Genomic DNA, 60,948 nt, shown 5'->3' on the forward strand with positions numbered 1-60,948 from the left:
ACTTTGTACGCACGTAAGAAGTTATACTTCTATTATATGATTATAAACGAAATTAATATACTTTTTATTTATATTTTATTTAAATATTAAACTAATTTATAATTACTATTTCTCAAACATTTTTATTAAAACAGTGCCAAAAATTAAAATAATAAAAGAATAAAACACACACAAACACATTAAAAATGCCACAAATGATTTCTGAACATTAATTGTCGGAAAATTTTTTAACTAAATACGTATTTTCTGAAAATAAAATTATATAATAAATATACTTACAATCATAAAATGTATAAAAAAATAAAAAAAAATTAAAGTTTCTATTGGGATTCGAACCAACTTACCAGCGCGGCTGGTATTGGCGTTGTATTGGGGTTCACTCGCATTAAACGCTTCGCCACGGAGCCAGTGTGTCATTATGTGCGAAGATCGACTAACTAAACGGATTAAACTTTTGACATTTTTCAATTATGTAAATGATATTATTTTGATTTTGAATTGAAATGATTTAGAATTGAAAAAATACAACAAAACATAGAGTAAGAAAACAATATATTAGGTGAATATTGATAGAAATTTTGATGGTTATCAAATTATGTAAATAAAAGTATTACATACTATGTATTTTGGTAGGTTCAAATAGGTAGGTACCTATGATACATTTACAATTACTACGTACCTGTTGCTTTAAAAACTATTTAAAAATCACTACAATTATAAACTTTTTTGTTTCTGTCCTCACAACAATAAAACTAATATATTATACATTTGTTTACCTTCATATTGAACAATTATTTATTATTGACAGATCATTTCAACACCCAATCAGAGCCCGTATAACGACTAATAAATTTCGCAATCACTTGCATCGTGCAAAGTGGCTATGTTCAAATATCATAACAAAATTTGATCAACTATTTTTAAAACACCTACCAGTGTAAGATTCTTTAGCTTTGAGTAACCGAGATCGTAGATCGTCCCGGTTGATTGTTGTTATCCTACGCCTTCGAGCTAATAGGTTTTTTATCAGTAATTTTGCGGTACTCATACTAGTCACAGTTTGATGAGCTTTCACATTGACATGCAACAATCATCTCTTCTATGTTAAGAAGTCCAAAAATATAATATGAAAACTATTTAAAAAGGCAGTATAGCCATTAACTAACTTTTTGTTTGTTGTTTCTCTTCCTACAAATTTTAAAACGCAACAACCATACATAACCAAACCACAGTCCCACAGCTGTGCCACAGCTGCCATATTGGATAATTTTTGTCATATCATTTGAACATCCAATCAGAACAAAGTTGTAATGCGACTGCGCCGAGATCAAAGGTTTTAATCCTATTAAAATTCACCCTCATATCGCGCGTAAAGTAGTATAACTTCAAAAAATATGTCTTGTGAGTAGTAATATAACAAAATTATTTTTATGTAATAAACAACTCACACAAAACATAAATCAAAACAATATACAACCGATGTAACAGTTTTTAGGTTATATCGACAGTATTTTAAGCCAAGAAGTTTTTAGTAACACATTCCTAATTGCAGATTGTGACGCGCAGTTATTAATACTATAATTTTCATACTAATTTTCATTAATATGCATCAAGAATTCCCTACTTTGTTTACACTCGTAGTCAAACTAGGTGATCTATAAATGTTAAAGGTGCTATTGTTTGCGATTATTTGATTGGCCCACATTTTTTGACGGTTGAGGTTTTTACACGACGGTGCTCCAGTTCTTCCAAAATTGATTTTTTCATGTGGGTCTATATAAAAAACACCTTGTATACCAGAAGCATCCAACAACGCCTGATGATATGAAAAATAGAATAAGAGGAGCTTTTAATAATATTAACTTACAAAAATGTTTAAAAATGTGGCTCGATCATTTGAATATCGGTTACAAAATTGCATAGACGTTGAGCGTGGACATTTTCAACATTTACTTTAGACTTATATCCTTAACATCACATTAATTGTTACATTCATTAAATATTGTTATGGTTTATATATTTTGTTAGAAATTCATTGAATGTAAATATTTGTTATATTATTACACAATACTTATTTGTTAAGTTATTTATACTTATTAAAAATTTAATGTATTTCCGGCAAATGAAGAAAACTAAAAATATCTCAGAAACTAAGAAGTTTAGGTACAGGAGATGCTATATAAAAATGAAAGAGTATCATAAATACAACATTCCTAAAAAATAAAATATAGGGTGATCTATTTAAAAAAATTGAGAAAATCGTAATTTTGTTTTGTAGTTTAAAAGTGCTTATAACATTGAATGTTTTACTAAAAACTTCTTGGCTTAGAATACTGTTGATATAACAATCTAAAAACTGTTACATCAGTTGTATATTGTTTTGATTTATGTTTTATGTGAGTTATTTATTGAATAAAAATAATTTTGTTATATTATTATATACAAGACAATTTTTTTTTGTAGGGACTAAGTATACGATTCTTGTATATTAGGGAAATATGATAATTTCTTAATATCACACTTATTGGTACATTCACTGCATATTGTTATGGTTTATATTTTGTGTTAGTTATTTAATGAATAAAAATAATTTTGTTTAATTATCACTCAATACTAACTTATTTCTACTAGAAAAAATGAATGTATTCCCGAAATTTGAAGACATCTTAAAATATCTCGGAAATTAATGAGCTTAGGTATAGGGAATGCTATATAAGAATGAAAGAGTATCACAAATATAAAATTTTGAAAAAATAAAATATAGGGTGATCCATTTAAAAAAATTAAGAAAATCGTAATTTGGTGTTGTAGTTCACCCTGTATACAAATAATTGTCAATGATTTCAATTTAACTTAACTTAAAAACTACAGTATATTGTTAATCTTATTATGTAAAACAAATTATTGTTTACGAATTGCTTCTTTATATACATGGTGTTAATCTCATAGGGTTTTCGAAATAAAAATGGTCATAACTTGTTAAATACTCTGTATAGTAATGCAAAACCCTATATTATATGAACAAGAATTATGAGAGGAATATAAATATGAAAAAATATATAGGGTGGCCCATTTAAAAAATTATATGTTTGATATACCACGCAGTTATTGATCACCCTGTAGAAATTGACATATTTTCCAAGCCTAGAGAATATCTAAATATTTCTAAATTAAGAGAATTTTCTAAATAACTTTTTTCGATATTCTATACCATAATCGAATTATCGACCGATCCCGCACTAAAAACTCACCCTGTATATTGTCTTTCTCCCTTTAATGGTGGTCAAAAGATCTCTTTACATTCTGTGCAAAACCATTTCGTTGGTAATATTATCGCTCCATGGTATTTTCAGAATTCTCCTAAAAAGCCACATCTCAAAAGCTTCCAGCTTTCTCATTAAGTCAACATTGGCATGGCAGTCCAAGCTTCGACACCATAAAGAAGAATAGAGTTGATATAACATTTTACCATCCGATATTGGATTTACAGATTGAGTCTTTGATTACTCAGAAATTTCCTCATCTTCAAAAACACTGCTCTTGATTGCTCTATTCTTGATCGAATTATTTTCACTTTGCCATTCAGACATTCTGCCTCAAACACGCTTTCAAACAATTGAAATACGACGCCAAAGGAATCAATGTCGACGGCGAAATGATCTCCCACTTACGATTCATGCTTACTGAGTTAGATGCCGCCTGTAAGGAATCTGGTACCAAACGAAAATCCAAATTGTAGGGACAATCCAACTGATGAAATGTTAAAAAGAATCATTTTAGCATGGGCCGCATATGGAGTTCTATCAGACATGTTCAAGAGCAGCCTGCCAAATTATTTGAAAAAGAAGATATTCGACCAATGAGGGCTTCCAGTCATGACTTGAAACGGCGTCATGACGGCGTCGAAACATTTTCCTATCCCATGCCGCAGTAACCAAACTCAGAGTCGCCAAAAGAAAATGGAGCGGCCAGTACTTGGACTGACTTTCCGAGACACCATTAATAAAATAGCATGGCTGAAGTGGAACTGGTCGTGACATGTGGCCAGAATGAATGACGAGCGATGGACCCAAAAAATTACAGTGTGGAGACTACGAGCAAACAGAAGAAGCAAATGTAGACCACCTACACGATGGACAGACAACGTCAAAAGAATCGCTGGAAATTGGCTGCAAGAAGTTCAAGACCGACAGAAATAGAAGAACACTCACAAGTGTACAAGTGTACTAGTACACTTTAGAAGACCAAAAATAATCATTTTTTTCAAGAATTTTTTTCTCAGAACCTTTATTAGAAATGAACATAATAGCTATTTGTATAACAAGGGAGGAAAATGCTACTTTTCCTCCCGAGAATGAAGTAATCATTCAAGGGAGGAAAAGGCACTTTACTGCCATATTATACATATGGTTTTTCCACCTTCCTCAAATAACAAGTCATTTTTATATTTTTACTTAAGGGGGGGTATGGTTTGAAATCAACATATCAAGCACATTTTTGTGAATTTTTTTCGAAGCTATGGTAGAATTATTTTATTTTTAAATTAAATAAACATATTAAGTATAATTCAAAGAATATTTAAAAAAAAATTCAATCCAAAATATTGAAAATTAAGCCTTTGGTAACAAATTTTGTCAGGCAGCTCAAAAAAAATGGATTTTGCGGTGGACATCAGAACGCATCACTGGATCATACGAAACAAAAAATTAAAAAAGATTTAATTAGCTTATGAGTTTCACGAGGTAACAACGTCGAGTCTTTTTATTTTTAATGATTTTTGAATTTTTGGTATCACTCAGAAGTCAAAAATACGAAATTTTTGATAAAATTTTTGTGAAAACCAACAGCTTTAATATTGTTGAACAAAAAATAAGCACAAAACAAAAAATATCTCGACGTTGTTACCTCACGAAATGTCTAAAGAAAATCTATACAAAATTTCAGGTAGATCGGTCAATGTCCACCCCATTTGAAAAAGCAGTTTTGAGAAAAATGCGTTTAAAGTTTTGACAACTGCATTTTTATCTTCTTATTTGTCTGCCAAATCGTAAAGTGATGAACATTGGAATATGTTTTTTGAATTGCGGAGTAATCTACAAAAGAGAAGGCGAACAGTTGTTTAACGTTTCTCACTACGCTCAAGCGTGCTGGCGCGAAGCCGCGGCAAAGCGGATCGAAGGTGGGGATATTCAACACTCTGACCCCCCCTTAATTTATTTATGTGTCTAACCAACAAAATTTATTAGAACAAAAACTAACAAGTAGGTACAATATAACTGTCAACTGTCAAATATAAGTCAAATATTATTAATGTAAACATTGTTAAATCAGAATAACAATTTACTGTTTTTTACCATTCTGCAAAATACAGTGTTTTTAAATAAACGTTAAAATGTATAGATACTTGCCTAATAGAAAACAGATATTGTACAGGGCGTCAATAAGTTATATTTTATGAATGAAATACCATGACGTCACTTTTACTTTCCCTTCCTATGGAAGAAAAATATTTTCCTCCCTAGGAAGGAAAAGTACAACTTTGCTCCCAACTATCAGGTCCGGAAAAGTATACTTTCGGTAGAGGTAGGTGGAAAAACTTTTTACATATTAATATCTAACTCTCAGAGGGTACAAAAAATATATATGTTTTCATTTATGCACGTATACTAATATTGCAGAGGGTGCAAAAGTCGAGGCCTCGAAAAATGATGACGGACAGTTAATCTCAGGATTGGGATATCTGAAACAAATAAATCGTACTGCATTTGAAAAAGGAATGTTTCTTACGTGACAATTTACCACAATTTAACCAAAAAATAAAAAATAATATTTAACCATGGAAAATTTAAAAAAACGGGCGATTTTTTCAGAAAATTTTTTCAAATTTCCGTAAAATCTTTTGTTTGCGGAATTTTTCACTAACGGTGGTAAATTTTCAAGTAAGAAACCTTCCTTTTTCAAATGCCGTACGATTTTTTTGTTTCAGAGATCCCAATCCTGAGATTAACTGTCTGCCATCGAAACTACTTTTTTCGAGGCCTCGAGTTTGGCTCTCTCTACAATATTATTGTACGTGCATAAATGAAAAAATATATATTTTTTGTACTCTCCAAGAGTTAGATATTAATATATAAAAAGTTTTATGTTCATTTCTAATAAAGGTTCTGAGAAAAAAATCTTGAAAAAATGCTTTATTTTGGTCTTCTAAAGTGTACTAGTACCTTAAACTCAGGATTATGATAATGATGATGATGAATACTTTCTTCGTATTCACAAATTTCGTTCTAGCAACTTCACTACGACTTTTAAACTCATAGACTTGCTCCATTATGAGCTATTTATGTTCCCTAGTGCTTGTACCTGATTACCCTTTCTATTTAAATATTGAAGAACTTGTATTAACCGGAAAAATAAATCTAATATAAAAAAATATTTCGAACATCATTCTTATACAAGTTTTTTATTGTCCGTTTTTTTTTGTAAAAGAAACTTAACTTAATTACCTACAGCTATACATTAACAACTAACGTGTGTAACAAGTATAAAAAGTCGATTATACATGCGTAGACTTGCTCTACCCACTAGTACTTACCACCTTTATACACCATAAACTTAATATTTCAACCACGGTCGTTCAAATCTGCAAATTACCACACAACGGACAATTATCGTACAATTCCACGAGATAAAAATTTTAATTATAATAACATACAATTTCAAAGTTGTTTTTCGTTAAATTGATACCAAGTACAGTTTTACAAGAGGAAACAAGCCATTACTGGCTAACGATAATTTGCATTTAGAAAAGTACCAGCAAGAAGAAATAAAATATTTACACAACTAGGGCATTGCATATCAATTATACGTGACGTATTAAAAAATAAATCTCCTGAGCGAAACCTTTCATTATATTTATTATTTCCATCAACATTTTATAATTGATGCTTTGAAATCAATACTGAAGACGGACAGGCTATGATTTATAGCATTTTGTTCTAGATGGATGTATGATTATTTCATTAAATAGACATATGGCAAGATTACTTGTTGCTTACTTTCTTGTTTTTAAATATTACAAGACACGTTATTAAAGATAAAAAAAGCACTTTTTTTGTTATGTTTTGAAGGTTGAAAAACTTGGGAATTTCGGGTTCGGGAATGATACCGATTCTGAGTTATCAGAGCCAGAAAGCAGTAAATAATGATGGAAATATATTAGCCTCTCTCTCAAACTGCTTCTCAAAATAATTCTTAATAAAATTAAGCAGAAATGTGAAGAAACAATGAGAAACAAACAATTCGGTTTCAGAGCAGGATTGGGAACAAAAAGCTTTTTTCTCAATGCTAACTCAAAGATCACGGGAAGTAACGAAACTAATTTACGTCGGCTTTATAGATTTTAAAGAGGCGTTTGACAAGGTCCAACATGATAGGTTACCGGAAATGTAATCCAGTTTATACGTTTTGCTCTCCGTTTTATTGTCCAAGCAGCTACAAAGGCAGATACTCAACAATTTCTCACCTGTAGCTACAAAGGCAGCGTTCGGAAGCTACAGGTGTAAGTTTTTCAGCTGAAATGATAAGAAAAAAGAGTTCGAGCGCAAGGAATATACAGCAGGAGATAGTTACGGGTTCCCGAGTTATCCAGGCAGCAGCACAAGACAAGCAAGAACCAAGACTGTCAGATCTGTTCACAGATATAGAGGAGTAAGTGTCATATGATCGGTAAAAATCTCCTTTAATTTTCATCAAACCAACTTTAATAGCTGGCAGGTATGTTGATTTGATAATGTCTTTCCACATAGCAGAGTGACCTCAGACTTCTTTGAAGCAGAATATATCACTATTCTGGAGTGGCCTGCTTGCTAACCCAACCTTAACTCTATAGAGCATTTATGGGATATGCTTAAAGGAAAAATTAGAGCTCGCCGGGATAATCCACAAAACACCGCATGGCTAGTACAAGCGGCTCTTGAAGAATGGAACAACTTACCACAAAAAAATGTTGACAATTTGATTAGAAGAATGCCCACGCAAATTGAAGCTTGCATAAAGGACAGAGGTGGTAACACTGGCTACTAAAATAAAAACATAAATAAATAAAAACAATTTAAACACTATTCGTTTTCCATTGAAATTTTTTAAAACAAATAGTTTAAATTTGTTATTTCAAGACTTTAATGTTTTATTTAATTCGTATGTATTGATGATTAAATCGCATTAAAATAAATACTTCTGTAATGACTCCGTATGTTGTTTATTTTTAAAATCGCTTGAAACAAGAAGAAATATCGGATGATTGCGTGTAAGTTTGGTTGTGTGTAGTTCTGAATTATCATTACGAATAATTATTGTGGTTAATTCGCATTAAAGATAGTAAATAACATAAAATATTTAACAAATTAAATATTTTATTCTATTAATTCTAAAATTTTCGAGTTATAAAATGCATTATTTATATCCTGTATCACTATCCTCTATTTGTTTGAACTTTTAAAAACACTAAGAATGGATAAGGAAAACCGTTCGTCCAAAAATAGTAATACTTTATAGTTAGGAGTAAGTTCAAGACAACTCCAACTACTCTTACCTTCCATTACACCGCACTTGTTCCGTGAATAAAAGATCGGGACCAAATATAATCCAGTTTATACGTTTTTCTCTTGGTTTCATTACCCAAGTAGCTCGAAGAGACTCAACAATGTCTTATCTGCGGCTCCAAAGGCAGCTTTTGGAAGCTACAGGTATAGTTTTTAGTTGAAACGATAAGACAATGAGTTCGTGTTCAAGAATTATACTGCAGTAGATAGTAACGGGTTCTAGTGTTATCCAGGCAGCACAAAATTGATCGCCTAAATTAGTGAGTTCAACGCTAAAACTGGAACATTTAAAATTGACAAAAGTTTCAGATGTGATATTGTCTTCACTTGTTCCGTGAATAAAAAATCGGGGCCAAATGTAATCCAGTTTATACGTTTTTCTTTCGGTTTCATGGTTTCATTATCCAAGCAGCTAGAAGAGACTCAACAATTTCTCACCTGCAGCTCCAAAGGTAACTTTTGGAAGCTACAAGTGCAGTTTTTCAGTTGAAACGATAAGAAAAGGAGATCGTGCCCACGGACCATATAGCAGGAGATAGTTACGAGTTCCCGACTTATCAAGAGATCACAAGGTTGATTGGCTAAATTGGTGTCTTCAACACTAAAATTGGAACATTGGAAATTGGGAAAATTTTCAGACAAATGATTTCTGTAAAATCAGATGGCCGACGAATTTGTGTACTTAGAGGTCAAGGAAGACAGGCAAGAACGAAAACTGACAGATGTGTTCACAGCTGGCAACTTTAACTGCTCGCAGGTATATTAATTTGATTCCAGAACCTATAATTAGGCTCTTAAGTGGTGCATTGGGAGCAAATTTCATTTTAATGTACGATAATATACCTCGACATACCAGCAGAGTTACTGCAGATTTCCTTGAAGCAGAGGATATCGCTATTCTGGAGTGGCCTGCTTATTATTAACCCGAGCTTAACCCTATAGAGCATTTGTGGAATATTCTGAAAAGGAAAATTAGAGCTTGCCGGGATAATCCACAAGACATATCACGGTTAGTATTCTTGAAACTGCTCTAGAAGAATGGAACAATATATCACAAAAAATGTTGACAGTTTGATTAGGAGCGTGCCCTCGCATATTAAAGTGTACAGAAGGGATCGAGGTAGTAACACTCACTACTAAAAGAACATAAATAAATTAAAACAATTTAAACACTATTCCTTTTACATTAAGTAAACTTTTTATGGTATTCAATAAAACAAATAGGTACATAGTTTGAATTTGTTATTTCATGACTTCATTGTTTTCGTTAAGGGGGGGGTATGGTTTGAAATATTTAATTTTTTTATTATTTTAAATAAAAGTGCATACTTTCAAGAATACTCTCTGAAAATTTCAAAATAATCGGAGTAAAATTACCAGAGATACAGGGTGTTGAATATCCCTACTTTCGACTCGCGTTGCCGCGGCTTCGCGCCACCACGCTTGAGCGTAGTGAGAAACGTTAAACAACTGTTCGCCTTCTCTTTTATAGATTACTCCGCAATTCAAAAAACGTATTCCAATGTTTATCACTTTACGATTTGGCAGACAAATCAGAAAATGAAGATGCAGTTGTCAAAACTTTAAACGCATTTTTCTCAAAGCTGTTTTTTCAAATGCGGTGGATATTGTAACTGAAAAACTACTCGACCGATCTACCTGAAATTTTGCATAGCTTTTCTTTAGACATTTCATGAGGTAACTACGTCGAGATATTTTTCGTTTTGTGCTTATTTTTTGTTCAACAATATTAAATCTGTTGGTTTTCACAAAATGTTTATCAAAAATTTCGTATTTTTGACTTGACTGAGTGATACCAAAAATTCAAAAATCATTAAAAATAAAAAAACTCGACGTTGTTACCTCGTGAAACTCATAAGCTAATTAAATCTTTTTGAATTTTTTGTTTCGTATGATCCAGTGATGAGTTCTAATGTCCACCGCAAAATCCATTTTTTTTGAGCTGCCTGCCAAAATTTGTCGCCAATGGCTTATTTTTCAATATTTTGGATTGAATTTTTTCTTAAATATTCTTTGAATTGTACTTAATATGTTTATTTAATTTAAAAATAAAATAATTCTACCATAGCTTCGAAAAAAAATCACAAAAATGTGCTTGATATGTTGATTTCAAACCATACCCCCCCCCCCCCCCTTAAGGGAAAAGGCGCAAAATGTCGCCTGGCCAAATTTTTTTTCAATGTGTTTTAAATGTATTCATTTTTTTAGAATCCTGAGAAAACTAATAAATATTTTTGAAAAATTTAAACGCAGAAGAAAATATTGCGTTATTACCGAGGGGTGAAAGTCCATTAGAATAAATAAAAAGTTTCTTGTGAATGAAATATTTGCAATTAAAAATCACACTAAGTTTTCTGTTTTATTTTCACCCCCGTAACTTAAAAATGTATATGAATTGGTGATTTTTAAAATAAATATTGTTTGATTCCGTAGTTTTTTTTTCAATTCGTTTGAAATAATAAGAAATATCAGATGATTCCATAATATAAGTTGTGTATACTTCTGAATTGTCATTATGAATTATTATTGTGGTTAATTCCCATTTAAAGATGGTAAATAACCTGAAATAATTTAAGATATTACCACGTTGACGGACAGTGCGTCAAATGTATAAGCAAGTGTTGTGACACTATATGTATTTTGCAAAGTAGAATAGGGGAAAATGCAACGTCTATAGACGTTGTGTCACATTACATCAATGAAAATTAGACGTCTATAGACGTTCTGTCCGTCAACGTGTTAATATTTTATTCTATTATTTCTAAGATGCTTGAGTTATAAAATGCATTTCTATCGTGTATCGGTAACCTTAATCAACTTTAAAAAAGGACAAAGGTGCACTAAAGGCTCCTCTATTTGTTTGAACTTTTAAAAACACTAAGAATGGATCAGGAAAACCGTTCCAAGTCCAAAAATAGTAATACTTTATAGTTAGGAGTAAGTTCAAGACAACTCCAACTACTCTTACCTTCCATTACACCGTACTTGTTCCGTGAATAAAAGATCGGGGCCAAATGTAATCCAGTTTATACGTTTTGCTCTCGGTGAACATGTACCTTTTCCACTAAGAAAAAAGTTAATTTGTATTTTCTTCTATAACGATTCAGTATATCCTTGAATGTCCACTAAATAATGTAAACATGTTTCCCGGGGGAAAACATTTCATTTATTCGGGAATGCCTTCATTTTTCCCGAAGTGGACCTAAGAGAATTACTTGATACAGATTAAAAGAGATTGGATACTCTGATATTCCAAATGGAATCTTCTTTTGTTTCATTTTTTTCATTTCTCTTTTATTTTTCGACTTTTATATGTTGTTGCACAAAAGCAGTTTGTTATTTCGTCGTTTCATTAAATGATAGTGTGGTATCTGGTCGGGAAAAATGAGCGCAATATAATACGGTTCGTCGTGTTGTTCGTTTTGTGAGAGACGGTGGATGGCTGCGTTTTATTTTTATTAAAACTTGTTAAATTTTCTATTACCGTACTCTGAGGATATTATGACTCAATTTATTACTTTATATTATGTGTATATAGATATATATATATATATATATATATATATATATATATATATATATATATATATATATATATATATTGTTATATTTCTATGTGATATGAAAATTAAAATTTGATAATTATAAACAGAATTCAATTTAATATAAAATATTTTCAATTTTCTCAACCACGGGCATATAAATTTAGAACAACCTGTATAAAACAAATTGTTATATTTAATTTTAAGAAGTGATTAAATAAGACTCAAGTGAAATCGTTAATAGGTCATTATCGTTGTTCGCGGAAGGATCGATCATTAGCCGATGCTAAATGAGACTAAGTGGAAATAGAGAATAAGTCATTAAAATTTGTATATAGTAGAAAGTAATTTTAGAATGGGAATTAACTATTTTCTTTGAAATCCATTAAGCATATTTAGAAAGTTTAAAAATTGGTTTTTAGGAATACTGCGAATGAGAGTTGGTGGTGGAAGTTTGATTTGTGAATCTGGAAGGGATATTTAGAAAGTAGGGGAATGAATGACAAATAGAGATCAGAATGTTTTGAGCTGTCGAGAAGTGAAGTCGAGTAGTAGACGGTAGTGTACGGAGAGTGAGAAAGCCGGTGTAGTTCCGTGAGTGTGGAGTATCTATCGTAGAACGAGAGGTAGGCCAGGTTGAGAGTAAAAGAACCTCCTTGAGCCAAGAGTTCCCGGTAGCTGATTGCAGTTTCGAAAAAGGTAGAACACAGCATCACGACAGAAGCAGGAAACGAGAGCTATACGAGTGAGTTTCAGAGGAGAACATTACTGGAAGCCAGGACGAGGTTTTGATTGCAGCCAAGGATAGCAGGAAACGGGTCTTGTGTGAAGACATTCTCAGTGCACCAGAAAAAGGTCAGTCTCATTTGTTTGGACATGAATGTATGGGTTTTTCGTAGTAAATACCACATTTAAATTTGAAGAAACATAATCAATAATATCAGAAAAGCTTCATCAAACTTAAATAGAATTGTTGCTGATAAATCATAATAGTTAAATGTTAATAAAAACTTTCAAATTGGAAATCAAAAGGAAATAAGATTCCCATGTGTCAATGTTATGTTTAAGAATAATAAGATATAGCAAATATTAAGCAGTGATTGCCATTTAAATAAAATAAACAATATTTTGATTACAATTGTAACCCATATGTGTTATTATTTTACTCTTTTCTTTCCTATCCCGATTAGGAACCATTAAGAAATACTTAGAAGCCACGTATGTAAGTAATTAATTTTATAAAAAGCCCTGAGATTGAAAACATATTGATGTGTGATTTGGTAAATTAATTAGATTATTATTAATGCATTGATTAAATTAAATGACATATAAAAATATTATCTCATATCAATAATCAAGATCACATCAATATATATATATATATATATATATATATATATATATATATATTATATATATATATATATATATATATATAAAATTTTGTTAAATTTGGAGGCTGCAGTCATAAATTTCAGGGGGCAGGATCAGAAAAACTCTTAGTTATTATCAAGCTTTTGCAAAATTTATTTGCTTCTTCAAGATATGCTAAAAAAAGTTTTAGTATATACAATGAAATAAAGATGACAAAAAATACTGTATATAAAAAAAGCATAAAAAACTTACAACGTGAGGTTAAGCCATTAAATTTTTGGCATACATTACAAAAAAATATGTAAAATTCTTAATCTAATTCCTAATCTTCTACAATGCCTTAATTTTAGTTAATTGAAAAAGAGAAAAATAATTTTACAATTTAGTTCTAAATTTAGTATGAGAGAAAGACATTCGTATCTGTTTATTATATTTTATTTTACGTTGCTAATGACTGGCTTTTGATTATTTCTTATCTGCGCACTTATTACAGAATTTATGGATATAAGTAATTTGTAAAATATTATTTTAGCAATAAAGTAAAGTGGCGCCAAATTTAAAAATTTTAGTTTTGAATTTAGTCAAGGAATGTAGTAATCTTAAATTAAAATATTAGTTTTCGTAAGAGAGAATGTAATTATAGATGGTGCTTAGTTTATCTATGTCAGTTTTTTTATTAACACATTAATATTTGTTGATGCATACCATTTCTAGAAATTCCCTTTTAATTAAGTTGTTTTCATGTTTTAGTATCGTTGTTTCATTAAAATTGAATGAATGATTTTTACTGATTGCATGATCTATTAATCTACTAAATTCAAAACTAAAATTTTCAAATTAGGCGCCACTTTACTTTATGGCTAAAATAATATTTTACAAATTAGTTATATCCATAAATTCTATAATAAGTGCGTAGATAAGAAATAATCAAAAGCTAGTTAGTAGCAACGTAAAATAAAATATAATAAACAGATACGAATGTCTTTCGGACATAGGTACTAAATTTCGAACTAAATTGTCAAATGATTTTTGTCTTTTTCAATTAACTAAAATTAAGGCATTGTAGAAGATTAGGGATTAGATTAAGAATTTTATATATTTTTTTTGTTATATATGCCAAAAATTTAATGGATTAACCTCACGTTGTAAGTTTTTTATGCTTTTCTTATGTACAATATTTTTTGTCATATTCATTTCATTGTATTAAACTTTTTTAGCATATTATCTTGAAGAAGCAAATAAATTTTGCGAAAGCTTCATAATAACTAAGAGTTTTTCTTATCCTGCCCCCTGAAATTTATGACTGCAGCCTCAAAATTAAACTATATTTTACAAAGTGTTAGTCGATATTACCTAACTGCTTTATATATATAAATTCTTTTTGATTGTCTTTCTAACAGTTTTAATTCAATCTCTCTAATGTTCGATTACAAATTCTTTTTGATAAAATCAGCATCGCCGCGCTAAAAACTCTCATTTGCTTATGTTCCCTATACTGTAAAGTTAGGCTGGGACGGACTATAGATATATTGACTCTAAAGTTTTTTTATAACTCAATAATTATAGGGTGTTGTATCGATTTTGTTCATTTCTTTTTGAATCTATAACTTTAGAACTATCCTGTATTATATTTTTGATATTTGGAACATATAATGTCTCAACTAATACTCCTTTTAAAAATAAGTAATACTTATTTCCACATTGGTTTCTCTTTTTTAGCTATACCCATATATCATTAAAAATTAGAATGTCGGTAAAGTTAGCATATCTATTTTGTGAGGCCTAATTCAGACCAAGACTATAATTTATTGCTAATTTATTATGGGAAGAAAAAAATTTATTGCTGTTGCTATTTGCGAGAAACAATGGGAAAAATAACATTACGGTAAATCTAGTAGCGTCATAGCTATATCTCGGCAAGGAAAAAGGCTACAGGGCCCATCTTGGCAGCCTATTTTATTGCTAATTAATTGCTGTTGACTTGTACATTGACCAATCGCCAAATTTACTCCATCATCCCCTAGCGCAAAACACATCCCGAAAAAGTGATGAGACTAGAAAATTCAACCGCAGTATGGTACCACCGGGTATGCTAACTTTACGGTAAAGCTAGCATATATCTCGGCAAGCAAAAGGAGTGCAGGTCCCATCTTGTTAGCATATTTTATTGCTAATTAATTACTGTTGATTGGTACATTGATCAATTCCCAAAAACTACCCTATCATTCCCTAACGAAAAACTCGTTCCAGAAAAAATTATGAAACTAAAAATTCAACTACAAGCAATTCATTGCTAATTCATTGCAAAAGTTTGTAAATTGCTAATTCATTGGTAAAGAAATAATTGCTACAACCGGTTCCGAAGAATAATGATTACTGAACCCATTTAGCGTCATGTCGACTTTTTACATTTGTCGCCGTACGTCATCAATAACACGGCAACTGTCAAAGTGGTCAATCGTTTTAAGCTTATCGGCGTAGACTAATGACTTCACATATCCCCACAGAAAATAGCGGCGGGTGTAATTTCCTCACCAAAATAATCTTTTACCTGCGTTTGGAAGGGTATGCCATAATCCCACAGGTATTTTCCTCACCAAAATCGAAGTGATTATTTCAGGTAGATTTTACAAAAAGGCATTCAAGGGAATTATTTATCTACCTGCTCTAAGATTACAGTAGTACCTATAATAATTAATGAGTTAATAATTATGGTATTTTATTTTTAGTCACAATTGCAATTTTGGCATATTTAATATGCAATGGCATATTTAATAGAAAGTAATCGCGATAAACCTTTACTGCTATTTGAAAATTTTATTTTTTATTAAGTGAAAGTTTTATAAAGTGAAAGTTTTAAAAAGTGAAGAAGTGTACTGGAGGTGTAATAAAACAATTTGTAGTGCGAAATTGTTTACTATTGGTGCAAATTTTACAATTTCTAGAAGTAGCCTACAACATAATCATGTACCAGATCGTCAGTAGATAGATCGGAAAATTGTTTCTAACTCTTGTAAACGTTAAGCCGAAGAGAATATTACTGAAAAACCAGCAAAAATTATACGCCAAGAGCTTGCAGCTAATTTTCCTGAAACAATTCTACGATTGATATTATAAGAAAAAATATACGTTAATAATAAATATACGTTAAATATATACGTTAAATATGCGTTATAAGTTACATAAGACAAAATATATAATTATCGACAAAAAATTATTCCTGGTCGACTTCCTTACAATATTGATAAGGTTCAGTAAGGGGAAAAATATTCTCTCTATAAACTGTGTCAAAGGTAAGATAATAGTGAAACAAATGTAAGACTTTTAGCCACATTCAATTTTGTATATTATATAGATGGCACATTTTCTTACTGTACCAGATATTATTTGCAATCATTCACTATTCACGGGCTAATTAATGGGCATTGTATTTCTTTATTATACTGTTTACTGCCAAACAAAAAAAAACATAAACTTACAAAAATCTTTTTTATTTGTTAAGATCAGAAATTCTTAAAGCTCTCAAAATTAAGTTTAATCCTAGTAAAATTTTTATAGATTTTGAAAAGGCTATACATAATGCAATTAGCCAAATATGGCCGAACGCTGACATACATGGTTGTAGATTTCACCTACACCAAGCTTGGTATAGAAAAATTCAGTCTCTTGGTTTAACATCAGAGTATACAAATGATTTTGAAGTAGGCAAGTGGCTCAAACTTACTTTTGGCCTTACATATTATAAAACCAGAAGACGTATCAGATTGTTTTGTGTTTGATTTAATGTCATGCAAACCAGAAAATGATATTTTAGATAGATATGTTGATTATTTAGTTGAAACATATATAGAAGGAAATGCCATATTCTCCCTATATTTATGGGCAGAGGCAAATTCTTCTGTTATTCGTACCACGAATGCTTGCGAATCTTTTCATTCGCATTTTAATTCATCTTTTTATAATACGCATCCATCCATATACATTTTCTTAGAAAAAGTTAAAGAATTTCAGGTAGATACGTATGTTAAAATTCAAAGTTTGCATATTGCAAAACCAATCAAAGATAAAAAAGTTAAACTAAAATTGAAAAAAGTAGAAAATTTATTAAGAAGATATCAGTCAAATCTAATGACTAGACTGGATTTTGTAAAGTGTGTCTCTTATTATAGTAAATATTAAATAATAATTTATAGGGGAGTCAATATACAATATGTCCCTGTAGGTTGGAATCATATAAAACTTGTTTATTATTAATTTTACGAAAAGAAGTTTTTTTTTTCTCTGATTCTGGCCTTGGTTTAGAACTATAACCTTTAGCCACGTAATTGTATAACTTATCACTAACTCAGGTGTAATGTGTAGTGTGTGTGTTGAGTAAGTGTCTTGATACTTTGCAAAGTCGACGTCATTGTCTTTGCAAAGAGACGCTAATTGTATCCGAACGTCTGCGGTCCCTCCGGTGAGTACCGATCCCACAAGGACAGAACGAAAAAAAAAAGTTATTTTTCATAAAAAGTTCTGCATGTTCTAAAATCTAAAACCTAAGATTCAACCATCAGATATTTTCTTAATAACAATTTTCGGTATTTTCAAATACTAAAGTACTTTGCCCTTGAGCGAAATTCATATTTTCAAATACAAAGGTATATTTGATATTTGATGCATTTTAGATTCTATATTCTATACGATGCAGAGCATTTTATGAAGAATACATTTTTTTCGTAAAATTTATAATAAAGAAGTTTTCCATAGGTTCCAAGTTGCGCAGACATACTGTATAAGAGCGCAAAAAGATTTTTTTGAACATTTAATATTGTTTAAGCTTGTTATTAAATGTATTTTAGGTAAGTAAGTGGTACAGAAAAAATTTTGATGACTTTGTGTAAACATTTTTTTAACTGATAATTTTCGGATTTTGTATTACATTTTTTACCTTTCTTAATTTTCTCAAAAAGAAGTTGTTTATTACATTTTTGAAGTAAAATAATTTAGTGCACTTTAAAGACTATATCTTAAGCTTTAAAAAACACCTATAAAATTGTAATATATCCGTCTAAACTTGAGTACGGAGCACACTAGTTAGCTCGCGAGTTCAAAAATCCCTTTTAATATAATACAGTTTAAAAATAATAGTTTTCGATCCGAAAACTGTATACATACTGGTTCGCTTCAATGGTTAAGCAGGCTTTCACAGGCAATGGCTGTACGCTCAAGTAATGAACTGTTTTCCTTGTTCACTAAGTAATCAGCAAATCTAACTAAAGTCTATAGCAAATCATTCACTTCCGTCTAATGGATCTAGGAAAATCCAACTTTTTGAATTTTTCTACACCATGATTGTCCGAGATGAAATATACATCATTTCGACACCTGTTATGAAAAACATTGTATCTCCACTTACAATGTTTTTCAACTATGGCTTAAATAGCATCTATAAACGATAACTTTCAATTTGATCTAAGAACTTTTATCCTATCTTATGTAATTATAAAGTTATTTAACAAAATAACCTCATTGTAACTGCAAATTTTTGATCACTGGGTGGAAAAAACGTTGTAACCAATGTTACAATATTAAAATTTTTTATTAATGATGAAAATTTTTTACTAAAACATTGTAACATGGGAAACAAGGTAGTGGAATATTACGATGAACAACATTGTAAGTCAATATAGTCAGGAGATAAATTCTATATTATTAACTGCTGAGCATAGTAAGCATGCCTCAAATCGTAAAAACTCACGTAAAAATACTAGTTTAGAATTTCAAACAAAAATAATAACACATACTATATCATTCACTGCTGAACTAACTTCTACTGATGAAACTCAGATAATCAATGGTCACAGTGGATTGCACGCGCACGATACATCGACAGTGGAAACTTCTACATGCACTGAAGATACAAGTTCACCATTAGATACGTCTGCTAAGAAAAAACAATACCCCAAGAAGAAAAATCTTGGAAGGAAGAGACAAAGGGATCCTAGTGTTTGGAAAATGAATGTCTTGAAGAAACTGAGGAACTGTGGCCAAGAATATACTGGCAAAACTGGAAAATTATTGAAAATTAGAGAACTGGGACCTGGATGTAACGATAAATGTATCGGAAAATGTAAATCGAAATTATCTGAAAATGATAAACTCAATTTATTTAATAATTTTTGGGCAATGGCTGATCATGACCAACAAAGCGAATATTTATGTAGATATGTTCTCAGACAAGAAAGGAAAGTTGCAAAGCTAAAAGAGTCCAGAAGACACTGGACATATGATTGCAGTTGGCAGAACATCGACTTCAAGTTTGTAAGAAAACATTTTTGGACACTTTTAACATAACAGATAGGTATGTGGTTAACTACACTATTCAAAAAAATTGATAGTCATGAAGGCGGAGGGCGTATACCTGGAGATATGCTTGGTCGTCACAAGAACAGGGCAAATGCTGTAGAAGAAAGTATTAAAAATTCGATTCGTGCGCATATAAACTCTGTTCCAGCAAAAAATCTCATTACGTAAGGCAAAGAACAAGTAAGATGTATTTTGATGAGTCTTTAACTTTTCCCAAATTGTATTCACTATATAATGAATGGATGTTAGAGAATCACCATGCGATAAACCAGCCACCAAAAGTCAGTACAGAAACATATTCAATACTGAGTTTAATATCGGTTTTTTTGCACGGAAAAAAGATATGTGTCTTACTTGCAATCTACATAACACTAAAGCAGAGAAAGAACAAATAGAAAAAGAATATGCTTTACATATTGCAAATAAATGTGTTGCACGTGAAGCCAAAAATCGGGATAAAGAGGTTTCTAAGAAAACAGAAACGGTTGTAACTGCCTGCTTTGATTTGCAAAAAATATTAACTACGCTCCAATCAGAGGTATCATTGTTTTATTATAAAAGGAAGTTTAAAGTGTATAACTTTACTATCTTTGATCTTGGATCTGCGCAAGGTTATTGTTATGCATGGAATGAAACCACAAGTAAAAAGGGGCCTAATGAAATAAGTAGTGCGCTATTTGATTTTATTAAGAGAAAAGTTGCTGGTGGAGCATTAGAGTTTAGATTTTATTCAGATTGTTGTAAAGGACGAAATCGAAATCGAATAATATTTTTAATGTATATTTATGTAGCTAAGATCATAAATATTAATATTACACACACGTTTTTTGAGGTTGGCCACTCTCAATCTGAGGGTGATTCAATGCATGCCCTTATTGAGCAAAGAAAAAAGAACCAAGTTGTTTATGTACCACAACAGTGGTATACACTGATAAGGTATGCTAAAGTCACAGGAAAACCATACGATTTGAAAGAACTAAGTCAAAATGACATCTTGGACTTTAAATAAATGTTAAAGAAAATACCGAATTGGGATTCAGATATAGATAAACGCCAAGTTTTCTGGTCGAAAATACAATACGTAAAAATATATCAAGAACAACCACATATTATTAGTTTTCAGTACGATCTTATTTCTGATCAATTATCGTTTATAAACTTAGAATGCAAATCAAAATCGAGCAAAAGGGCTACCAAATCCAGGAATAAAAGTATACACGATTTATGGGAAGTACAAATTCCATTAGCATATAATGGGTTACTTCCCATAACCACTTCAAAATATAAAGATCTTGTTTGCTCTGGTAAAGCTATACCAGAGCAATATTGCAGTTTTTATTTAAATCTTCCCCACTCTCAACAAACAGAATATTCGGATGATGACTCTGAATAAAAGTTTGCTAGGGGTTAATTTCGTTTATTTTTTAATAGAAAATAAACTGTTTTATAATTTGTAAATGTTCATTTTGTAATAAATAAATCTAAAAGATATTATTTTATTTACCTACTTCTTGTTAGTATGTATGACGTAAATTCTTAAATACTATTTGTCTGAGCAAAAAAATCACGTTTCAAGTAAAACCAATAAAATAAATTAATTATAATCTCTTTATTTGGATATTTACCGATTAGTTACAATTTATATGCACCTAACCAAAGAAACATACTGTGTTGAAATATCATTGTATGAACCACTTACAATGATCTTCACCTAAAATTCTGGAAAAATTTGCTATTGTAACTCGACCTAAATCAGGACCAGTAATGTTGACAACAATGTGATATGTAAAAGTGAAAAGCTGAGAAAAAGTTATAAAATACGGATTAAGAACATTACAAAAAATATAAAAGCTGACACAGCAAAAAAATAAAATGTTTTGGAAATTTCTTTAAATCGCTCTTCTGTAAACTAAGCAAAAGTGAGTTACAATGTTTTTCATATCAGGTGTCGATTTTATTTTCGCAGAGAGAAACACTTCACTTACGGCTGCATGGATCTCTTTTTCGAAATCGGAATACACAATCTTGGGATTAAAAAGGTTTAATTTTTGACACAATTTAAGGCAATCACATATGAATTTGCTAACTTATTTGAAAGCAAAAGAATAACGGCACAAAGTGTTCATTATTGAGTCCATGAATTGTAAATAGTTAAGTAAAAAATTTTGTGCAGTATTTAAAAGTTCCATAAACCTAAATAATTGCTTCTAATTTACTTAAAAAAGTTAAGTTGATTTTTTTTTGAGTAAAACATCGTTTAGTAAGATATTTAATAAGTAAGCTGTTTAGTAAGATTTTAGAGTCCTATAGGTAAAATTGTATTAGTTACACATTTTTAAACCATTTTTGATTATAATTCATGTACGTCTCACTTTCCGCCCACACTTATTTCAACTTAAGATAGCTTTAATATTCTTCTTTCGTTTCGAATTTGTAAAATTTAGTTTGATCAATTAGTTAAGAAATTATAATAAATTTAAAAAAACAATAGAATCCTTTATAAAAGGTATTTTGTAAGCACACATCATCAGTGCTTATCTAAAATCATCAGTCAACCAATCGAAAACTAGTTCTGTGATGTAGCCCTTTTTAGGGATTTTTAAATAATATACCTTTTATAAAGGATTTTATTCGTTTTTTGTATTATATGGTACACAGCCTACAGGAAAGCTTTTTCCTTGTGGATTTTTATAATAAATTAATTCAAACGCGCGCAGCGTTGAACGCTTCTATAAAGTGCGCCCATGTTTGTGAGAAGGGTGACTTGGGCGTTCTAAATAAAAAAAATATAGAAGCTGTAGATTTAATATTAGACAAATCTTTGTATTCGGTTCTTTACGTAGAATTTTTAAGTCAGTTTTTTTCTAAAATTTATAATTTTCGTCGGCATTTAAAAAAAACAATTAATTTCGCAGTTCATTTGTTTAATAAAAAGTGAAGCACCCACTTTTGGAGTACCTACTACTTTTTGATATGTTGTTTATTTAACATTTCTTAATGAAATTATAAAAAGTTCTATCTTATTTGATTTTTTCCATAAGCAAAAACTCCATTGACTCCTCTATTATACGTTTTGCCTATTATATTATAAACTATTATTATAATTTAAGGAAATTATCGACTTTATATTCGGATTTCGGATTCTTTCATAATAAATATTCTTAAATTACATCTACCTTTTTATTTTATTACCTGAGTGAATTGGTGAGGAAAATACCTGCCGGATTAATATGAACCTTTAAATTTGGTGAGGAAAATACTTGTCGGATTATATGTTTTTAATGGTTGGTGAGGAATTTACCTCCGCCCGAAAATAGTGTAGCGGTGTAAAATCACACGAACTTAGAGGAAAAATCACGGGTCAAAACATGAAACTATGCGGTTACCAAACATTTCCTTCAATAAATAAATTGTGACACTAGATGTGTGACATGTTGCGCCGTCTTGTTGAAAGTATACACCATGGTTGTTCAATTGAGAAATGAAAAAGTTAAAAAACTCTATTATAGCGATCACCATTGTCTGTAACATTTTGACTAACATCTTTTTTGAAGAAGTATGAACCAATGATTCCAACACCTCATAAAGCACATCAAACTATCAAATATTCAAAAAGTGAACTTCATCGCTAAACAAAATTCACTAATGAAAATCGGGATCATAGACAATCTCGTTTTGGGCAAATTCACCGAATCTACACGTTGTTAGATGATTGTGTAGCCGTAATTCTTGCACAGAAAGTTGGATTTTGTAAGCACACAAACCAAGATATTTCCGTAAAATCTTCCATAAAGTGGATGGACACATAATCCAACTGCAGTGTACGATGGCGGACAGGCTGATATTTCTGTACGCACTGTACGACGTCTCTGTGGATACGTACTATCATTAATTTAGTGTAAATATGGTGCACAACATTCCATGATTAATCGAATTAATTGCTCTGATGGACGATTATGTTGACCACAAAATGGACGTAGTAAAAGATACGTATTTCGAAGAGAACCTTGATTTTCAAAATATTCATGCTCAAATGCCAAAACAAACTAAAGATAAATCAGTTGACAGTTGTCAAAATAGCCGCTAGTTAAAAATTGTTGCCAACTTACACACAGATACTTCTATACCTCTAAAAAAACATAGATATAATAATACATAGATTAGACAAGGTACGAAAAATAGCGTAAAGCGGAGAAGTTCATCTGTGGTCTATCTATATCTCTCTACCGGCGCTTAACTTTCTCTCTCTAGCATATGATGGCAGTATGGCAGCTGCCGCTGTACTCTGTGTCTGTGTCGTTCCATTACTCCCACCTCTTGGTAGATACGCTCACACTCGTACGACAGACGAAGATAGCTAGACCACTGTACTTGATATTGGCGTTACACCCCGATGCATTGAGCGGCATATACTTAGCCTGGTCTATGGTTAATATGTATATGAAAAAACACCCTTTATTAGAGAAAAAAAGTTTTCTAATAAAAGGACCTCTTATGCGCCACCAAACTTGATGCAAAAGCTATCTCTAAAGATATTTTTCCCAAATTTTGGTTTCTATTAAACTTGTGATTGTTGTATTTTGTAATGTTCATGATTTTAATTTTTTTTCTACGATACCCTGTAAGTTAAACGGTATCAAAGACATGTGATAAATAAGGTTAGATCGGTTGGAAAGTAGTGTACAGTACAACTTTAGAAACCGTTAACTATTTATTTGGGTACTAGAACAATAAATAAAGCTTGCGTAAATTTTGTTATACATCGTCGTACTCACACAGAATTTATAATCAACCACCGCACTGTTCAGGGCTGGAATAGGTCTGAAACCTAAAAGAACTTGTTTTAAACCAGATTCAGATACTTTAATTTTTCTTTAGAATTTATTTCAAAGCAAATAACATTAAAATACTTAAGGGGATCGGTACATAGTTTCGGCTCCAATGCTATTTAAATGGGATTCATTTTTTCGAATTCTGAGAAAACTAATAAGTGTTTTTGAAAAATTTAAACGCAGAATGAAAGATTACGTTCTTACCGAGGGCCGAAAGTTCCTAAAAACTTCTATAATGTTTATTTTAATAAGTTACAGGGGTGAAAAACTAAGAGAAAATGTAGTGTGATTTTAAATTTCAAATATCTCATTCAAAAGAAACTTTTATTTGTTGTAAGAGACTTTCTGCCCTCGATAGTAATTTAGTCTTTCATGCTGCGTTTATATTTTTTAAAAATATTTATTAGTTTTTTCAGGATTCGAAAAAATGGACTAGTCCGTGGTGATATTTTCCAAATCGAAAATTCGCTATCTGTGTCATACAACGCACTGAGTCGAATAGAATATGGTGACAAGACAGTGAAAATTTTAAATATTTGACATGGGATCGGGAATATTTTGAGTTGTTGATTAAATAATATTGATAGTGTATTTGATAAATAATTGATTTAAGACGTGATCTTAATAAAAAGTTATTTATTGTTTATTATTTATGGAAGATCCAAGCAGAGAATACACCATGATATATTCTGTGATCCAAGTATTTTGTTGTTAAAGATGTTCTAATTGTAAGCGTTCCATAGTAACAATATATTATTAAAGAATAGCTTTATCACTTTTCTTCTTTTCTCGATTGAGTATTAGTTTTTGTTGTACATTATATAAATTATTACAATCACTGAATACATAGTTACTGAAAAAATTATCATATTAATTAACTGAATTAATAATTTAAGCAAGTAACAGTTATCCAAGAATATTCAAAAGCCATATATCTTTAAAGTTAATCATGACATTGCCAAGTAATGTTTACATATCCATACCAGTGAGAATTTTACTACACGTAATTTGCCGTGTAAGGACAGAAAAAGTAGGGATAGCCGTAAAATATGTGTGCCTTTACTCTTAAGCAACTAACTAATATTGCAGAAAAAATTAGCTATTATGCAAGAAGATCTTAACGACTACTGATGACTCTAATTACTAAAGTAAGAGGTAAAGTTAGAATTGATTTAAAAAATATCGAATTGTAAAAGTGTAGAGAAAATACTGCAAAAGTAAATAGTAGTATAATGTTTTTATTATTAAACGCTTTTATTTAGTTCAATAGTTTGCGTCAAATTTTTAGACGTTAATTTGACTACGTTCTCTCCAATGTAAATGAATGAAAATTTGCAGACATATACATTCGCGGGAATAATACACGAATAGTCGATAAAAACAATTTTTTTATGTTTATTAATTGTTTAAATAAAAAAAAACCATTTTAATGGAAAATGCTTAAATTCTCTTGTTTTTTATCATGTAAAAAACTTGAAACTTTTACGGATTGTAGCTAATGATATGAAGTATACATAATTTCACTTTTTACGTTAATTGCTTACGTTATGCTTCATAAATAAACAATAAAGTTTCAAATTTTTTGCCGATTCCGACTATTTTTCATGTTAGTACATCATATGTTTTATACATATTTTAATAAACATGACGATATATTTTAATGTTTGAAAAGTGTAAGACTAAAAAGTAAAAAATAAAAAAATGTGAAAAAAATTTTTTTAAGAAACGCTTTTCTTTAGTTACGAGTGACTAAAATTAAAAATATTATAAAAAAATTCAACTAAAAAGCAAAAAATAAAAAAATTGAAAAAATCTAACACATTCGTCAAAGAAAAGCGTGGGTCTTCATCGAATAAACGGTTTTCGCCCCACGCTTTTCTTTAAGGAATGTATTAGATTTTTTCATTTTTTTTATTTTTTGCTTTTTAGTTGACTTTTTTTATAATATTTTTAATTTTAGTCACTCGTAACTAAAGAAAAACGTTTCTTAAAATTTTTTTTCATATTTTTTTATTTTATATTATTTATAGTCTCCTAACACTAACAGTAAAGAGATAATTAATTTATATAATTTATTTACAAAGGGTACCCCTGTTAAGATTAGCAGAATACCCTCACTCCCAGAATTCAATTTTTTTCATTTTACGTTCTATTTGGTTAAAAATATGACACTGTACAATTTTAACCCTCGACCCTCAAACGTAACCCTACTAAAAATCAAAAACGTAATTTTTTCAATCAATTTAAAAATTTTCAATAATTCACAAGCATAGTTAGACTTTTACAAATATGTATACTTGTATAGACACGTGGGTTGAGTGTACATAAGCACGAAATGTATTTTTTTTTCGAAAACTTTTTTTGGAGATGCCTGCAGCTCTATTTTTCTATTTTTTGTATTGTATTAAAAACTATATTTCTAATGTTTTCCAGATATTTGTGTAAGGTTCACCACCTTCAAAAATCAGAAAAACTGGTTTTTTAGAGATTTTTGGTGATTTTCTCCATTTTATAGACTTCAAAATATATCAAATCGAGTTTTTTTATAAGTCACATATAATTTGAAGTAACTGAGTTCTTTAGGACATTCAACAATGGGACGAAACACGTTCAAACCCACACAAAAAACGGGGTCCGGACAAATAATCCCGGACAAAAAATCCCCGGACATAAAATCCCCACAAATAATCCCCACACATAATCCCCCGACAAATAATCCCCGGACAAATAATCCCCGGACAAATAATCCCCGGACAAAAAATCCCCACAAAAAATCCCGGACAGATTATCCCCACAAATTTTTTTGGACAAAATATCCCCACAAAAAATCCCCAAGAATTATTTTGCCGAACAAAGTTGTCAAATGAATGCTTATAATCTAAGGATGGTACTAAAGATGAGAAATTTGACCAAGGCTGTATGATGTCCGTCGGTCCGTCTGACTGCGAATATAACTCCTCCGTCATTTACCAATAAGGTGTCGAATGAAAACTTATAATCCAAGGATCGTAATAAAGATGATAAATTTGACCAAGGCTGTCTGTATGTCGGTCTGTCCGACCGCTAATTTAACTTTTTCGTCACTATGACATATATATTGACTAATGCCAGATATAATTTGTTATTCTTTTTGGTATAATGACGGAGGAATATTCGCGGTCGGACAGACAGACAGCCTAGGCCAAATTTCTCATCTTTAGTACCATCCTTGGATTATAAGCATTGATTTGACAACTTTATTCGGCAAAAATATTTCTTGGGGATTTTTTGTCCGGGATTTTTTGTGGGGATATTTTGTCCAAAAAAATTTGTGGGGATTATCTGTCCGGGATTTTTTGTGGGGATATTTTGTCCGAGGATTATTTGTCCGGGGGTTATTTGTGGGGATTATTTGTGGGGATTTTTTGTTGGCATTTTTTGTCCGGGGATTTTTTGTCCGGAGATAATTTGTGGTGATTTTTTGTCCGGAGATAATTTGTGGGGATTTTTTGTCCGGGGATTTTTGCGGAATTACATATAATCATATTTTTTTATATCAATAATCTGAATTTTTTCATTTTTTTACGTGTTTTAAGGTATTAAAAAATAAGACATCGTAATTTTGTCCCGCTACCCCCCTTATTTTATGTGGGATGAAATCAATTTTAAAATTTCAAAAATTCACAGGCATAGTTGAGGCTTTTACAAAACGTGTCTATTTTTTATAGACCCGTAGGTTGAGTGTACATAATTTCACAATGCATTTTTTTTTTTTCAAAAAAAGCATAAGTACCTATAACTTTTCTTGGAGACGGCTGCAGGTTTTTTTTTATTTTGTGGTAAGGGGAAATTCTGGTTTTTTAGGGGTTTTTGGGAATATTCCCGATTTTATACACTTCAAAATAGATTAAATCAATGTTTTTATAGGTTATGTATAATTTGGAGTTTTTAAAAATATCCAAAAAATCGAAAAAATCACACACGATTTTTGGGGGTTTGAAAGTGTTTCCCATTTTTGATTTTCCTAAAGAAAAAATTTTTTTATGTTGCTGATTTGATTTAAAAGTTAACTTTGTTTTTCATCGTAGTCATCTCTAGCGGAAACCGTGTGATCGTTGGATGGTGAATACACCCCTATTATCATTATTTCATAACATTTTACTATTAGTCCAGAGAAATAAGATTTATCTCGTGACACCTCCCCCTCCAGGCCGAAACCAAATTTTTTGAGCAGTATGGACATCTATAATAATAACCTATATGTTTCCTGCAGCCAATTTTGATGATATACATAGTTATAAACAAATGAAGATCAAAAAACGGTAAATTTTCGCTTTTTTCGTTTATTACTAAAAAGTAAAGCATTGTAAACAAATTTGAGAATAAGAAACTCATAAATCATATAAAAAGCTTCAATATAGCCTTCGCTGAATATGTCTATTCTTATTTGTTGCTTAGAAAATTGCAAAATAAATAATAAATTTTGAGATTTTATAAATGTTCATAACTTATGTAAAAATTAAGGTAGAACCTTCTTATTGCACGGAATGCTGAGAGTCCTTGTGCTTAAATTATAATTTAAATTTCAAAGCAATTGGTCAAATAGTTTAAAAGTTATTTAATTTGTTAATCCCAAATTCATTTTTTTGCAACACTGTAATTCAGAAAATTATGGGATTACAGTAAAACTTCGGACAGTTTATGAAAGAAGAACATTTATACTATTAACTTAATTTAAAAAAATGACAAAAAGTAATTTTATACAGTGTAAAATTATTTTGCAAAAATATGTCGATTTTTTGCTTACTTATAAATAATTAGAATAACTTTTTAACTGTTACCCGTAGAAGAATTATTTTTTCATAGGTATTTAGAAAGACTGAATTTTTATACACATTTAGAAAGAAAAACAATATTTAGAATTATTTTTTGTCATTTTTTTTTAATAAATTAATAGTGTAAATCTTCTCCTTTCATAAACTATCCTGTAAGGATTCATAAACTAAGTATTACTGTAATTTCATCATTTTCTGACTTATAGTGTTGCAAAAAAAATTAATTTGGGATAAACAAATTAAATAACTATTAAACTATTTAACCAATTGCTTTAAAATTTAGGGTATGATTTAAGCACCAGAACTCTCAGAATTCCGTGTAATAAGAAGGTTCTAAGTTAATTTTTACATAAGTTATGAATATTTATAAAAACTCAAAATTTATAATTTATTTTGCAATTTTCTAAGTAACCAATAAGGATAGACATATTCAGCGAACGCCATATTGAAGTTTTTTATACGACTTATGAGTTTCTTACTCTCAAATTTGTTTAAAATGCTTAACTTTTTGGTAATAGACGAAAAAAGCGAAAATTTACCGTTTTTTTATCTTCATTTGTTTATAACTATGTATATCATCGAAATCGGCTGCAGGAAACATATAGGTTATTAATATAGATGTCCATACTACTCAAAAAATTTGGTTTCGGCCTGGAGGGGGTTGTGTCACCAACAGGATATTTTTCCTTATTTCTCTGAACTATATGAGGTCGACTTTTATTACGCGTTCATTTACAGCGTCCCAGTCTTTGATACATCTGGCTTTCTTCTTTTTAATGAGTATAGAAACGCCTCCTTTGCTCTCTTATCCTTTTTTGTAATATTCTTCTTTAAGTGCCATCTCCGCGACGGCAACGGAGGTCGGCAATCATCCTAGCTATTCGGACTTTAAAGACGGCTGCTCTGAAAAATTAATTTGATGTACATCTGTACCATTCTCCCAAGTTGCGCAGCGACGATGTTCTACGTCTCCCAATGTTTCTCTTTCCTTGAATCTTTCCTTGCCTATAATCAACTGGAGCAAGCTTTATCTCTCTCCACGTATAATCATCATCATCATCCAGCCTTCTGCATCCATAGTTGAACATTATGTTGCCGCGTCGTATGATCTAGGAAGCCCTATCATCTTCAAATTAGGTCACCATTGAGTTATTTTATCTTGTCATGCTTATTTCTCCACGCGCCTCAGCATTATAGGCGTAAGTCGCTCCTTGACTTTCATTTTAATTTTGTCTTTTATTACCATCGTCTTCTGGTCTTTCACTCCTCCATCCATCTTTTTGGATGACTAACTTTAAGACATTACGAAGAGAATGAGACCAGAAAAGCTCTTCTAAATATTGACAATGCACCTGTATAGCCATTTGAAAATGACCTATTTTTGTGGGATTCTTTGCACATATGAAGACCTCAGTGGAAGGGACACGCGCCAACTCGTAACTTTTAATGACAAACATTTTCAAATCAAAATGTACACCGGCCAATTCGTAACTTTTCTTACCTGACCTGCCAACTTGAAACTTTCTTCAGGTGAATTCGAAACCATTGATTAAATCTAATACCTTAAATCTAAACCGAATGTTTCTTGGTTTGTTTAAAAACATTATATTTGTATTTTATGTACCTATAAAAATTGGCAAAAATTGAAATATCTTAATAAAATAATTGAAACAATATTATAGTGTTTTATTAACACGTGTTATAAATATTATTTCCATCAAGTATAGCTATACACGAGCTTGGTTTTTATCAAGTAATTGTAAATTTAATATTTAGATGTTTAGCAATGATAAATTATTTAACTCCATCTGATAATTTAAAAGCAAAGACATTTTCCATATGTTTATTTCAAGTCTAAAAGATTATACCTTTATTTAGTTACGAATTCACCAGTAGTTTATCGGTTACCGAAAAATTACCTCAGGGCCAAAGTTACCAATTGGCCTGTAATTAGGATGGGGGATTAAAATAGTTACGAATTCACCGGGACCCAGTGGAAGAAGGGGGTATGTTAACAAAGCCTACCTTTTGAGATATGGGCAGTTAAAGTTTTTTTCCCTCTACTTTTATCATGAAAATATTGTTTGCATTATTTGGCTTTATTTATATTGCTGTAAGCATTCCTTTACATATAATGTTGATAATTGGTTTTTATTTTTAATATTTTTTCTAAAAATAAATAAAAACTGTACATTCCGCCTTCTTCCATTAATTTTAGTTTGTATAACTATACTTTATCTGAATGGATGAAGGGGGTATGTTACATGAAATAATACTCTATAATCAGTTTTACAGAAACTTATGTAATTGAACACAAAATAATCTTCTTCTTCATGTACCGTGCTCGATTATCGAGCGTTGGCTATCAAATTGGCTATAGTAATTTTGTTGACAGTAGCTCGGAAAAGCGGTGCAGAGGATCTGTTAAGCCATTCTAACAGGTTTCTAAGCCATAACGTTCTTCTTTAACCTGACCCTTCTTCTTCAGTCTATGTACCTTGCCTTGTATTATTAGATGAAGTATATTATACAGAGTGAGTTTTATGTATGGAAAGCCTCAATTATCTCGGAAACGGCTTGCACGATTTTTTATAGATTTTAATGAGTAAGGGTTTTCTAATGCGGACGATATTATAGTGGTAATTGCATTGTTGTCAGATCTTCCGTTTTTCTGGAAATCTAATGAACTTTCTTATTTCAAATGAAACACCCTATATATTTTTTGCGTTTTAAAGTCCTTAAGAAATGCTGATTATTTTTCGTGTTATATTCGGAATACCTAAATGCCATAATTTCGGAGTTATTGCTACATTTATTAAAAAAATTAAACAAATTATAAAAATAAATTTGTTCGGCCCTGGTAGACATTATTTTAGGTTCTTTTGATACTTGCAAACAAAAAAGTTTTGATGTAATTTTTCTCTAAAGTTAATCGATTTCGAGTTATAAACAATTTAAACCTGAAAAAAACGAAAAATGTTTCATACCTCCTTCCATTCAAGAATCGTATTTTACATGTTACATAAAACCTTCATCCACTTAGGTCTTCATATAGTAACTACATAAAAACTCACGTGAAATGTGTTTTAAATAATTCTAATGACTTTTTTGTTTATAAACATTTTTTAATTTAGAAAATTTTATTTTAAAGAGCTATTTTTAAGAATGTAATCTGTTGAAGATTTTCATCTGGCAATGCATACATAATATTGACACGAACGATAAAGTTGCTTTTTTGTTTAAATGTTAATAAAAAAACCACGACACAATAAAAATTTGGATACCCACGAGATGGCAAATCTTTTCTATTGACTTTCCTCATATTTATATTCCAGTTAAAAAATGGTGATCAGTAATTTTGAGATTTGCAAATGCTTCATTTCCTGGGGTATGATAAACATATCTAATACAGTCGGAAAATGAAAGAATACCCATGAACGAACATATAAAACACGCTGTATTTTCCTGTCGCCGTGTCACACAAAAAATTGGCCAGCGCAAGTACATGTATTAATTATTATTACATGCACTTGCGCTGGGCAATTTTCTTCGTGACACGGTGACAGGAAAATACAGTGTTTTATATGTTCGTTTATAGGTATTCTTTCATTTTTCCGACTGTAGATAGCATAAATCGAGAACCAAACCAATCCTGTATTGTATGTCAGAAAATTGCATTGGCAGTAAATTTAATTGATCGATTTCTTCATTTAATTCGATCACGGATTTTTCCGAGAAAGTGAAATTTTTGTTCAAGATGGTTAATGGAAGGCTTCTACAGGATGTTGCGCAGTTTCGGATTGCCGTAATCGGATAAATGCGTAATTTGTAATTAAGATAAAGACCAGAACACAATATTGCCAATGTAAGATGTAAATTGATTGGAAATCTTAAAAAATTTCTTAGTGATCGTAATAATTACATAGAAACGGGTGAATTGTGTGCTTTAAAGGTATCATTATTTCATTATGTTTGCTTAGTTTAAATTTTAAATTATTAATTATTATTTCCAATAATGAATATTTCATATTAAAATATGCTAAAATTCGTACAGAATGAAAAAACTTGTTATTGTTGCGAAGAATAAAGATTTTTATTGAAAATAAACAAATATATAAGTCAATAGGATAGTACAGCTCGGTACGGTATAGGTTATTTGCTTGAGCTGCAAATTGAACGAAAATAAATAAACTAACTTTTGCGTCCAAAAACGAAAATATGCCTCATGTGGGGTTATAGAACTTCAACGAGAAAAGATTATTGGTCTTGTGGAGAAAGTAATGTTCTCAGAGGGACATAGCTGTAGAGCTAGGCGTAATACAGGGTGTTCTGTCCAAAACCTATGCTAGTTAACAGGAACTAGAAAAGCTCAAAAATAAAGCAAGATAAAGTCGCCAAAAGTAATAACGTCTCTCCATGATCGTTTAATTGTCCAATGAGCTGGAAGACAACCCACCATTTCTCACCTGCAGCTCCAAAGGCAGCTTTTGGAAGCTACAAGTGTAACTGTTTCAGTTGAAACGATAAAAAGAAGAGTTCGTACAAAGAAGTATACAGCAGGAGACAGTTATGGATTCCCGAGTTATCCAGGCAGCACAAGATTGATCCCCTAAATTGGTGTCTTCACCACCAAAACTGGAACATTGGGAATTGACAAAATGTGCTATTTTCAGAAAAAGTCAGGATTTGTGTAAAATCAGATGACCCACAAAATCGTGTACTTAGAGGTCTAGGAAGACAAGCAAGAACGAAAACTGTCAGATCTGTTCACAAATATACAAGTGGAAGTGTAATGTTCTGGAGAGGAATTGTGATCCGTAAAAAAACTCCTTTAATTTTCATCCAATCAACTTTAACTGCTCACAGGTATGTTGGTAACCTGTAGTCAGGCTCTGGAGAGGTGCAACAGGAGAAAATTTAATTTTATTGCATGATAATGGACTTCTACATACCATTAGAGTGACTACAGACATCATTGAAGCAGAAGGTATCCCTTGTTTGAAGTGGCCTGCTTGTTCACCCGAGCTTAGTCCAATAGAGTATTTGTGGGATATGTTTAAAAGAAAAATTAGAGCTCGCTGGGATAATCCATAAAACACCGCACGGCTAGTACAAGCTGCTCTTAAAGGATGGAGCAACCTACCACAACAAAATGTTGATAATTTGATTAGGAGCGTGCCCACGCAAACTGAAGCTTGCATAAGGACTAGAGGTGATAACACTGACTACCACAAAATATAAAAAAAAATAAATAAAAACAATTTAAACATTATTCGTTTTACATTGAAATTTTGTATGCTATTGACTTTAAAACAACTACTTTCAATTTGTTTGTTAAATACTTTATTGTTTTATTTAATTGTTATGTATTTGTTATTAAATTCCTCTAAAATAAATATAGTCTGACTTCGTGTGTTCGTTTTTTTTAAATTCTCACGAAATATTAAGAAATATCAGATGATTCCATATAAGTTTGGGTGTGTATAAGTCTACATAACCTTAAAATGATTTTTTTTTAGAAAAAAAGCGTATAAACTTTTTCAAGATGTCCATTTTTTTTATTTTTTTTTTTTTTGTATTTTATCAAAATACGGTGTGGAAGGCCTTTATGAAATAAAATTATTTTTGTCCTTGTTTCAAAAAATTATAAAAAACGCTGAGCCCTGTCGATTTTTATTTATATATAAATATAACAAATATAATAAATATGCTTTTTAAAAATAAATTTAAATATACAGGGTGATTCACGCAAACCTAGCATAGTCCATAAGCTTTATTTTTAATGGAAGATCCTGTAGGTATATTTTTATATTTTTAAAAGCTGCTTAAAAAATCATGTAAAAAATCATTATGAATAATACAGGGTGAAATTTTGAAATGATAAAGTATGGAAACCACTTATGGAATAAAACTGTTTGTATCCTTGTTTTAGAAAATTATAAAAAATAGTGGAACACGTCAACTTTTCAATTTAAATGGGCGCTTTATAAAAATAAATTTCAATATACAGGGTGACTTACGCAAGTATAGCAAAGTCCATGATCTTTAGTTTTAATGAATCACCTTGTATATTTTTATATTGTTAGAAGCTACTTAACAATCTCAATCTAAAAAGTTTATTATGTAGGATCTATTATAAACAATTCAAGGTGAAATTTTGATATTACGTATAAGACATTAAATGCAAAATCCAATATATTTATCCTTAGTTTAGAAAATTTATGTTTTTATTTAGCTAATTTAAAAAATAATACCATTATTTCAAGTATGATAAATTATTAATTTCAAAATTTTATGTATTTAATATCTTAACGAAAATTATACAAAAAGTAATTTTCAAATTTCACCTTGTATTATTCACCTACATATGCCCTACGTAATACACTTTTTTGGGATGGGGTTGCTTAGCATCTTCTAAAAACATAAAAATATACGGGGTGTTTTATTAAAATTAAAGATCATGGACTATGTTAGACTTGCGAGAATAACCCTATGTCCCTATATACTTAAATTTCTGTTTAAACTGTATTATTCATAATAGAACCTACATGAAACATTTCGTTGAAATTAGGTTGTTAAGCAACTTTTAAAAATATAAAAAATATGCAGGGTTCCATTAAAAATAAAGCTTATGGACTAAGCTAGGCTTGCGTGAATCACCCTGTACATTTAAATGTATATCTAAAATACGCACATTTATCTCAGCGTTTTTTATAATTAAAAAAAGGACAGAAATAATGTAATTCCATAAGTGTCTTTCACCCTATGCAAATATAGGTATTTCTGATTTTTTTTCAGATTTTTCCGTAAGGTACGCCACCTTCAGAAACCCAGAAAAACTGGTTTTTTGGGGATTTTTGGGGATTTTCGCAATTATACATTTCTGATCAATGTACGGTAGCAAAAGCCTTGAGACAGGGAGATCCTTTATCTACGTTATTCAACTTAGTTTTAGAAACTGTAATCAGAAAATGAAGCATGAAGCTGGATGAAACAATCATGAAAAATCAGTGCTTGGCATTTGCTGATAATTTAACGATCCTCGCACTAGCTTCTTCTTCTTCTTCAGGTGCCGTGTCCGTATTCAGACGTTGACCGTCATCATGTTTACAAGTTCCTGAAACCTCTCTCTATCGGCTGCCGCGCGAAATAATTCTTCTACCGTGGAACCACACCATTGTCTAATATTATGCAACCATGAAAGTTTCTTTCGACAAATCTATGTCATTCCCTCCACTTTTCCTTGTATTATAAGGCAAAGTAGATGATATTTAGGTCCTCTAATTATATGGCCGAAGTATTCTGTTTGTCTGGTCTTTATGATGTTTATGTTTATCATCAGTGGCAACGGCGTATCCAGGGATGGGGCCCAGAGGGGCCGGCCCCCCCCCAAGCGCTTCGTCGAAATTACCAATTCTATTTTTCACCACGATATAAAATACAGAAACGAAAATAAAACATTCTCTCTCTCAGATATAGTTAATCTTCTTAGAAGCCAACTGCCCACCGCAACAAGATCATAAAATTACAGTTATTTTAAAATCTTGGGTTTGTCTCAGGGTAACTCTCTAACGCATCTCATCTAGCCGAGACGGTCAGCGACCTTGAGCCGAACAGGAGCGCCCTATCTAGATTTATTTTCTAGCCACAGCCACAGATTCATTCGCTTAATAACCGTTGCTCCGACGGGACGTCCTGTTTTCAGTATTTCAGTGATGCGGTGTGCGGACTGCGGATTTAGTTTTCTGGCGATATTGTAGTATTTCCACTTCCACATGTGCTTCTCGTTAGTTGAAAAGATAAGAAATTTCATTCTGTATTCTTGACGCGACACGAGTCCACAAAGACATTGTAGTAACGTTTTATTTCTAAAAGTTATAAACTATTTACAATTTGCTCAGTTTTTATTTTTTTAAAATGGACAAATTTATTATAAAGAAACCTCGTCTGGATATTGAGAGTGAGGGGGAATCTAGATCGATAAACGTAAGTAGATACTCAAATAATAATAATTATTTTGGATTCAAATTTTTATACTTTTGTGGCCTGTTGATTGTTGATAGTTTTCCAATTTTTTTATACTTGTTTCTTGTTTGATTTCAGGTTGCAACATGTTCAAATGATTTTTCCAATCCATCTACTTCTCAGGCCACTACCACCAGCTGTTCCAGTTTCCAAGGATGTTTAAAGACTCAAGTCGAAGTTGAAGGATTGGTATTTGCAAAAAATGATATTGGGCATTTTGTTGGAGTATCAAACATAAGTGATGCAGATAAGATAACTTTATTACGAAGAGTATGGGAACCTTTGCCTTCCCACAAGTTCTGTATTGAAATTATTGGGTCAAAGAAACGCACTTTCCAAGTTAAATGGCTGCAGAGATTTCCTTGGTTGGCCTACTCTGATAAGCTGAAAGGTGCATTTTGTAAATTATGTGTAGTATTTTGTCCATCAGCAGTTGGTAGTGGATATCATGAGTCTCCGGAAAACTTAGTAAAAAAAGCTTTCCGTAAATGGAAAGACGCCATTGAAGTTTTTCAGAAGCATTCTAGGACAAAATACCATCAACACTCAAGCATAGCAAAGGATGAATTTTTAAAAGTTTTTGATGGACAACAGCAAAATGTAATTCAACAATTGCAGAAAAAAAATAAAACTGAAATAGAAAGAAACCGAAACATTTTAAGGTCAATTATCGAAACCATAGTATTGTGTGGGCGACAAGAGATACCATTGCGAGGCCATCGCGATTCAGGTCGTCTGTCACTTGAAGAACCTAATATAAATGATGGGAATTTTAGAGCTTTGTTACGCTACCGAGCTAATCATGGTGACAATATATTAGCTGAACACATACAGCATGCTCCAGGAAATGCATCATATTTCAGTCCCAAAGTGCAAAATGAGTTAATAACTCTTATGGGGAAACAGATAGAAAGCGCCATCTTGACGAGAGTAAAAAAATGTACCTTCTTTACAGTGCTAGGTGATGAAACAACTGACATAAGTCGTGTAGAACAATTCTCACTTTGTGTTCGTTACGTTGATTTTGAGTGCATTGATCTGAGAGAAGACTTTATTACATTTGTTCCAGTAGATGACGTAACCGGAGCTGGTCTTGCTTTTGCATTACAATCACAAATCATACGGCTAGGACTTCGAATGGAAAATGTTCGTGGTCAAGGTTATGATGGAGCATCAGCGATGCGAGGGGCATTCAACGGTGTTCAGTCGATCATAAGACGAGATTTTCCTAAAGCAGTGTATACACATTGTTCATCACATTGCCTAAACTTGTGTTTAAGCGATGCTGCAAAAGCACCATGCATCCGAAATTGTTTCGCCAAAATATCTCAAATTAGCACTTTTTTTCGAGCTTCAGCAAAGCGAGCTAAGATTCTAAGAGATGTGTTAGAAGAAAAAGGGAAAGCCAATAGTGGTCTCCATAGATATTGTGAAACTAGATGGGTGGAAAGGCATGACGCAGTTATTGTTTTAGCTGAATGCTTTGAATGCATTATTTCTGCACTGGAGGTTGTCATCGAAAACCATAAAAATGATGCAGCTATCGAAGCTGCTAGTCTACATACAAGCTTATGTAAATTCGAATTTATAATAACGTTGACTATAATATCAAAAATGTTATCTGTAACATTAACTACATCCAAATATTTACAAAAGGAAACTCTTGAGTTAGGTGCAGCGTTAGAAAAAATCAGCTTGACGGAAAAAACTTTTTCTAACATGAGGACAGATGACGAGTTTTCAAAAGTTTTCAACATGGCTCAAGAATTAGCAAACAAATTAGAAGTTCCTGTGATGGTAGGATAGTTGGAACACAAAGATTTCGGTCAAATATCGAATCACGAACTCCAGAAGAGTTTTATCGTCGTACGGTATACATTCCTTACATAGATGAAATAATGACATCCCTAAAAGACAGATTTTTAAGTCACAAGGATATATTAAGAGGGCTTGATAATTTTGTGCCCGCTAACTCTGTCAAAAAACAATATGAGGACCTAAGACCTGCATTAGAGTTTTACAAAGATGATCTGCGGAGTTCAAACAATTTCATTCTGGAAGCGGAGTACAATCTATGGAAAACTCACTGGCAGACATTTGCAGCAGATAAGTTACCCAAAAGTGCGCTAGATACCCTTAGAAACATGGACTGGGACATGTTTCCTAATATTAAAATTTTATTAACCATTCTCGCCGTAATCCCAGTTACAACAAGTTCAGTAGAACGATCATTTTCAACGTTGAAGAGGCTGAAAAACTACCTCCGGAATTCTACTGGGGAAGAAAGATTAACAATGTTAACACTACTAACCGTCCACCGAGATATACCAGTAAATATAGAGGATGTCATCAACGAGTTCAACAGTTCAACAACCAGAAGATTAAGTCTTTCGTGATAAAAGTAATCAGTAAGCAATAAGTATTATACTCTTCTTTTATACGTTATTTAATTAAAAGCTAATGTTCACTACTCTTTTAATTTTTCATGGCCTACAAATTTAGTTCATATAAATTTAAATGCCCTCATACATAAATTTATTATTATACGATATTACTTTCAAATATTTTTCGCTATTAAGTATGGTTCAGGTTTGCGTTTGATTGAATTTGGATAATAATCTATGAAAATAGTATAACCTTCATATTTATATTTATAGATGGGTATAGGTATATTTCTAAAGTAACTGAGAGGCCCCCCCAAAAGAAAATCCTGGTTACGCCACTGATCAGTGGCATATAAAGTCGACACCGGGATAATAGAAAGGAAGCTCAGGAAAGAACTGGAAGGAAAACTAGAAGAAGAACAAGCGGCTTTTAGGAAAGAAAGAGGAACAGCAGATAATATATTATTGTGTTTCAATTTATCAATCAAAGATAGAATAAAAATTTTAATTTTTTTAATATAACGCGGGCAAATAAATTTGATACACCCTGTATATTGATTTGTAAATATTTATTACAAGTTAGCTTTCAACGCAAAATGGTTTCTCCTTAATGAATTTTTCCATGAAGAATATTAAAAACGTTTTTGTAAATAAAAGTGAAGTGAAAGTTATTTAGGATTAGTATTTTAAACCGATTGTTTATTACGGGAAAGATAGAAGCCATAGGTAATTAGTTCTTAGAAAATTAAGGTAAAGAAAGTTTGGAATTTTAAATATGTTTGTTTAATGACAGCAATATTTAGATAATTTCCGAAAAGTCATTAGTTTTGAGTAGAAGTGTTGTTTGAAAGAATGACTGGGTTTTTCGATTGAAACACGGAGGTGGAGAGAGAAATGTTTCTGATTGGCTTGGAAATTTTGAATGGGGAAAGTTTTGTTTGAATGTTGAGATAGTTTTGAAAAGAGGAATTCATTGTGTTATCGGCAGCCGAGAGGAGCAGTCAAAAGTTTTCGTGAGTAGTTCAGAAGCAAGTACTAGTGGTTGTGTTTGATAAGTGAGAGTAGCTGAAAAGTGGAACGAGAGACAAATCAAATCGAGAAGAAATACCTCTTTGATTCTGTAAAGTCCAAGAGAGTAAGTTACAAGAATTATCGTTATTAAAATTATTTGTGACACCAAGTAAAAAAGATACTTGGGTCTCAGGAGATTATTGTTGAGAGAAAGAGAGGAGAGAGATTTGGAGTTTATTGAACGAGTCCTGGTCAAAGGAAGCCTGGCTTGTGTTTTTGGAGAAATAGTTGCTGGTATCCTGCTGGATTGTTTGCTGAGAACGGAGAGGGCTTTGATTGGTAGCCTAACATAATCAACAAGGGGGAGCTGTTTGGATCAGGAGGAGACATCATTGTGTGTGAATCAAAAAGGTCAGTCAATAACCTATGTGATAGATTTTCTTTGTAATCAGAAGTTAAAATTTTTTTACGTAAAAGCATATGCATTTAATATTCCAACATTTCAAAAATTTAATAGGAAGTATAAGTAATTTGCGAATACCAAATTTGTTTGTTTAGCTTGTTTTTTATTAATGGTATCAAGAACAAAGCGATAAATATTTGTTTTGAATTAGATTAATTTATATGGTAAAAGTTTCTTTTGGACAGTTATGCCCACAGAATTTAATTGATAAATTTACAGAACATTGCTGTTGATAATAAAGGTAATTGCATGTTTTTATTTATGATTTTTCTATTTATTTCCTTTTCCTATTTTATCCCAATAAGGATCAAATAAGAGATACTGAAACCACGAGAGAAGATAAGTATAACATAAAATAATTTAGACATTTTTTTATATTATAAAAGGCACCCTGAGATTCTTTCTTAATTTTTATGTATGATTTGCGTTAATTAAATAATTGATCAAGTAAATAATAATTAATATAAAAGTAATAAGAAAGCAGATCATAACAATATATATACTGAGAAATATAATTGAAAGGAGAAACGAAATAGGAGAAGACTTATATATTACGTTTATATATATTAAAGCTGTTTTTGATTCTATAAATAGAGAAGTAATATGGTCAGTAATGGAAGATCTGCAAATCCCGCAAAAGATAGTAAGCGTGGTAAAAAGTACATATAGAAACGTACTTGCTAAAGTACAAATAAACGGAAACAGATCGCCAATAATACACCTAAGGAGAGGAATAAAACAAGGGGACAGTCTCAGCCCAGTTTTGTTTATATCAGTAATGGATTGAGTAATGAAGAGCGCTAAAAGAAGGTCAAGGCAATTACAGTCAATAATAAGGTACAGGAATTTAGTACCAGTGAGAATGGAGGGATGACTATATGCAGATGACTTAGTGATAATAGCAGACAATAAAAAGAAAATGCAAAAATTAATCGATATCTGGGTGAAGGAAATAGAAAATTTGAAAATGGAGGTAAATGTAAAGAAAACGAAGACCATGATAGTAACCCAAAAGAAAAGGGAAGAAATAAACCAAACGATATTTAGGTGCAAAAACAAAATAATAGAAACAGTCTCGACGTTTGAATACCTAGGAGTAATAATATCAGAGCGAAAAATAGCATACAGAGCATACAGAGCGAGAAAAGCAAATAAGATCTAGATACTATGCACTAAATAAAACAATATTTGGAAAGGAAGAAATAGATAAAGAAATAAAACTGAAGGTATACAACGCAATCTCTGTACCAACTTTAATATATGCAAGTGAGACATGGGTAAACAATGCAAAAATAGACAGTGCAATAAACGCAGCGGAGATGAAGCAGCTAAGAAAAATAGCAGGAAAAACGAAATTGGACAGAATAAGAAATGAAGATATTAGACAAAGACTGAAACAGGAATCGATAATAACCAAGATACAAAAAAGAAAATTAAAATGGTATGGACACATTAACAGAATGGACCAGGGAAGACTACCAAAGCAGGTGATGGAATCAAAAAGATATGGTAAAAGAAGGAAAGGCAGGCCAAGGAAGAGATGGATCAATCAGATTATAGAAATTGGACAGGAAAAAGGAAAAACACATCAACAAATGAAAGAGTTAGCAAAGGACCGCAAGAAATGGAAGAGATGGATAGAAGATGATTAAAACCTCCAACGCCCCTGAGGGGCATAAGGAGTTTCGAGAAAGAAGAAGAAGAAGAAGATGAGCAGACGTTCTGAATTCATCATTTGGAGAACATCTTCATTGTGGAAGTGTGCGAAACCCATGAGCAAGAAACGCTTAAAAATTAAGAACAGTTGTGGCGAAAATTATCGAAAAAGCACAAAAATTCGGATTGGAGCTAAATGAACATAAAACTAAATGTATGATCATGGGAGAAACAGAAGAAAACAAAAAAGAAGAAGGCTTTGGTGTGAGGTCTGTAAGTGGTAAAAGCTATAGCATTGTTTAAAAAAGGACTTCTTCTTTAAACAATTGCTATAGTTTTAAAAGGGTGGACAATTTTAAATACCTGAGTGTAGTATTCGATGAAAATGGAAAAGAAAAATGGAAGCACGATTCCAGAATAGCAAAAGGGAATAAAAAATTAGGTAGCTTAAGATCTCATATGAACTCGAAACACGTTTAAAGACAAGGCAAACTCCGAATACATATATGTATACAACAGTAATTAGACTCCTAGTAACATATGCCTGCGAGACATGGACATTACCTAAATAAGAAGTAAGATAATACTCTGGAAAGATGGAAAAGGAAAATATTGAGAGGACTATTGCGAGGACGGAAGATAGGAGATGGGTGGGAGAGGAGAACCAACAACCACCAGGTTGGCAGTGAACGCAATATTGAAAATCATATAAAATTTCTTACTGATCGTAATAATTACATAGAAACGAGTGAATTGTGCGCTTTAAATGTATCATTATTTCATTATGTTTGCTTAGTTAAATTTTAAATTATTCATTATTAGTTCCAAAATAGTTATTTTTCTACAACCACTATACAAAATGCACTTTTCTGCACAGTTTTATGTTAGCAAACTTGATATTTACTCACAGTATATGATATTTGACATTAGTGTGCAGAAAAGTGACGTTTCTGTGCCGCAAAGTGACGTTTCTGTGCCACAAAGTTCTTTTCTGCACAGTTGACTACCTCATTCTGAGTAACGTTATATTCTGTTTACATCCGTGGTTAAACTTTAGACAAATATATAACCTATAAGACAATTATTATATTTAACTATAGCATAGAAACTAAATTATGGATGTTACAATTGTTTTATTTTACAATTTCATTCTTATTAAACATTTTATAATTATCAAATAACCAATAAGGATTTAGCAACCTGTGCAAGAGACGTCGAATGAAGTAGGTTTTGTGTAAATCCGTGACTGAATAAATACAACGTCAATAATGTGTACCTAATCATTTTTTAAAATAGTTTAAATTTAAACAAATTAAGGCAATGCATTAATTTTTTAACTGATTTCTGTGCAATTTATTTGGGTATAAGGAGTTTAAATTGATTAGTATTAATTAAATACAGTTTAAAATTTATCACATAGGTACCTATTATAATTAATCTTCGTTTGGAAATTGTGATTTTTATTTTTAGGAAAAACTGTGCTTGTAGAAAAAGTATAGTGTGTAACACGTGCAGAAAGGTAATTTCTCACTCGTTTGAATTGCGGCACTCGCTTGCGCTCGCACCGCAACTTTTCGAACTCGTGAGAAATTAGTACCTTTCTGCACTTGTTGCACAATATACTATTTCCTAACAAGTGCAGAAAGTCATACTTTTCCGCACGCGACTGCAGTTTGCCGAACGACGCGTAACGGGAGTTCGGCAAGCAGTCGAGTGCGTAAAAGAGACTTTCTGCAAGAGTTAGGAAAAATATTTTTTCTACGAGTCTTTAAAAAATGACCAAATCTTAATCAATTAATTTAATTAATATGAAAATACATACACAAATTAATTCTTTGACAAGGTTGTCAAAACCAAACTTTCAATATAATTAGTTAGCATGACGACGATCTTGGTTTCCATGACGATGATTCAAAACGACTGTTATTGTCTACCGATTTGACTTTCGAATATTATGTCAAAATAATTTTATTTCAATCCATAAGGAAAAATTTCCTGTAACTGGCTGTATACTATTAATTACAAAAATTGAAGAAAATCTTCTGTGTAAAAGGTATATTAGTTTGAAAACCCCAATAAAGGGCTACATTAAAAGACAGAACGTTTTCGCTCTAAAGAGAGCATCATCAGTGTTCTAAGCAAGCTCTACATGCTAAGCCACCAAAAATACATGGGTTAAAACCCTTAAAACGCCGACCAAAAGTCTTACATTGGCGTGTTATATATTATACCCTGGCGATGGGTGAAATTTAAACAAGATATACCTCAAAGCATGATATGACTATACAACGTGTATGTGGGAGGTTGAGTTGATTTCTCTGTCTGTTGGCTTTGTTGGAGTTCCAACAAGATTTTTCTAAAATTAAATCTGTATCTTCTATAATTTTTTATTTATTTATATCTCTAAAGTCACCCTTCTCACAAACATTGGCGCACTGTAAACTAGCGTACTAGTCCAGGGTAATAAGGTTTTCCCATGACACTCGATCAGCCAGGGTACTGAAGCGTTTTTTCGACAGGTAATACCTATAAGAGCAAATTGTAACTATTTCCTGCGTAGGATCTGGCGGCCATTTTTATTTATAAACAATTAAGTGCCAAAAAATGGCATTTTTCCCTTTTTTTTAAATCAATGGAAAACAGTGAAACTTATGGTTTTTTTAGTACAAATATCTTTGAGATTATGGAAAAAGCTTTAAAATGACGTATTACAAAGTTTGATATTCTCATTTATAGTTATAGTTCAGACAAATAAGGAAAAAAAATATCCGGTTGGTGACACAACCCCCTCCAGGCCGAATCCAAATTTTTTGTGTAGTATAGACATCCATATTAATAACTTATATGTTTCCTGTAGCCGATTTTGATGATATACTTAGTTATAAACAAATGAAGATCAAAAAACGGTAAATTTTCGCTTTTTTCGTCTTTAACCAAAAAGTTAAGTATTCTAAACAAATTTGGGAGTAATAAACTCATAAATCGTATAAAAAACTTCAAGATGGCGTTCGCTGAATATGTCTATCCTTATTGGTTGCTTAGAAAATTGCAAAATAAATCATAAATTTTGAGTTTTTATAAATATTCATAACTTATGTAAAAATTAACTTAGAACGTTCTTATTACACGGAATGCTGAGACTTCTGGTGCTTAAATCATACCCTAAATTTCAAAGCAATTGGTCAAATAGTTTAAAAGGTATTTAATTTGTTTTTCCCAAATTAATTTTTTTTGCAACGCTATTAGTTAGAAAATGATGAAGTTGCACTAATACTTTGGATAGTCTATGAGAGAAGAAGATTTATGCTATTAATTTACTTAACAAAAATGACAAAAAATAATTCTAAATACTGCAAAATTATTTTGCAAAAACATGAAAATTAAAAAAAGGGGGGGCTAACTTCGTCCCTAATTGTCCTAGGACAATTGTTTTCCTTTCTAAATGTTTATAAAAATTCAGTCTTTCCAAATATGAAAAAATAATTTTTCTACGGGTAACGGTTAAAAAGTTATTCTAATTGTTTATAAGTAAGCAAAAAATCGACGTGTTTTTGCAAAATAATTTTACACTGTTTAAAATAATTTTTTGTCATTTTTTTTAATTAAGTCAATATTATAAATGTTCTTCTTCCATAAACTGTCAGAAGTCTTACTGTAATCTCATAATTTTCTGACTTATAGTGTTGCAAAAAAAATGAATTTGGGATAAACAAATTAAATAACTTTTAAACTATTTGACCAATTGCTTTGACATTTGAAATATAATTTAAGCACCAGAAGTCTCAGCAATTCGTGTAATAAGAAGGTTCTAAGTAATTTTTACTTAAGTTATGAATATTTATAAAAACTCAAAATTTATGATTTATTTTGCAATTTTCTAAGCAACCAATAAGGATAGACATATTCAGCGAACTCCATATTGAAATTTTTTAGACGATTTATGAGTTTCTTACTCTCAAATTTGTTTAAAATGCTTAACTTTTTGGTTATAGACGAAAAAAGCGAAAATTTATTGTTTTTTGATCTTCATTTGTTTATAACTATGTATATCATCAAAATCGGCTGCAGGAAACATGAGGGTTATTAATATAGATGTCCATACTACTCAAAAAATTTGGTTTCGGCCTGGAGGGGATGTGTCACGAGAAAAATCTTATTTCTCTGGACTATTAATATAATTGAGAAAAAAAGGTCGGAATTGCAAAAAAAATTAATTTCGCAATATCTATTTTACAAATTGGTCTACAGCTTTGAAATTTTTGTCATATAAGGGTTCTTCGGTGCTTAATATGTGATAAAAATTTCAAACCGATTTATTCAATTGTTTAAATTTTATTCAAATTGTTTATCCCAGAGAGCATTTTTTTGCAATAACATAAGTCAGAAAAAAATGACGTTAGAACCATTCCACAGGTGTCAAATGAAAGAGCATGAGCTATATTTTCAACTTGGTTTAAAAAAAGCGAATAAAAAATGCATTTATTAGTAATAAATAATTATGCATAAGTATCGTAAATCTTTCCTTATAAACTTTTTATCTTGTTACATAAGAAATTATGTATATTTATTACAATTTTTTATCAATTATGATATAAATAACATTACTTGGTAGTTGTGCACTTAAAACAGGGTAAAAAGGTTAATTTTTTTGGAAAAGTTACCCAAAAAGTTTATAAGGAAAGATTTACGATACTTTTGTATAATTATTTATTACTAATAAATGCATTTTTTATTCGCTTTTTTTAAACCAAGCTGAAAATATAGCTCATGCTTTTCCAATTTGACACCTCTGAAATGGTTCTAACGTCATTTTTTTCTGACATGTTATTGCAAAAAAATGCTCTCCGAGATAAACAATTCGAATAAAATTTAAACAATTGAATGAATCGCTTTGAAATTTTTATCACATATTAAGCACCAAAGAACCCTCATTTGACAAAAATTTCAAACCTGTACACTAATTTTTATAACAGTTAGATATATATTTTTATAACAGTAAGATATTTTTTGCTATTACAAGAAATTATTTTTGAAGATAAACTACCAATATCAAATATCTTTGTAATAGTATATTGTGCAACAAGTGCAGAAAGGTACTAATTTCTCACGAGTTTGAAAAGTTGCGGTACGAGCGCAAGCTAGTGCCGCAATTCAAACGAGTGAGAAATTACCTTTCTGCACGTGTTTCACACTATACTTTTTCTACAAGCACAGTTTTTCCTAAAAATAAAAATCACAATTTCCAAACGACGATTAATTATAATAGGTACCTATGTGATAAATTTTAAACTGTATTTAATTAATACCTACTAATCAATTTAAATTCCTTATACCTAAATAAATTGCACAGAAATCAGTTAAAAAATTAATGCACTGCCTTAATTTGTTTAAATTTAAACAATTATTACACATTATTGACATTATATTTATGCAGTCACGGATTTACACAAAACCTACTTCATTCGACGTCTCGTGCACAGGTTGCTAAATCCTTATTGGTTATTTGATAATTATAAAATGTTTAATAAGAATAAAATTGTAAAATAAAACAGTTGTAACATCCATAATTTAGTTTCTATGCTATAGTTAAATATAATAATTGTCTTATAGGTTATATATTTGTCTAAAGTTTAACCACGGATGTAAAAAGAATATAACGTTACTCAGAATGCGGTAGTACACGGATGTAAACAGAATATAACGTTACTCAGAATGAGGTAGTCAACTGTGCAGAAAAGAACTTTGCGGCACAGAAACGTCACTTTGCGGCACAGAAACGTCACTTTTCTGCACAATAATGTCAAATATCTTATACTGTGAGAAAATATCAAGTTTGCTAACATAAAACCGTGCAGAAAAGTGCACTTTGAATAGTGGATGTAGAAAAAAAATATTTATTAAACACATTCATTACACATACAAGTCAAGTATATCGCTTTCTAAAAGCGTGAATGTCGTTAATTTAAGGCGAACGGTGATACATATCAGCTTCTAAAACCAAATTATTAAATCTCGTATACCTATACAAATATATAAAATGAGTTCTTAAAATTGAGTTCAAAAATTCTTAAATATGTAAAATTAGACTACTTTATTTTATAAATAAGCCGAAAGATTTATTAATCAGAATTGTTTTTACATTTTCAGATCTATTTTTCATTTTTTGTGTATTGTGGTGTATAAATTAGGCTCACTTATTTTCTGAATTATTAATAATATTTGAAAATATATAGCGGTCTAAATACAGAGTAATCCATATAAAATATTTGTCACAGTAAGTTAATCTTTGTATTAATATATTTTAAAGTTAAATTAATTTACATATAGCAAATTTCATGAGTAAAAAGACTATCCTATTATATGCAAAATTTATCCTAGAACCAAATATATAGTTTTTCTATTTGCAAATTTTTTGTATCTATCTATTCCTACTCTCTAGGAATGTTATAAACAACATCTACTCATTTCAAAACAAAATTTAATAGGTTTCATATTATATTTAATAACAAGTCGATATAACAACTGAGGATAGTATAAATATAACGCGTACATTTTTTATTCATAATACCGGTTTTAATACCGGGATCCCGGTATTTGAAATTTTAAATACCAAATACCGGTATTGAGATTTTGGCTCGGTATTGTAAGCTTTAAGTACCAAAGACCCTCAAAACTCCAGGAGCGCCTTTCATTGACCTTGGAAACCAGGTGCTCCGGGAGTCGATTCTGGTGGCATATTCGTGTTTAGCGACCTCAAAACACCCTCCAGTAATTCATGTGCATCAATTAAATGCCGAAAACAATTGAAACTCTAGAAGATGACGTCCCTTGCAGTGGCCCTGGCCACCACGTCCTCCGGATGCCAATTCTGATGGCATATTCTTGTTTAGCGATTACAAAAACCCATGAGTAATCTGTTTATATCAATTTAATGCCGAAAACCCTCGAAACTCTGGAAGATGACGTCCGTTGAAGGCTTGAAGGTCAAGGTCAAAGTAAAGGTCGCCATTGGATAGCCAGGAGAAAATCCTAGACTACTAGTTCTTTACCTTGATCCAAACTTCTACATGTTGCCAGATAACCCGTACCTCAGGGAATTGGAATTGGAGTTTGTGCCTCTATATCTTGAAAATCCTTCATACGATTGATTTATGCCCATGAGATCTTTTTATCAGGATGCTTCAAAGAGTATTTTACCAAATTATGAACGAAATCCACTTGGACCTAATTTCCATAAGGTTTGTGCGGGGTACTTTTGTGGAAGTATAGAAATCAAACGTTTTCAGTGTTTTATTGTTACAGACATCGTGTATGTATTTGACTATCTCATATCTCAGTCTCAGTATAGCTGTATCAGTGTCACAACTCTCTATCTTCGTCATCTACAACTATATCGCCGTCTGTATCACTATCGTGAAACAGATACAAATCTCATGATACGTGTATCGCAACTTGTCGCGATACATGTATCGATACCAATCTCAACCCTCAACCGCATTCACGTTGATATCGGTATCGATATAATATGTATCGCGACAAGTTGCGATACACGTATCATGAGATTTGTATCTGTTTCACGATAGTGATACAGACGGCGATAGAGTTGTAGATGACGAAGATAGAGAGTTGTGATACTGATACAGCGATACTGAGACAGCCAAATACACTATGAGATTTCGATACCGATCTTAACGTGAATGGGCCGTATTTTAGCCCTATGCCTTTAAAGCCTGTTGAACTGAATTTGTAAATATGTATAAAAACAAATATAACAAGAGATTATTTTGTTTGTATTAAATTTATTTTTAATGTTTATATGTATATTGTTTCTATTTAATTAAAATTAAATTTTGCAAATAAACAGTTCCGTCAAATGGCAAATATTTTTATTAATAAATGAATAGCTTACCTCGTAATGATACCCTCTTCAAGATGTTTTCCATCTACGGCACTGCAGGAAACAATTCAGTACATGAGACATATCTGAAATAAACAAAAAACGATTTATTTTAACCATCAAAACATTTTTTATAGAAACTAATAGTAAAAAACAACGAAAAACAAAAAGTTGTGTTGATTTTGAAGTCATTTAAAGTAAGGCTAGCAGCGACAACTATCGGTGCAATACGTAACTAAACTGTCTTGGTGTCTTAGAAGGAAGATATCTGTAATGGGTCGGAATCGTAATGTACATAATTTTGAATTATTTGAAACAGAGTAGATATTTATTAAGAAAAATTATGATACAAATGAAAATATCTTGCTGTAATGAACAAATGAACTAGACAGACAATATTGATACCGGGAAACAAACTTATTACCCGTGTGAGCAAAATGGAGAGAATGAAAATAGAGTCTGTAGTTGAAACAAAGCAGAAAAAACCAATAGCTACGCCAAAATCGCAATTAATTAGAGGATAAAAAGGGAATATTGCTTAGAAACACTAACGATTATAATTTAATACAAGCGTGACATCAAAATCCCGAATTGTGTGCTATTCATGTAGTAATACCTGTAAGATTCCATGATAAACTATTTCACTTTTTCAACGTAAAACACAATGACGCGACTTACTACGTATTGATACCGAAACAAGACACATACTAAAAGTATTTTTGCGTAAAAAAACAACTGATACATGGAATTTAGTAAAGTTTTTTGAAATTTTAGCAAGAACCGACGCGACGCCAAAGCCAAAATTTTCAAATCGCAGCCTTCTCGTTTCATAAGAATTTTTTTCGTCGTGCAGTGACATCTCACTGATACCAACTTAACTATAACTGGATGTGGCTATGGGCATGCACCAGTGGCTATGCAACCGTTTATGATTGTAAAATTCTGAAAAGTATTTTTCCACCTACCTCTACCGAAAGTATACTTTTCCGGACCTGATTGTAGGGAGCAAAGTTGTACTTTTCCTCCCTAGGGAGGAAAATATTTTTCCTCCCTAGGGAGGAAAAGTAAAAGTGACGTCATGATATTTCATTCATGAAATACAACTTATTGACGCCCTGTACAATATCTATTTTTATTACGTAAGTATCTATACATTTTAACGTTTATTTATAAAACACCCTGTATTTTGCACAATGGTAAAAAACAGTAAATTGTTATTTTGATTTAACAATGTTTACATTAATATTTTTGACTTATATTTGACAGTTGACAGTTATATTCCACATACTTGTTAGTTTTAGTTCTAATAAATTTTGTTGGTTAGTTACATAAATAAATTAAGTAAAAACGAAAAAATGACTTGTTATTTGAGGAAGGTGGAAAAACCATATGTATAACATGGGAGTAAAGTGCCTTTTCCTCCCTTGAATGATTACTGCCCTCCGCTACGCGTCGGGCAGTAAACTTCATTCTCGGGAGGAAAAGTAGCACTTTCCTCCCTTGTTATACAAATAGCTATTACATGTATTCTGAAAGTATTTTCTGGTGGCAGGTGGCAGCAATATACTATTTTTGGTGGGAATAGGGCGTTTCATCGATTGTCATTTGTTTCGAGCTTCTGTCATGTCTCACATAATATTAATATATCTACGTCATACGTCTTTGGTTTGTATCATTGGGGTATATACACCCACGGTTATTAGACTTTATTACGGTTGTCTTGTCCGACGGTGGTGGGGAGACTTATATTTTTGACTTTACGTCACAAGAGTTTACATTCCCATATTTTTAAATTATTTTCGATCATTGAATGTGTGTTATTGTGTATATATGTATATTATTTGTGTTATTATGAAATAATAAGACAAATAGTACACATTTTATCTTATACCGGGTGGCGAATCGTAAAAAGGGCCATAGGAAACTCAATGTAAAGTTCTGAATTGTTGAATTCCTACTTCCCTAATTATCCCTAATAGCACACGACGTCCTTTGGACGTCCAAAATAGGTCCATTTTTGGTCCTTACGTCCATGGACTATAAACGGACGTCCTTTGGACGTCCCATGTTGGACGTCCTTCGGAAGGAATAAATATGGACGTCCTTTGGACGTCCGACGTTGGACGTCCTTCGGACGGAATAAATATGGACGTCCTTTGGACGTCCATACTGGACGAAATACGGACGTTTTATGAACGCTTATATATTATATTGGACACATTATACCAATTACGGGATCAAATAGCAAAATAATTCAATAAAATATTAACTTACGCGTTAACTTTACGTTAATGAAATACAGTCAAACCTGTCAGTAACGGCCACTAAAATGAAACTATCGGAACTATTGGCCGATATAGAAAGGTGGCCGTTATTGCCAGTTTTTGTAGTCTAGATATACAGTAAAACTTGTGTTACTGGCCACCTTATAAAATCGGCCACCTGTACTAACGGCCGGTTTAAATATTCCCCAAACCAATTATATCTGGACTACAAAAACTGGCAATACCGGTCACCTTTCTATATCGGCCAATAGCTTTTTCATTTTTAGTGGCCGTTACTGACAGGTTTTACTGTAATTGGTTTGGGGAATTTTTAAACTGACCGTTAGTACAGGTGGCCGGTGTTTGCAGGGGGCCGGTAACACAGGTTTTACTGTAGTTTAAATCGAAAAGATTAAATCTTAATTCAAAATTGTATATACAATTATTACAATTATAAACAAACTAAGTATATAGTTTAATATCCAAAACATGTTTTTGATTTTATGTAATGTAATGAAAATCTTATTTGTAAATTATTGGTTACAATGTTTAACAATAGGAAATATTCAAGAATAAATAAAGTAAAAGTTTAATCCTAACAACACAAAACATTCCAGGAATATAGGTACTACATGGTATAGGGACCTTGGGTACTACCGTTCTATTCCGTGAACATCTATCCGATTAAATTATGGGTGGAAAGTTACCTACCACAAGATATTCTATGAACATAGTACAATGTCTTCCTGGAGGGGTAAAATTTTCCATTACAAGATTTTAAGAGAGGCCATTTACTGTTCAATTTGCGTTCATTTTCAAATTTGCCGCGCGAGTATCTATGTAGCGTCGCGTGGTCATTGGTCATCACATATTTCATTTTCATAAGATGATAACCGATAACCTAAAAATTTAGTAAAAATTTTGATTGGAAAAAAATGCATCGATAAGGGGGTGTGGGAAATGGAAATTAGTGGCTTTTCTGCTGTACTGTCTGCTAGTCAAATCACACAACACTTTTTTCTATGCTGCTAGTTTTTGCTCTGGGCTCTGGCTGGATCTCTTGTTTAAACAATTTTGTAAGTATTATAAAATCCGTTTTCCGATTTTTAATTGTAAAGAATAGAAAAATTACCCTTCATTTTAATTTTTTTTAGAATCAGCTGAAAGTGGCCTACAAAAAAAAACCAAGAAGGAAATGTATAGCCTTGTGGCTATGAAAGGCAAAAGAGAGATATAAAAAGTGTATTGGCTAGTTGGAAGAAAGTCCACATTGTCCATGCATAATAAGTTATTACTTTATCAACAAATATCAAGAAGATAGCAGGGTCACGAGCAACAACTTCATAAGTTCAAGAATATCGAGGAAATCCAGCTCCTCGATACTACTGGGCAAACTAGAAGATTGAAGAGGACAAAGCCTTTTGAACTAGTTTGAGTGATAGGTGATAGTGAAAAACGGAGCATAGTGCTTGTGTGCTGTGCCTGTGTATGTTAGAATAGTGCACGATCTTGTTAGATTAGATAAGAGACGCTATGGGGTAAGCTCTTCATTTTAAGAAACAGTAGTAATTTAGGTTAAATTAAAATTGCTCATTGGTCAGTTATGACCAGATTGTTTTTTTATGTTTGGCAAAAAGGACTTAAGTCAGAATTGCACATTGATAATGTTTTGATGATTTCTGGACCAGAAAAAAACTGTTGTAGATGTAAACTGTATGTACAGTAGAATCTACTACAGTACTGTAGAAATCATCAAAACATTATCGATGTGCAATTCTGACTTAAGCCCTTTTTCCCAAACATCAGAGAATTGTAATGTATAATAATTCTCCTATCTGCTTTTTCATGAATTTTGTAGGAGATGAAAAACCATTTTTAGGATCATCTGCTTTCACATGTAAATTTTGACATGTTTTGTAGTAAATAGATAGTTGAATTTACTACAAAACATGTCAAAAAATATATGAAAACAGGAGGTGACTATAAAAAAAGTTTTTAGTCTCTCTTACAAAACTCATGAAAAAACAAATCGGAGGTATGTCACATCAGTGACTATATCCAGGGAATGTCTAAAAAATATACTTTGATGTCCCAAGAACCAAATATAACCTACAGTCCATCTAATTTACTTACTGTTGCATGTCATTGCCAGAGATCTAAGTTGACATAGTTGCCAAAGTATAAAAAGATCCTGAATCCATTTTAAATCAAATATATCACATAATTATTGTAAACGTGGATTATACAACAAAACAAATTAATATTCAATGTAAATAAGTAAAAACTTAAGAAATAGAGAACAAGAATTAAGTTATAATCTTTTAAGATTTGCAGTGCAAGAGTTTTTGCACTGCATTGTTAATAATTAAAAAACGGCTCCGAACTCTTGGCAAAAAGCTGGTAGGTTTCTTTGTATAAGTTTGTCTACAATAACAACTAAAAAAGTTGTCAGATACCTCGATTATTCCAAGTCGTTATAAAATTAGGTGAAATTTATATTTTTATAGTAGAGGATCTTTTTATAGTAAAGTAAATAATAAAAACAGTAAATATAATAAATAAAACAGATACTTATAGTAAAGAATATAAACAAATATGAAGTGTCATCACCGTAACTGTCAAATAAATGTTACCAATTTATTCTAAAATGTCACCTTCGTTCGATTACAGTTACAGTGTGATCCGAACAAATCTGCTTCATAAAAACGCTTTATACAAATTAAATGAAACATATCATTGTGTATTTCTTTAGGTTAACATTAATAGAAATCTTCAAATATTATTTCTACGCGTATATAATAAAATATGTCTAGTGGCTGTAATTCCATTGTACTCGGCAAAGTGATTCTAAAAAAGAACACACCTACCGCCTAAATATTTCAGTTAAAATAAATAACAGTTAGTAAATTAGACGAAGTATGTAGATATATACAGGGTGTAACAAAAATACAGGTAATAAATTTAATCACATATTCTGGGACCAAAAATAGTTTGATTGGACCTAACTTACCTTAGTACAAATGTGCACACAAGAAAAGTTACAGCCCTTTGAAGTTATATATATATATATATATATATATATATATATATATATATATATATATATATAAAATAGCACTAAGGGCCTTAGAGGCCCATGGCTTGAAAAGTTTGTTTTTTTCTTCATTTTCACGTTTCTTTATGTACTGAGATCTTCTCTGGCTTGATATGTGATTTTTCTCCATTCCTTCCTGTTATTCATTTTTCTTTTCTGACCCTGTAGCACCATTCTTTCCAAATCTTTTTCGACCTATTGCTTCCATCTATTTTTCGGCCTTCCTCTTCTCTTTCTTGAAGCTGTAGTGTAGTTTAGTACCATTTTTGGAGTCCTCGTGTTTGGCATCCTTTCAATGTGACCGCTCCATCTAAGTCTCTGTGCCTTTATCACTCATTTGAAGTTACAAGATGAAGTGATTTTTTCCAATATATCGAAAACTATTAGAGATTTTTTATTGAAAATGGACATGTGGCATTATTATGGCAGCAGTATCTTACGAAAAAACTATAGTAAAATTTGGACACCCCATAAAAATATTTTGGGGGTTTTGTTCCTTTAAACCCCCCCAAACTTTTGTGCACGTTTCAATTTAATTATTATTGTAGTACCATTTAAACACAACGTTTTAAAAACTTTTTTGCCTCTTATTGCTTTTTCGAAAAGTCAATTTTTATCGAAATATTTTGAATATTTGTCAAATCCACCACATATTTGTATATGGTTAAGTACGATTATGGAGACTTGGTAATAATATGCAGACTTATTTATGCTTTACATTTTTAGGTATATTTTGAACCATATTAAAAAAGAAGCCAGATCTCGATAAAATGTGCCTTATCGAAAAAATACAAAGAGGCAAAAAAGTTTTAAAAACATTCTGTTTAACTAATGGTACCTCAGTAATAGTTTAATTGGAACGTACACAAACATTTGGGGGGTTTAAAGGAACAAAACCCACATAAAATTTTTATGTAGACATGTTAAAAAAGAAGTCGCAACTCGATAAAAACTGCCTTATCTGAAAAATACTAAGAAACAAAAATATTGAATTTAACTAATGGTACCACAATAATAAAATTGAATTGGAACGTACACAAAATTTTGGGAGGATCTAATAAGGGATCAAGACCCCCATAAAATTTTTATGAGGTGCACAAAATTTCACCATAATTTTTCTTTAAGATATTCCTGCCATAATACTGCCACATGTCCATTTTCAATAAAAAATCGCTAATAATTTTCGATATAATCGAAAAAATCGATTTTCATTTTGTAATTTCAAAGGGCTGTAACTTTTTTTATGTGCATATTTGTACTAAGGTAAGTTAGGTTCATTCGAACTATTTTTGGTCCCAGAATATGTAATTTAATTTATGACGTGTATTTTTGTTACACCCTGTATATACAACCGATTACGCACCACCTTAAAAATTGGGCATTTTTGATGTCTCGAATTTCCTAAACCTGTTGTTGCATCTAAGTGATTTTTTTATAATATTCTAGCCTAGGCCCTAGGCTATAGGTTAAGTACCTCCTTATGCTTGTCATGCACGGGGAGCTATACTGTAATATATATTATATCACATCGCACTCTATAGTAATGAGTGAGCCTGCACATACGGAACCATTTGTTTCCTGTCTGCAGGCTCACTCATTACTATAGAGAGCGATATGATATAATGTACATATATTACAGCATAGCTCCCTGTGCATGACAAGCTTAAGGAGGTAACCTATAGCCTAGGCTATATTATAAAAAAATCACTTAGATGAAACAACAGGTTTAGGAAATACGAGACATCAAAAATACCCCATATTTAAGGTGGTGCGTTAATTTCTTGGAGAAGTGTATTGTAATTTAATGTAAATAATGTAATATCCAATAATTGTAATTTAATATAAGATGTAATATAAGTTCCTTAAAAAATATATTTTTTATTTCCCACGACATTAGATGGATGTTCGGCAGCAAGACATTGGACCAAACTGGGACGTCCTATGAAGGCCAATTGACGTCCACCGAACGTCCCTTCGGATGTTAAGTGGACCTCCATTGGGCGTTTGGCAACGTGGCATTTGGACCAAAATTGGACGTCCTGTTAAGGTCCAATTCACGTCCCCTAGAACATCCGGTTAAGGTCCAATTTACTTCCGATTAAGGTCCAATTTACGTCCGATTAAGGTCCCATTTACGTCCGATTAAGGTCCAATTTACGTCCTATTAAGGTCCAATTTACGTCCGATAAGGTCCAATTTACGTCCGATTAAGGTCCAATTTACTTCCGATTAAGGTCCAATTTACGTCCGATTAAGGTCCCATTTACGTCCGATTAAGGTCTAATTTACGTCCTATTAAGGTCCAATTTACGTCCGATAAGGTCCAATTTACGTCCGATTAACGTCCCATTTACGTCCGATTAAGGTCCAATTTACGTCCTATTAAGGTCCAATTTACGTCCGGTTAAGGTCCAATTTACGTCCGATTAAGGTCCCATTTACGTCCCATTAAGGTCCAATTTACGTCCTATTAAGGTCCAATTTACGTCCGATTAAGGTCCAATTTACGTCCGATTAAGGTCCAATTTATGTCCGATTAAGGTCCAATTTACGTCCGATTAAGGTCCAATTTACGTCCGATTAAGGTCCAATTTACGTCCCCTAGGACGTCCGATCAAGGTCCAAATTACGTCCGATTAAGGTCCAATATACGTCCCCTCGGACCTTAGATGGACGTCCAATGGACGTTCGGTAGCGCGACATTTGGACCAAAATAGGACGTATAAAGGACGTTCCTCGGACGAAAACGGACGTCCAATGGACGTCCCTAAAGTCCGTGAAGGACGTCCAATGGACGTCCATTGGACGTCCTTGTGCTATTAGGGATTCTACATCAAAAGTCATGAGAGAATACTTGTAGAGAATTAAAATCTGTATTAAAATCAAAAGTTAAAATTGTTTACGATTTAAATGCATTCCAAAATTTTGAAAAATATGATACATTTGCCACAATAGGTATGCGTGTAAAAGTAAGGCCACACGTTACTATTTAACTGACAGTGCTCACACCATTGACTGAATAAAAAAATCTTTATTATTAATCCTTTCTCCGCAACTGAGCGTATCTTATCAATTGTATTGTTTTTAAACAATAGATGATAAAATAAAAATATTGACAGTTCAAAAATATGAACATTATTGCATTGTGTGTGGCCTAAGTTTGGGCTGAAAACTAAAATGTATTACATTTTTACAAAATTTTGGAATATGTTTAATTACGTAGACCAATTTTAACAGTTATTTCCAATACAGATTTCAATCCTCTACAAATAGTTTCTAATGTCTTTTGATGTACAATAATTATTATTATTGGGGAAGCTGGAATTCAACAGTTCAGAATTTTACATTGAGTTAATGCAAAATTTTGACGCATGTCAAAATTCTCAATGTGTTTTAATTGTATTCATTTTTTTCGAATCCTGAGAAAACTAATAAATATTTTTGAAAAATTTAAACTCAGAATGAAAGACTACATTATTACCGAGGGCTGAAAGTCCCTGAAAACTTCTATAATGTTTATTTTAATAAGTTACAGGGCTGAAAATAAAAGAGAAGTGTGATATTTAATTTCAAATATTTCATTCAATAGAATCTGCTTGTTTATTCTAAGGGTCTTTCCGCCCTCGGTAATAATGTAATATTGCATCCTGCGTTTAAATTTTTCTAAAATACTTGGTTTTCTCAGGATTCGAAAAAAATCATATTACGATTCAAATGACAGTAAACTCTCGTGACGTAATATCACCCTTAATGTTCATTGGTTATAGTCGATTTAGGCAACCGTAGTAATGTCTAAGAACCGTGATATACACCAGTGATGTGGGCAATAGGGCTTTTCATTCACAGTCATTTGTTTCGAGCTTCTGTCATGTGTCACATAATATTGATATATCTGCGACATACGTTATTGGTATATTCAATATTACAAACAAAAGACGTATGACGTAGAGATATTAATATTATGTGACACATGACAGAAGCTCGAAACAAATGACAATCGATGAAAAGCCCTATAACGTATGACGTAGATATATTAATATTATGTGACACATGACAGAAGCTCGAAACAAATGACTGTGAATGAAAAGCCCTGTTAATAAGCCATAATAATTTTACTTTAGAATTAAGTTTACTTGACGATTAGATGTACACTATTCGGAGGTCTAAAAAAATTTGTAATTGTATTATCGAATAAAAATATATTTTTTAGTTTTCTTTTATGAGACTATTAAATAAACAAAATTGATAATAGTTATTAAGTCATGTAATAACCTAAGAATAAAATATCTTCATAGCATTCTATTTTTGTGGATACTTCTACATGAACTAATTCAAGAACTAAATGAAAAAAAACTACTCAAGTACCGTTCAAAGGTATTTGTTATTAGTTATCCAGTGTTTGGTGCACTAAATAATGCGTTAAAACATAGTCTAGGTCTAAGAATATCCTTTTAATTTAAATATGAGGTACAGTAGGTGGGTGTAAATACGATAATAAAGAGAGCGACTGAAATAGATGATGGTCTTGTAGTGCGCTTCCAACTTATATTTTCGGAGAAATCAAGGAATTCCATATTAGGGCACTATTCCATATTTGGTTACTTACCTCTACATTTGCTT

The 60,948-nt window shown here is 31.5% G+C and overlaps 1 protein-coding gene and 1 long non-coding RNA gene across 6 annotated transcripts; both read left to right on the forward strand.

Moving 5' to 3' along the window:
- Positions 1-39,457: 39,457 nt before the first annotated feature.
- Positions 39,458-39,955, forward strand: LOC126882727 (52 kDa repressor of the inhibitor of the protein kinase-like). Its single transcript, XM_050647713.1, has one exon. The coding sequence runs from the start codon at positions 39,458-39,460 to the stop codon at positions 39,953-39,955; it is 498 nt and encodes a 165-aa protein (XP_050503670.1).
- A 14,023-nt stretch (positions 39,956-53,978) lies between these two features.
- On the forward strand, positions 53,979-59,141 carry LOC126882401 (uncharacterized). Of its 5 annotated transcripts, XR_007697325.1 has the most exons (4): positions 53,979-54,310; positions 54,389-58,475; positions 58,541-58,606; positions 58,694-59,141. It is a non-coding gene; the product is annotated as an uncharacterized LOC126882401 (long non-coding RNA). The 5 variants fall into 5 exon arrangements; XR_007697322.1 differs by having other exon boundaries at positions 54,389-58,606; XR_007697323.1 differs by lacking the exon at positions 58,541-58,606 and having other exon boundaries at positions 54,389-58,540; positions 58,738-59,141.
- The last annotated feature ends 1,807 nt before the right edge of the window (positions 59,142-60,948 follow it).

Source organism: Diabrotica virgifera, chromosome 3 (assembly GCF_917563875.1).
Source record: "Diabrotica virgifera virgifera chromosome 3, PGI_DIABVI_V3a".
Classification (NCBI taxonomy): Eukaryota; Metazoa; Arthropoda; class Insecta; order Coleoptera; family Chrysomelidae; genus Diabrotica; species Diabrotica virgifera.

Excerpts from the sequence above, each read along its gene's own strand:
- LOC126882727 (XM_050647713.1), top strand. The coding sequence starts at position 39,458 with ATGACATCCCTAAAAGACAGATTTTTAAGTCACAAGGATATATTAAGA.